Source organism: Mesocricetus auratus, unplaced genomic scaffold (assembly GCF_017639785.1).
Source record: "Mesocricetus auratus isolate SY011 unplaced genomic scaffold, BCM_Maur_2.0 Super-Scaffold_100027, whole genome shotgun sequence".
Lineage (NCBI taxonomy): Eukaryota > Metazoa > Chordata > Mammalia > Rodentia > Cricetidae > Mesocricetus > Mesocricetus auratus.
In genome coordinates this window covers 14,085,508-14,151,589 of record NW_024429208.1, presented here as the reverse complement: position 1 = coordinate 14,151,589, position 66,082 = coordinate 14,085,508, and the positions used below count along the sequence as shown (strand labels likewise).

Genomic DNA, 66,082 nt, shown 5'->3' with positions numbered 1-66,082 from the left:
CACTCTCTTCTGAGGGAGACCAGAATATACCAACTACTCCCTAAACAGGAAGAATGGTTGAGCTGAAGATGAGCTGCATTCTCTTTTCTTGCCTAAAAATAGGGCACACACAGCATTACAACAATGAAATATCATTCTGTCCTCCTACTGGGGAGACCAATGCTTAACTGCTTGACAGTTGGGAACTAACTTTGGACCCATATTGACTTGGAGATGATGCTAGGGACCTATACCCTAACAAGCTCTGCTATCCAGTCTTTTCTACATTTGCCTTTCTTCAAAGTTGCCACCAGTAGTGAGGCAGAGTCTTCATTGGCTGATCACCTCTTGAAGAACTTACTGTTCTGTGCTTAAGATGCTATGTAAATTGGAATTCAAAGCAAACTCTTGGGGGCTATCTTTGTTTGATTGCTTTTTTATTTTTGAAGTAGAACTTGAGAACTTTTATTCCAGTTTTTCTGGTGTGAATGGAACAGAGAATATGGCTCTTTATTGCTGTGATGAAACACTGTGTCAAAAAACAATCTTGGAGGAAACAGTTTATTTTGATTTGCAGTTTAAAGTCTGTCATGGAGAGAAGTCAGAGTAGGCTCTTAAGGCAAGAACCTGGAAACAGGAACTAAAGCAAAGATCATGCTTGTTCAACCTGTTTTCTTTTCTTTTTTTATCATTTTTAATTTTAATTTTAAATAGCTTGTTTTACATGTCAATCCCAGTTCCTTCTCCCTCCCCTCCTCTCGCCCTCCCCTTCCCCCCCAGCCTCCCACCCTATTGCCAATTCCTTCCACATAGGGGATATCTAGAGTCTGTCATTTCACTCCGGGTAGGGTCCAGGCATTCCCCTAAGAGTCCAGGCTGAGAGAGCATCCCTCTTTGTGCTATGGGCACACTATGACTGTTTGTATTCCAGGGATAGACACTGATCCACTGCTCAAGGCCCCATAGGTTGCCCAGGCCTTCTCACTGACACTCACATTTGGGGGGTCCAGATCAGTCCTATGTTAGCCTCCCCACTGTCAGTCTGGGGTCCAAGAGCTCTCCCCTGTTCAGATCAGCTGTCTCTGCTGGTTTTGCCAGCCCATTCTTTGCCAATTTGCTTATCACTCCTCTCTCTCTGCCACTGGGTTCCTTGGGTTCAGTTCAGTGCTTAATTGTGTGTTTGCCTCTGCTTCCATCAGTCACAGGATGAAGGCTCCCGGATGGTTATAGACATCAAGTTCATTATCAGGAATGGGCATTCGAGGTGGTCTCTCCACTATTGCTTAGCTTGCCAATTGGTGTTATCCCTTTAGATCACTAGAGGTCACTCTGGTGCCTGATCTGTCTTCTAACCTATGATCCCCTCTTCCCCCTATTCTACCCCCACCCACTCAACTTCCTGTTCCCCCATGACCTACTCTCTCTTTCTCTTCTCCCCTCTCTTCTTCCCAGCTCCAACTCCCCCCCACCCCTCACCGTATTCCCCATCCATTCAGAGGATCTTGTCTCAATCTTCTTCTCTTGGGTACTATGCATATATGCATATCTTTTAGGTTCTTTCTTGTTTCCCAGACTCTCTATCAGTGGAAGTGCAGACTGGCACTATTCTGATCCATGACTAGAAACCATATATGAGTGAGTACATACCATGTTTGTCTTTTTGCGACTGGGTTACCTCACTCAGGATGGCTTCCTCCAGTGCCATCTATTTACCTGCGAATTTCAAGATTCCATTGTTTTTTTCTGCTGAGTAATACTCCATTGTGTAAATGTACCACATTTTCTCCACCCACTCTTCAGTTGAGGGGCATCTAGGTTGCTTCCAGGTTCTGGTTATTACAAATAATGCTGCTATGAACATAGTGGAACAGATGCCCTTGTTGTATGAATTTGCCTCATTTGGATATATGCCCAAGAGTGCAATTGCTGGGTCTTGTGGTAGATTAATTCCCATTTTCCTGAGGAATCTCCACACTGATTTCCAAAGAGTCGGCACTCCCACTAGCAGCGGAGTAGAGTTCCCCTCTCTCCACATCCTCTCCAGCATAAATTGTCTTCAGTGTTTTTGATTTTAGCCATTCTGACAGGAGTAAGATGGTATCTCAGAGTTGTTTTGATTTGCATTTCCCTGATGGCTAAGGATGTTGAGCACTTTCTTAAGTGTCTCTTGGCCATTTTGGCCTCCTCTGTTGAGAATTCTCTATTTAGATCTGTACCCCACCTTTTAATTGGATCCTTTGGTGTTTTGGAGACTTGTTTCTTGAGTTCTTTGTAAATTTTGGAGATTAGCCCTCTGTCAGATGTAGGGTTAGTGAATATCTTTTCCCATTCTGTGGACTGCCTTTTTGTCTTGTTGACTGTGTCCTTTGCCTTACAGAAGCTTTTTAGTTTCAGGAGGTCCCATTTGTTAATTGTCAATCTCAGTGTTCTTATACAACCCAAAGCGACCTTCTCAAAGTGGCAACACCCAAGGTGGGTTAGACCTTTCCATGCCAATCATTAATCAAGAAAATGCCTTTGGGCTTATCCACAGGCCATCTGATGAAAGTATTTTCTTTACTGAGGCTCTCTCTTTCAGATGATCCTAGCTTGTGGCAAATTGACAAAAGACCTAACTTATTATGCACTGTCTGTATTAGCCCCACATTGCAGGGGCCATTTATTACAGACTGATGTCTTTGGGGCTGCAATCATAACCAGCCAAACAACCCTGGGTCCAACCCGGGGGGGGGGGGTGTGTGGACTCGGGAAAGCTAACTATCCAATGGCATTAAGGACGAGACAGAGACATCTGGTCATATCAGGAGGACTCTCAGTTAATACTGAAGGCCACAGTTTATTGAAGCATCATCTTAAGTAACCATCCAAAGGTGGAGCAATAGCAGAAGACATCTGTTAGCATGTATAAAGGGTTAACAGCAAACCTTTCCTTTAATCCTAGAGATACTCCTTTGGAGCACTACTCAAGCCCTCAGGCACTCCACACCAGCAGGTCCCACTAGCCTTCAGGTGTAGACTCCCTCTGGCCCAAAGCTATTGTTATTTAGAATAGGGGCAATTCCCCACTGAGGGGAGGCCATTCAACAGCTACCAGCAGACATCTAAAAGACAATAACAATTCTGAGCTCTCAGAACTCATAGTCAGGTGGAATATATTTCCAAAATACTATAGGGCCAACACTAACCAGCACAGGGGAGGGCTTATTCCTGCTGAGAGGTCATCACCCTGTACACATGAAATATGCATCAATGTATTTCCGCTTTCTTTTGTAGCAACTATTTTATACCAGGTGTCTGTTCTAGCCAGCATCCCATGGGATCCTTTCCCTCCCTCCTTAGCTCTTTGTGGTAGCTCTCATGCTATAACTTTGTTTAAGAGGCTTTTTCATATTAAAAAAGAAATCTACCTTTGAAAGACCACAGAATGGGATGTATGGTTTAGCAACCTTAATTGCAGAAGGGCTGTAAACCCACAAAAGGCCAATTCCGGGCTGCTGACCACCTGTGACGAACTGACCAGGGAGTCAGAGATGGGCAAACAAGATTCGTGGGAAACAAGGAGATGATAACCACTATTTACTTAGGGAGAGATGATTAACTCATACCAAGGTCTGAGGAATTTACAACAGGAAGACACCTACTTCCCCTGGTCAGTAGTCATGTACCCCCGTCACAAGATAGGGACCCCTCCCAAAGGCTTGTGTTTTTGTCTTTAAAAGCTGATTGTAACTGAACCTCGGGGCCAATCGGTCTAAAAGCTGACAGAGAGGCCCGTCTGCAGATGCCTAATTAAAGCCTCTTGCATGTTGCATCAGTTGGCACGTGGACTCTTGATTCTTGGGGTGATGAATCCAGCTTGGGGACCCCTCCTCAATTCGGGGAACTCCAACACCTTCAGTGAAAGAAATACTTTCTGGAATTTATTGGCAGGTGCAAGTGCTTTGGGCACAGGGTGCTCTTGCATGGGTCTTATGTGTCACTCAAATACCGTGTGTGGGGAGCTTGGCCGTTAGTGTCGTGATGTTGGCAAAGAGCAGAACCTTTAATGATGGGTCTATAGGGACAGCTGGGATACTGGGAACAGTGTCTCAGAGGGGAATAAGGTCTTCTCTGTGAGAATTTGGTCAGTTCTTGCCTGACTCCAGCAAACTCTCTGGCTACTAATCCAGATGCTTACCCTTCCTTTCTACATGTGATCAATGTTGCTGTTCACTAGGCAGCAACCTAGCCAAGAAATAGCTATCACCAAATATGACAAGCAGTGGGGCTTCCAGGCCTCAGTGTTGTGAGTGAAATAAACCTGATTTCCTTAGACTGTGTCAGGTAATTTATGAGCACCAGAGTTTTGATAACAGATGGGGTAGGATTTGTACTTTTTTTTGGTGAAACTAAGAACCTGTGTTGTTCTTCAATACAAAGTCCCTAATGTTTCTTACGAGGTGTGAGATGGCATTAAAATACCCTTTAATTGAAGCTGCTATAGTTGGGACTTTCAAACAACCTCACAGTACTATGGAACCTGGATTATGTCCTGTTCCTAAACGAGAATGACTCATTAGCTCTTTCTTTCACCCTCTCAATGGTTCTCAATTTTCTCTGTGGCTAATGCTATAGCCACTATAGACCAGCTATTGTCTCTGCAGACTCAACTGAACTGTAAGTGCAGTCAAGACTCTAGGGACTGTAGTGATGGCCCAAATGTACTATTCTTGCAGAGGACCCAAGTTCTCTTCCCAGCACCTGTGTCAAAAAGCTCACACCTCCTGCAACTCCAGCTCCGGGGGATCCAACACCCTCTTATGGATCTGTAGGTACTTAATCTTAGGTTCACAAAAGTAGAGACACAGACACACACACACACACACACACATATGTACACATAGACACACACACACACATACACATGCATATGCACATACACAGACACATTTAAATATAAAAATAAAATCCTAGGGCTGGAGAGATGGCTCAGAGATTAAGAGCACTGGCTGCTCTTCCAGAGGTCCTGAGTTCAATTCCCAGCTACCACATGATGGCTCACAACCATCTGTAATGAGATTTGGTGCCCTCTTCTGGCCTGCAGGGATCCATGCAGACAGAATACTGAATACATAATAAATAAATAAATCTTTAAAAAATATAATAAAATCCTAAAAGAAAATTATCTATCTGTGAATGTTCAAGCCTGCAAATCTAATAGTTTGAGATGCTCAATGTGGTGTTTTGAATAAGAACTGTCTCATAGGTTCTCCTGTTTGAACACTTGGTTTCCAGTTGATGATACTGTTTTAGGAGGTAAAAACATTTTGAAAAAATCATAGGTAAGGAATAAAATTGTCTGTGCTAGGCAGTTGAGTGGGTCTTTGCCCCATAAACCAACCAACCAACCAGCCAGCCAATCACCACCTTGTAAAGGTCTACTATTTACTTGTTATTTAACCATTTGTGACTCTGTTTATGACCGTCTCTCTGCTTTGACATCCAGCCTTCTTGGCAGATACATTTCATCAGCAGGCAACCATGCCTCTCCAGGAATTAACATTATATTAATGGTCGTTACTAGAGTTAACATCACATGTAAGGAGCATTGCAGCAGGTCTTTCTTTGGATGGCCAGCTCCCAAATAATGACACAGAGACATCTTACTAAGCATGAAAGCTTGGCCTCAGCTTAGACCTGTTCCCAACTAGCACTCAAAACTTAAGTATATATCAATCTACGTTATCCCACCAGTCTCGTTACCTCTCCTCAGTACTGTGTGTCTAACCCCTGCCTGTCTTGCTGGCAAATCCCTTGCATCAGATTCTTTCCCAGAGTTCCTATCGCTGTTCAGAAGTCCTGCCTATCCTCTTCTGCCTAGCTACTTGGCATTCAGCTCTTTATTAAACCAAGCAGAAGGTGCCTTAGGCAGGCAAGGAAGGGCAGAGGCACATCATCACATGGTGTGATCAAATATCCTACAACAGAGCATATCTGAGCAGGCTTCTTTGCCATCCAGCCCCTGTGCTCTTCTCTGTGCACCTGCTGGTTTGCATCACTCAATTGCCTAGCACAGACGATTTTACTCCTTGGCTGTGATTTTCTCAAAAGGCGCCAATACTAAGCTGGCCAAATGGAACACCTCACCTTCCTCCCCAGGAGAACAGGAGATCCTGGGTGAAGGAAGAGAATCATGGAGGGAGCCTGAGGTCAGTAAAGACACAGCAGATGGGGATGGAGGGGCTGGTGTGTGCACTGGCCAGGAATGCCTTGTTATCCAAGGAGGGAGGTTGTGATTATAAGGCTGTGAATACAGAGGGCTTATAGGCTCAGGCTCCAGGGCCTTGTTTGTCTTTAGGCAGCTGCAGATCTCTAGGTTTGAGTGAAGCATCAGTACAATAGCAGAGATGGTAATGATTCTGTTTTGCTTTTGGTAAGGCCTCCTGCAGATCAAGGCAATGAGGGTCACTGGCAGAGATTCTCTTGTAGGTTTTGTTCTGGCTCTGAAGGCATCTCTCTTTTGTCCCATGAGGAATGTAGTCGCTGCTTATACAAAGCAATAGGAGGAGGCTGCAGACACATTTAGTGAGTTGTTGTATCCCTGCGAGAAGACCTGGTAGAACCATTTGTAGCAAAGCAAAGGGGAACCTTTTCATATAGTAGGGTCATACTATCTGATGTAGTTACTAAAGGGTTGACAATCAATGACTTCAGGTAACAGGACAGGCTTATGTGGAATAGATCTAAGGTTAGAAACTTCTATTGGTGTTTGCAAACAGAGTTGGCCATGGTTAATATTTTAACAGTTTTGGAGCAGCATTCAGAGGCCAGAGAGTCTTCCAATGGTGTGGAAAGTTGTTAGTAGAAATTTTACCAAATACAGTGACTTGTAGGTAGCCAGTCATAACATTGATGAATAATTTATTTGGCTTGGAACAAACGAGAAATAAAGTATCAAGATATTTTAAATCCTTATACGTTTTTGTGTGTTTGTGTACAAGTAGGTGTGTCTGTGTGTGCAAGCCAGAGGTTCATATCAGATGTCTATTTTATTACTCTCTACATTTTTTTGAATAAGGGTTTCTCACTGAATATGGAGATCTCTGATTGGCTTGACTGATTGGTCAGCGGGCTCCAGGGTTTCTGCCTGCGTCTGCTCCCTCAACAGTACTAGGATTAAAGTGTACATCATCATGCCCAGCTGTAGAGAGAAGCCTTCCCACCAGCCTGGTTCCAGAGCCTAATCAGTCTCAAATGAACACACAGGAGGCTATATTAATTATGAAGCTGTTGGCTGTTTGATTGATTTCTTACTGGGTATCTCTGACTTTATGTATTTACTCCATAATTGTTAATGTAAGTATTTCTCTTACCGGAGAAAGGATTCGGACTTCTTACCCCTATGGCGGCTACATGGTGACTCCCTGTCTTTCTCCTTCCCAGAGTCCTTGACTCCTAGTGCCACCTATCTTTCTTCCCTATTGGCCAACAGTGCTTTATTCAACAACCAATAAGAGACAGATTTCAGAATGGCATCTCCCATCACCCAGCTGTCACGCGGGTGTTGGGATCTGAGTTCAGGCCCTCATGTTTGATCAGGAGACACTCTACCAACAAAGCCACTTCCCCAGTCTCTTGCACTTTTCTCCCCACCATTTAAAAAGAGTCGATTTTCTTTTCTTGCCTTATGTGTCTTCTGGGGACTGAGCATGTATTAGGCTTGTATGACGAGTGCCTGCACGCAATGAGCCATCTCAAAGGGCTGGATCTCTTATTACTTCTTAATTTGAATAAGTATAGATTCACAGGATTTTGCAAAAACCAATTCGTGGAAGACAGCATCCTCCAGTCTTCATTTCCTCAGTGGTCCTGTCTTGTATAAACGTGGTATGCTATCTGGGCTGGGACAAGGACAAGGACAGTGGAACACTCTACTGGGGCCATGTGGTTCCAGCCAGTTATGTGTATGTGTGTATGTGTAAATATGTGTACGTGTTGCATGTATATGTGCATGTGTGTTTATACATATCATTCTACACATTTTAGTCACATCTTCAGACTTGCATTGGTATCATTAAACTCATGATATAAAACTGTGCTGTCACTAAAAGGCTCTGTGCTGGTTAGTTCTATGTCAATATGACACAAGCTAAAGTCATCTGAGAGGAGGGAGGCTCAGTTAAGAAAATACCTCCATAAGATCAGGCTGTAGGCAATGCTGTAGGGCATTTTCTTTTTTAGTGATTGACTGAGAAGGCCTCACCAGCCAGGCGTTGATGGTGCATGCCTTTAATCCCAGCCCTTGGGAGGCAGAGGCAGGCGGATCTCTGTGAGTTTGAGGCCAGCCTGGTCTACAGAGTGAGTTCCAGGACAACCTCTAAAGCCACAGGTAAACCCTGTCTCAAAAAACCAACTCCCCCCTCTCCCCCCCCAAAAAGAAGGCCTACCCCATTGTGAGTGGTGCCATCCCTGGGCTGGTGGTCCTGGGTTATATAAATAAAAAAATACAGTCTGAGAAAGCCAGAGGGAGCAAGCCAGTAAGCAGCACATCCCTCCATGACCTCCAGCCTGACCTGTCTGAGTTCCTGTGCTGACTTCCTTCATGATGAACAGTGATATGTAAGTGTGAGTCAGATAAACCCTTTTCTCCTATGGAAGTGTGAGTCAGATAAACCCTTTTCTTCTATGGAAGTGTGAGTCAGATAAACCCTTTTCTTCTATGGAAGTGTGAGTCAGATAAACCCTTTTCTTCTCAAACTGCTTTGGTCATGGTGTTTCATCACGGCAGTGATAACCCTAACTAGGACTGAAGTTGGTACCAGGATTGTGGGGCATTACTGTGACAGGCCTGACCATGTGTTTTTGGGAGGATTGTGGAAGGCCTGTGCTAGAAAAGCTATCCAGTGTTCAAAGCTTGGGGAGCTGTTCTTTGATGTAACAATGTTGAGAGTAATGCAATGGAGGCCTGGCTTGTGAAGTTTCAGAAAGAGCTCCGAGAGTCCCTTAATGACTCTATCAGGGCTGTTCGCTGTTTTGAGTTACAAATCTGTGGTTCTGGTTAGCTGGGGCTGAAGAATCAGCTGTGGTTAACAAGAGACCAGAACCACGAAAGTGAAACCCTTACTTTCCTGGGACAATTAATGCTGGTTGTCTGGGGCCGAAAAACTGGGAGAGATTAAGAGATCAGCATCACTGAGGTGAAATCTTCTGGGAAGTGTTTCCTCAGAGCCCAGACATGCAAGCTGTGTTCCAGAGGTGCCTGGCAACTACACTTTTTCATGTGTAGGAGTTTCCCAGGTGGTACTGGTTTTTTTTTTTTTCTTCCGAGACAGGGTTTCTCTGTATTGTTTTGGAGCCTGTCGTGGAACTCGTTCTGTAGACCTGGCTGGTCTCAAACTCACAGAGAACCGCCTGCCTCTGCCTCCTGTGTGCTGGGATTAAGGGCATGCGCCACCAACGCCCAGCTGTACTGGCTTTTAAGACATGAATGTGTCATGGAGAGCAGCTGAGGCTTGGCACTGTGAGAGGCCAGGAGAGGCCTTTGAAGAGGTCTTGGTGAAAGTTGAGGCTTGGTGCCATGAAGAGAGCTTATGAGACTCTATTGGCGAAAGTGCAGCCCAGTTGCACCGAGGGACCCCCACATGCTGGTGATGCCAGTACTATGGGAAGTCCACCACGAACAGTAGCCGCGGTGGAGTGGAGCTGGCCTGACCCTAGAAGACAAGCTGTGTGTGCCGCAGAGGGTGGGCCAGGAGAAGTGATCCAAGGCCTTTGGAGGAGCCCGGAAGATGGGGAGTCCTGACTTCCTTTGATACTGAATGATAATTCGGAAGTGTAAGCTAAATAAACCCTTTCTTCCCCAAGTTGCTTTGGCCATGATGCTTCATCAAGGTAATAGGAACCCTTATGAGGATGGGCTCCTTCTTGCTGTTCCTTCACAGTTAGTGACATTGACCTCTCATCCACTGAGCCCTAGCCTGTGGCAAATACAAATCTGTTCTTCATTTGTATAACTTTGTTATATGAATATTGCACTAAGGTAACTATGAATTACCTTTTGAGACAGAAAAAATAAAACCAAACCCAACAAACAAGCAAACAAAACCAAACCAAACCCATAAAGCCTTGCAGAGCTATCCAAGGTATTGCATGAATCAATTCTTTTCATTGCTAAATAGTCCTACTTGCTGTGTGCCATCGTTTATATACTTTCATTAATTGTTTTAATTTTAGATTTTTATTTTTTTGTGTATGAGCACTTTGCCAGCATATGTCTATGGACTGTGTATGTGCCTGGTACCTGGAGACCAATTAGGAACTGGAGTTGTGGATGATAGTGGGCCACCATGTGGGTCCTGGAAATTATACCTGGGTCATCTGAAAAAGCAAGTGCTCTTGAACATCTCTCTGGTCTCTGTTACTACTTTCTTATATTATCTGCTGAAAGTCATTTGGGTTACTTCTACTTTTGGTCGTTGTGGTGGTTTGAATAAAAATAGCCCCCAAAGCCCTATAAGGAGTACTACTTTTAGAAGGTGTGACCTCGTTGGAGTAGGTGTGGCCTTGTTGAAGGAAGTGTGTCACTAGAGATGGACTTTGACGTCTCAGAAGCTCAGCCAAGGCCTACTGGCTCATTGTCTCTTCTTGTTGCCCATGGATCCAGATTTAGAACTCTTAGTTACTTCTCCAGCAACATGTCTGCCTGTGTGGTGCTCTGCTTCCCCCATCATGATGATAATGGACTAAACCCCTGAACTGTAAGCCGGCCCCAACTAAATGTTTCCTTTTATAAATGTTGTCGTGGTCATGGTGTCTCTTCACAGCAAGAGAAACCCTACCTAAGACAGTCATTCAGAAGCTTACTGTAATTGCTGTGGCTTCAGTTATGTGTTTCCATACTATTCTAGATGTTGATATGAGGGAGTCATTAACACAGAAATCAGAATAAAGTAGGTCACCTTTCCTGATGTGGCTGGGCCTTGCCTGACAGATGGAAAGTCTTAAGAGGAAAGACGAGAAATTCCTTAGGGAAAAGAATTCTGCTTCTAGTCTGTCCTCAGCCCCGAGAACCCGAAGTCACCTCCTTTCTGAGTGCCACTGCCTTTGCTGGCCTGTCTGGAAGGAGTTAGAACTGCCAGACCCTAGACTACATGAACCGATTCCTTAAACTTCTCTCTCTTTCTCCCACCCACACAGACACACACTGCACTTACCCCGCCCCGATTGGTTCTGTTTCCCTCAAAGACTCTGGGTAAAATGGCTTTGTGTGCCTGTTTTATGTGACCATAGCTTTTATTTTTCTGGGATGGATGCCTAGCAGGGTGATTGCCAGATAGTATGGTAAGTGAATGCCCAGTATTTAGAAAAGCTGTCCCCTTAGCTGCACGGTGGAGTAACAGAACTGCCTCACACCCACCAGCATGTTACCCTGATGTTGGCTTTTCCTCATCTTTATTAGCATCTAGTATTAACACCATTGAGTGTGTGTGTGTGTGTGTGTGTGTGTGTGTGTGTGTGTGTGTGTGTGCATGCGCGCAGATGCACGTGTGTCTGTACAGGTGCAAGTTTGCAGAGGTCAACCTGGGTGTTATTCCTTAGGAACTGTCTGTTTACTATTCTTTTTGAGATGGGGTCTCCCACTGGGACACGGAGACTGCTTACTGGGCTATTCTGGGTGGTTAAAGAGCCTTGGGATCAGCCTGTAGCTGCTTTCCCAGCACTGAGAGTATAAGCCTGCAACACCACATCTGGGTTTTAATGTGGGTGGTAGCGATCAAACTTAGTTAGGGTCTAATGCTTAAGCAGTAAGCATTTTATTAACTGAGCCGTCTCTCCAGCCCAGCACTAACTTTCTGTTGGCCATTTTGGCAGTGCATGGCAATGCATCTTGCGGTTTCATTTTGCACACGTGGTTAATGACCTTGGGCACCTTTCATGTGCCTTTTCTCACCCATGTTTAGTTGGTGGCTGTCTTCCATGTCTTTAGCCTGTTCTCACTGGTCTTTTAAAAATAATTAAAAATGTGTTTAGCTTTACACATACAGGTGTTCTGCTTGCAAATATGTCTGTGTACTGTACATGTATAGTGGCCATGGAGGTTAGTTGAGGGCATCGGGCTCCCTGACACTGGGGTTACAGATGGTTGGGGGCTGCCATCTGGGGACTGGGAGTTAAACCCGGGCCCTCTGCAAGAGCAGTCAGTGATCTTACCATGGAGCCAACTGTTTATATATTCTAGGCACAAGACTTTCATTGGTAGATATGTGCACATATTTTCTCCTACCATTTAACTTGTTTTTCTGCTCTTAGTAGAGTCATTTACCAAGCAAAAGTTCTTAACACCAGTGAGCTACAGCTTACTACTTTTCCCCCCTTTGAATTGCTCATTGCAACTGACCCTAAGATCTCCTCACTAAACTCTGTGTGCTCAAGATTTTGGCTACACTGTTTTCTGAAGGTTCTCTGGTTACTGTCCACATCTGATGCTACAGTGTGTTGTACATTGACTTCATAACAGGTGTGAGCTTTGGACCCAGGTTCATTTTTCCTGGTGGCATCTAGTTGTCCTAGTGTGATTTGTTGAGCAAGTTCACCCTCTTCTGTTGAGCCGCCTTCGTACCTGTATTAAAATCAATTTGACATACTTGTGTCATCTTGTGACTATTTGTAGCTTCCCTCCATCAATCTATTGCATGTCTCTGCTCCAATACCATGCTGTCTTGCTAACTCTAACCTGGGATATAAGCTTTGTCTTGAGTCTTTCAACATTTTAAATCGCATTTTTTCCACAGCCAGTCTGCCTTCCTCCCTTCCTCCATTCTCTCCTCAATTTAAACAACCGCAACAACAAACCATGGCGTTTGTAAGTTTTAAGCTTATCTATACTAATTTTACACCGATCTGTTCTCTACCAGAAAGGACATGTGTCACAAAGAAGGAAGGCTCCATTTAACCCTCTCATAAAACATCTACATTCATCATTGTGAATGTGAGGGGCAGGCTCACTGGGTAAAGGTGCTTTTTGCCAAGCCTGATGACCTGAGTTCTAGTCTGGGACCCGTAAGATGGAACAAGAGAACTGACTTCTTCATGTTGTTTTCTGCCCTCCATATATGCATCCTGGTAAACACAAACACACACGCATGCACGGGGCACCCCCCCAGCCCCCTCAAATAATTGGACATGTTAAAAAAATAAAAGAAACACTCAAATGATTTGATGGAAAACCAAAGAACCGTTCTGGTGTGATCAACTTCCATTTCAGATATCAGATTGTTTTTCAACTCTTAACAGAGCCATTTGCCAAGCAGTTTTCAACATTGACAGGCTCCAGCTTACTGCTCCCCCTTTTTAACTGTTCTTTGCAGGTCTAAGGTCTCCTCACTAAACTCTACATGCTCAAGATTTTGGCTGCACTCTCTCTGTTCTAAAGGTTCTCTGATCTCTGTTCACATTTGATGCCGCGGCGCATAGTGTTAACCCTCAAAGTCTTAGGAGGAAGTGACCCTGGTACTGGAAGGCCAGCAAGTGAGTGTGTACATATAGCCATTGGGACTGCTCTAATAAAGAACAGCTCCCTATGCCAGCTCTCATGTGCTAGGTTCCATACAGAGAACTCAAACATTCCTACAGTAAATCCTCTTGAGAACCTGGGTCCTGAGGAAGATGAGACATACCAAGGCTTAGTAACAGGTTCAATGCCACCCTTAACAGGTGATAGAGTTGCGCTTTTAATTATAAGCACAGGAAGCCATATGTATTCACATTTTTTTCAGTTGTCATATTTTCCTATCACCCTTTGCTCTGGTCTGGTGTGTCCTCCCCATCACCACTTCATATGTGAAAATATCATCTCAAGGTAATGACAGTGTGATGCAGGGCCTTGGGTGGGGGGTAATTAGATCACAGGGATTAGGGCCCTTATGTAAGAGAACACAGAAAGTTAGCCAACCCCTTCCATGAGTTGAGCAGAGAGAGAAGGTATTGTTTTTGAGGAATGGGCCCTCAAGGAATTGGGTGGGGCTTGAATCTTGGGGTTCACAGCCTTCATCACTATGAGGAATAAGAATGGCTGTAAACTATTGCTTTAAAGCTCTTTGTTATAGTAACCCTGATAGCTAAATACACACACTCATACTTACTGGCCTTCTCAAACCAGGGTCACTTGCTCCTATATGTTAAGGGTTTCCCTGTGTGGTAGTTTGACTGAAAATGGCCCCTTTAGACTCATATGTTAGAACATGCAGTCCCCAGTTGGTGGAACTGTTTGGGAAGGATTAGGAGGTGTGGTCTTCTTGGGGTGGGCTTTGAGGTTTCAAGAAACCCATATTATTCCCAGAGTGTTCTCTGCCTCCTCTTTGTAATTCAATATGTGAGGTCTCAGCCATGCATTTGCTCAACCGTCAATGGACTCTAACTCTCTGGAACCATACACCCAGTTAAACACTTTCTTTTATGAGTTGCCCTGGTCATGGCGTTTTATCACAACACTAGAAAAATAACTAATAAGCCTTATTTGGGTTGCTGGAAAGTTGTTTTTCTCATTGCAGCTTTCTCTTCCAAGAATTCTTTACCAAGTCTCCAAGTCCCTGGGTTTACCCATTTGCTCCCAGTTCTTGGTACTGTCCTGGTGCTGGCATGACATTTGCTTCTGGTTGACTTTCCCTTACCTAAAATGTTTGGGACCAGAACAATCTTGGACTAAAACATTCTCTAGGGAAAATTTGGATAGGGAGTGACGTTGAGGATAAGACCCAAGTGAAAGACAACCCTTGCTTATGTGTTGAACCACACAAACTGAAGATAATTCTGCACACTATTTTTAGGGTACTTGCTTTGGTAGTCAGCTACCATATATGATCTTGCATAGAGTTTCCACTTTAGTGGTACCATGTTAGTGTTAAGAAGGACTTCAGATTTTTAACTTCAGTTTTCAGATTAGAGATGTTACCCGTGTTATTATAATTTGCTCGTTATTTACATGTCACTCTCTAAGAGGTCTTGGGGGATCCTATGAGGGCAGGGGTGCCTTTTAGATATTTGTGTTGTTCCAGAAAACAGCATATTGTCTGAGCATTAGGGACTATATATTTGTTAACTTAAAAAGGGCTAGAGGCAGAGTCATGTGATCATGTGTAACCCAGATACGCACACAGGTCAGTGTCATGATCTGATAATGAGCCTGGAGAGAATCACGGGGTCTGTGGTTTCACTGCTGTCTTTAGGAATAGTCAAATTAATTCCCCTAGGAAAGCATCATGATATGAGAGTCACAAATGCTGCAGGCAGAAATATGCTATGGAGTGAAGATTGTGTCCTGAGCCAAGAGTTTATGAGTTCACTATATTCCTAAGAGAAGCCATAAAGGATGCAATAAGACAGGACCGTTGACCTGGAGAGGCCCGGGTTCAGCAGTGTGACATGGCAAAGGAGATCCCTGGGCAAGATACATCGTTCAAGTGTCTCCCTCATCACACACTGTATTTATTTCATTCGGGTATAATGTTGTCTTTATTTTGGCTAATAGATACAGGGATCTATCTGCCTGTCTTTGCTTTCCTTGTGTTAGGATTATAAGCATTCAACACGGCATCTGGCTTGTTTTCTTATGCATTTCTTGTCATTTATTTATTTCTATGTGCATTGGTGTTTTGTCTGCATGTATGTCCCTGTGAGGGTGTCAGGTCCCCTAGAACTGGAGTTACAGATAGTTATGAGCAGCCATGCAGGTGGTGAGAATTGAATCTCTGTCCTCTGGAAGAGCAGTCAGTGCTCTTAACCACTGAGCCATCTCTCCAGTACCTCTTAGACATTTTTAAAAGGTTTAACTTTTTAGGCCAGGCGTTGGTGGCACATGCCTTTAATCCCAGCACTTGGGAGGCAGAGGCAGGCGGATCTCTGTGAGCTCAAGGCCAGCCTGATCTACAGAATGAGTGCCAGAATAGGCTCCAAAGCTACGCAGAGAAACCCAGTCTCGAAAAACCAAAAAAAAAAAAAATTAACTTTTTAATATTTAGGTCTAGAGTAAATTAAAGTGTGCTTGGTTTGAGGTAGGGCGTGATTTTTCTATGTAATAATTGTTTTATTAGGATATGTTGGTTAAATGCTAAAGCAAATCGAGTTTAAGTCTCTTGACTTTACATAATTGAACACTGGTTTCTTGCTTTTATGTGGCCAACAGTGCTGGACGAGCTGGCACTATGCTCCATATATCTAGGGCAGAAGAGACTTCTAAGTTCGTTGCATTACCTTTCAAAACCCACAGCCTCCTGGACCAGGACCGAGAGCACAGGACAGGGCATCCCCCACCTCCACCCGCCCCAGTTCCTTTTATTTCCGGTCAGGCTCCTAGGGTTACCTATTGTAGAATATTATTTTTAGGTGTGCTACCTTTGTTTATGCTCTGGAACATTTGTTTATTGATGCAAAGATGTGTTCGATTAAATAAAATTCACCTGCGGTCAGGAGGCTGGGCCAGCAACTAGCTGACAGGAAGTTGTGGGGAGGAGCCAGGTGGAGAAGGTTCATAAGGAGGGGAGAGACTGAGCAGGAGGGCTTCTCGGGAGACTCGAAGAGGTGAGTTGCTTGCTCTCTGGGAAGCAGAAGTCCCTCAGGCTTTTGCTCGCTGTGGCGGGTGTAGCCGCTGCTGGTAATGACAGAGTGGCAGTTACTGGATAGGTTAGCCATAGCTTACAAGGAAGCAACAAATAAAGAAGAAAAACAACAGTTTCCTAAGGAGGGCTCGAGGGGCATGCTTCAGTGTTTGCATGTGAGTAGCAAGGGGCCATCATTGAACCCCATAACATCAGCCATTGGATACTCGCCCTGTCTCTTTGATCTATGGCCGTCCCAGGTTGGTCCATCTAATTTTGTGTCTAATTAAGCAAGCATTTGCTTCAGGGATGTTTTATCCCATTGTTTTAATTGTCTCTCCTTGGCAAAGAGTCTAATATTTAGGTTGCATTTCCTACTATGTTTCTCAATATACGGTGTACTGGATTTTAGAGACGGTCACCGCTCCTCATGGCCATCATTGTGGTTATAACTGTGTGACTGTTTCTGCATAAACTTCAGAAGCAGCATGTCACACTGCATAAGAAGCCCTATTAGAGTTGGTCTGAAATTGCATTTAATTTATAGATTAATTTGGGACTACGTGACATCTTTAAGATATCAGATGCTGCCGTCCATAAATACTGAAGTTTTAGATCCTTCAACTGAGTTTTATGTTTCTGCTCACAAAATTCAGGCACACCTTCCTGTTAGATTTATTTCCAAGTTGTTTTTTTTGGGGGGGGCATTTCCTTTTTCTTTTAATTTAAATTAGAAACAAGCTAGCTTCACAAGTCAATCCCAGCTCCCTCTCCCTCCCATCCTTTCCCGCCCCCCACCAACCTCCCCAATCCCCCACCCCATTCCCCCTCTGCTCCCCAGGGAGGGTGAGGCCTTCCATTATTTCCAAGTTTTTTTTTAAGATTTATTTATTTATTACATATGTGCCAGAAGAGGGCACCAGATTGAGTTGTAGATGGTTGTGAGCCACCATGTGGTTGCTGGGAATTGAACTCAGGACCTCTGGAAGAACAGTCAGTGCTCTTAACCTCTGAGCCATCTCTCCAGCCCCCCTCCAAGTTTTTTTTTATAGGTGACTTTAATTTAAATATTGTCTCTAAAATAATGTCTATTTTTGGAGGAACCAAGAGTTTAATTAGAGTTATTTGTAGGAACACAGGCAGCTTATCCACAGCTATACCAAATAAGGGGAATGTCTCCCTGTGTCTGAGCCACCATTAGCTGAATACATCCATGCTGGGTGGGGTGGGGTGGGGTGGTGGTGAGGTCCTCCCTCATCCTCTTAAGCCCTTGCCTACCATTTCTGAGTGTGGCTTACATACAGGATGGATCTTCATAGCTTCCCGTTTTGTTCATGATATGACCAACAAATGTTCAACCATTTCTTTCGTGTCTAAATTTTGCTCACCCGAGTCTCCCGAATTCACTGTGTGGATTAGACTGTGTATAAAGATGCTGTTTTTCCTCTGCAATTCCTACGCCCCTTTCTTTCTTTCTTCCTTTCCCTTCTCCCTTCTCTTATCTGTCCTGTGCCTCACTTCTCCCTTCCTCTCTCCCATCCTTCTTTGCCTCATTTCTCCCCCTTCCTCCCCTTCTTCCTGCCTTGCTCAGTGCCTCTCGTTGATGTCTCTAAGGCTCTCCTGAACTCAGAACGAGCTCCTTGCCTGGGTTGTTAATTGGTTTGTAGTAGGTGTTTAGTAGACCCCTTCGCATGGAAAGCGGTTCCCGTTTTTCATACTGTGCCAAATTCTAGCATCAGTAATTGGTGCTAACTTGATTCCACCAGGATTTGATTTGAAAAGCAACTCTCTGTCTTTTTAAGTTTTCCTTCACAATGCTGGCAATTCACTATTTGCTTTTGTGTGTGGTCATTCCAACGTCCTGAAGTTGGTTTCAGAGAATATTTCCCGTTTGAGGTACTTTTAATATCACATACCTGTCTCAATGTTTAAATGACACAGCCCTTCTTTTAAACCTTGACCCTCATTTAGTTTTCCTTCCTGTATCCCCAAATCCACTTACGAGTGTGGATAAAAACCTCCACATCCCTATTAGGTCTGTGATTGATGGCAATGTTTCCCACTACACAGAAGACAGAGCAATGAGTTTTAAGTTAATCCTTTTATCCCAAGCTTAGGACAATCAAGTAATTATCTATTCATAATATCATCAGTAAGTGTTAGCTCATTTTTATGAGATGACCCCTCTCAGTATTCAGAAAACCGTTTTTTGCCATTTGTGTTATAGCACAAAGTTACAGAGTAAACCAAAGAGCCAATTATTTTTTCTCCCTCCCCCCAGTTACTGTTTCTTGCTCAAGGGCTGCAGAGACCTCCCAGCTTCCCTATCTCAAGACTTGCTGATTAACTGTTACTTCTCAGAGACAAGGGCGCCCTTCTCCAATTTTGTTTGTCAGCAAGGGCTGTAATGATTTCATTGTTTCCATCCCTTTGCTGCCACTCTGGCATTGGCTGTGGTGGAAATGTCAGTGAGATTTCTTAGTTAGCCAGTTAGCTATTGAAATCTCGCAGTCGGAAGAAGAGATGGGGTTGCTCTTATAAAAAAGAGCGGAGGCTAAGCAAATTGGAGCTCCAGATCTAAGGCGCCGTCTCCTTGGGGTTCATGTCTAGATATTTTGGTCTGAACGGCAGAGGCTTCTAGATGTCAGACTCCTTGTCGGTTGGCTGCCAGTGTCATTGGATGCCTGATAGTGGGTTCTGCCTATGTATATGAACTGGAGACACCAGGGTGTCTAATCCCAAAGCTTGTCTGGGTGATGGAAGCACTCTGAAAATAGAGCTGAGTCTCCACCTGCGTATCGCTAAGATTTCAAGTCCAATGGCTGAAACCTGGAGTGGCCAGGGCTTCCAGATATGTCAGAAAAGTGCTACTCTGTAAGGATTTTCTGGAGAGAAAGGGAAAATGACCACAAATTAACCACTTTTCATTTTTTCTTTGTAGCCACTTTAAAAATGAACTAGGCAGAGAGGAGGTAGCATGGAGCAAGCTGAGAATTATCTCCCCATGCAGCAGATTGACAGACATCTGTACCGCATACCGGCAATAGTTTCCGTAATCATTAACTCAGCAGGGATATTTAGGATGCCTTCCCAGCATGTGAGCGCTCATACACGAGTTTTAAACAATATTGATGTTTATTTTAAGTGTATGGATGGCTTGCCTGCATGTGTGTTCTGTATACTACTTATACGTAGTACCTTGAGGGATACTGAAGAGGAGTTAAGTCCCCCAGAACTGGCATTGTAGAGTCAGGTGCTGGGAATCAAACCTGGGTCCTCTGTAAGAGAAGCCAGTGCTCTTAACCACAGATCCATCTCTCCAGCCCCTGAGTTATTTTTGAAGATACTAGAAAGTAGAGCATGTACCTTAATTTTTGAAATGCAAAGCACAGTGAAAATGTAGTTTTGAAACAGAGCCCTTGTTCTGCAATAGAGATACCAGGACACAGAATCCATTTACAGTATGTGTTTGGGCCAGCCAAGTGGGGTGGGGTGGGTTGGGGTAGGAGCTGTCAGTGTTACCTTGCCTGTGAGTGACTCACCAAATCAGGAAACTTCAATTGTCACCATTTGGACAATTGAGATACAGTAGTTTACTGGATAAAACTCTGGGCATCCACACACTTGTTTTGAGGAATGTGCTTCCAGTTAAAGGAACCAGTGAAGAGAAGGCAGAGTTAATGTCCCCCCCTCAAGATTTATTTATTATGTAATACAGTGTTCTGCCCTCATGCCAGAAGAGGGCACCGGGCACCAGATCTCATTATAGATGCTGTGAGCCACCATGTGGTTGCTGGGAATTGAACTCAGGACCTCTGGAAGAGCAGCCTGTGCTCCTAACCTCTGAGCCATCTCTCCATCTCCCCATCCCCCCATGTATCTCTTAACAACCTTCTAAAATGTAGTTTTCCATTCTGTTGAACTGAAACTTCTTTAACAGAACAACTTCAGTCAATCTTTTAATTAAAACAAAAGGTTGAAAAAGTCCTGTGTGTCCCTCGTTATTTTTTTATTAGGGAAGTTTTGAGCTATACTTAGGGGCTACAGCCATATCTACTTCTTGTAATTTTGTAGATGTAAAGTGGAAAGGCCAGGCTTTTGCCAAAAGTTTTTAGAGATGACTTACAAAATTCAATAACCTACCCTATATAAATGTAACCAAACATTTTTACTTTATATACCTTTGTCTTTTTTTTTTTACTGAATACTAATACCTTATTTATTAACTGTTTTCAATTTTTTAATTGACTTTAAACTTGTATCAATAACCTACCCCATATAAATGTAAACACTTTTATATACCTTTGTCTTTTTTATTGAATACTAATATCTTATTTATTAACTTTACCAATTTTTTAAATTTACTCATCTTTAATCCATCCTCCCATTGAGGATGATCTTTTAACCCACCCTCCAACTGAGGGCAACTTTTTATATTAGGTTTTGTTTTTTTTTGACCTTTGTTAGGCAAAGGCCTAGACGTTTAATTTGGTACCCCTAGCTCGGTACCCCCTTTTTAATACATCCTTATAGCCTTATTTGTTGGCCAGTCTTTTAAATCTCTTAGTTTTTTAAAAAAATTTTTTGAGCCTTGCAAGGAGTTGTAGGGAGGAGGAGCAACTGAGTAATCCTCTCTCCTGTTGGGATGGAGACAACCCCACTGGCCACTGATGTCATTATTTTAATCTCTCCTTTGTTATTTTGGTCTATAACCCCAGGGTGTACCTGGATGCCTTGAAGGATAGTACTGGACCGTCCCAAGAGTAGTCCGACTGTGCCTGGGGGCAATGGCCCATGTACCCCAGTAGGGAGGGCCTGGATCCCCATCTCGGGTGTTAGGACTGCCCGGGTGGAGGGACCGATGTCCAGTCCTGCATTGCCTGAAGTGGCTCTAAGGAGGTCTGAGATATGAAGGGGTTGTTCTGGGGGAGTAAACGAATCTTGCTGCTGCCCACAGCGGGGGTCATTGTCCCATATACATTGGTTTTGGGGCCCTGGGGCGGGGCCCTCTTTTAGTTTTTTTGATTATTATTAGTAGGAAGGAAATTGCCCCCCAAGTCAGTTCTAGAGTAACAGTCAGTGGCCCAATGATATCCCTTTTGGCAGCGGGGGCATAAACCAGGTCTCTTGAGACTAGTAGTACTATTTTGAGTGTAGTCTCTATGGAAGTGTCCCTCCCTACCGCAGTTGAAACATGTTTTTTTTCCTCCCTGATTAGATCTTTTTTTTCCCCCTTGGGGTTGAATAGTAGTAGCTAACACTTGGCCCTGGATGAAATTACCATTAATGTCTCTACAGATCCGGATGTAGTCATTTAGACTTTTGTTGTGGTGGGGGCGAAGAGCCTCCTTATAGTACTTATTTGTATTTTTAGAAGCCATTTGTTTGATAATTGGCATCGCAGGCCCAATGCCCCCAAATATTCTCTCTGTTACCTGACTGAGGCGGTCTACAAAGTCTTGGAAAGGTTTGGAGGGTCCTTGAAGGACTCTGGACAGGTGATCCCCTCCTTTCTTTGAAGGCAATGCTTTTCAAGCACCTTGGGCTGTTGCTGCCATTTGGGCATAGACAGCGATGTCATATTGCATTTGTTGTTGAGTGGTGGCATACTGACCACTCCCAGTAAGCATCTCCACATTTCTCTGGGGCTGTCCGGCCTGTGTATTCCTTTGGGCTATTTGGCTGTATCTTTCTTGAAACTCACTTCTCCAAATCAAATAATCTCCCCCGGACAAAGCTGCTCTGCAAAGCTGCTGCCGATCGCCAGGTGTCAAATTAAGAGGCATAAAATATTTTATTAAGGAAAGTGTAAAGGGAGCCTGTGCTCCATAATTTAAAGTTGCCTCTTTCAGTTGTTTTATATTTTTGAAACTTAAAGGGTTATGGCGCCTAATGACCCGCTCAGGGTTGTTTGGGTCTGGAACTTTCATTATTGGGGCCACCACCGGACAGCATTGGACCCCTCCTCTGGGTCTTCCCTCCAGGTCCGAGAAGGAGGAGTCCCTCATTTTAGAGTATGGAGGGTTTCTCTCCCTGTCCTGTCTTTTTTTAATTTGAGTCCTTTTTAGTGTCTTTTTAAGGGCCGAGACCTCAGTAAGTAACCATTCCTTCTCAGACTCTGACGAGTCAGAGTCTGGGTCTGAGCTATTTTCATTTTTTAGGTCTGACAGAGTAGGATATACCTGATTTTGACTGAAGTCCCTCCTTTTGGGTCGCGCCCCGAGATTTTTATTAACTCTTTTGTTGTTAAGAGGCTCCTTCTCATCCTCACTAACAATGGAGCCTCTAGTTTTAGTTAGGGTTTCTCCAGATGATTTACTGTCACTCTCTGCCTCAGAACTCATGGAGGCTTGAGTCTTAATCTCTTGTAACTCTGAAAAAGCCTCTTTTGTGGCCTGGACTACCTGGCGGTGGCTAGCCTTATCTGTCAAGAGTGCGCCCTTCACTAATCTCCATAAGGAGAATGTAGATGGGGGCAGGGACTCAGGTCCCTCTTTTCATAAAAGTTGATGAAGATCATGGCGAACCTCCTCCCAATCTGGGATATTTAAGCTCCCCCCGGTAATGAACCATGGACTGGCTCGTTCGATTGACTTTAGAAAGCCTTCTAAGGTTTTAGACTTTACTGTAGTCCCGTGTCCTTTAAGTAACTTTTTAACTTGATACTGTAATTTAAGCTTCCCAGAACTATTACCCATGGTTTCTTTTCTTTTTTTTTTCCCCAATCTGTCCCTGGCCAGAAAAAGAGACGAACCCGCTCACTTACCTCGCTTTCACAATCTCGGTGGGACCTCCAATTGTCGCACCTGCTGTGCGGCCTGCATCCGAGAATGTAGCGAGGTGGTCGGGATAGATGACACAGAGACCGGTCAGTTGCTTTAAGAAAACTTTATGCTTCCCAAGTCAGCTTAGGAGGAGACCCCAGTCCGCTTAGGAGAGAGCTCTCAGGAGAAGTCTCTCCAAGAAAAAACGCTTCTTTGGACAGTCGAGTCTTATCATATTGTGCTGACTATATTTGCGATAATTACTTTTGCAGTTGTATAATGACTAGTAGGTTCAAATACTTCTGCATAGTCAGCCCCGAATCTGCAGTCCCTGGAACACAGATTGCACTTGGAGAATCTGGGGTGGAAGATGTCAAATGTTGTTAGATGCCTCTTCTTCCCCTTCTAGAAATCACCCTTTATCTTTTGGGCTGCTGGGCCGTCTGTCTTAAAATTTTTTTTCTTGAAGGAATGATGACGAGGAATGCTGCAATGGAGCAAAACCTTGAGCCTTGAGGCCCCCAATGCATAACTACGGGGAAGATGTTAACCCGTAAGTCAGAGCAGGCTGCTTTTGATGAAGACTCCTCTGATTGTATAGGCTGTTGTCACGTCTTCAAAAACAATGAAGCCAGAGAGGCGCCGTGTACCCTTCCTGTTGCATGTACTCTTCCTGTTGTCCCTTCATCCATGGGAGGAAGTTGACTGACTTTCAGAAAGTACGGTAAGTACAGTTCAGACTCTGTAGGAGAGGGCATGAAAGATGCCTTGGGGTTAGGTATGGGTGTCAATCCTGTGTGACCAGTGGTGGCAGTGTTGAGCAACAGAGTGCCCTATCTCTATTCCCATGGATCCACGGCCTCGCATTCACCTCAAATTCGGGCTCAAGAGGACTCAAAAGAATTTCCCTACCATTCAGCAGAATTAGAAAGTACGAAAAGGTGGTAATGCATTCGTTGCATAATCTTCAGACTGAGTTATAGGCCACACATGTTTAGCATGGTGTGTATATGTAAGGATTTGTTTCTGGGTCCAGGGAGTAAAGCCTCTTCTCTCTTGTTGAAATAGGCCTGGTTAACACTGATGTTGGAAGTGAACATACTGAACTCGTCATTTAGAAGAGAGAGATGGAAGTTTGTGGACTGAATTTACATGAAAAGGAGTGCTTCTCTGGGCCTTCTGGTACCTGGTAGGTCAGAAGATCAGTGTTTGGCTATAGATAGCATAAGGATGCATAGCTTCCTATTGCTAATGCTATCCCCTGATTTCTGCTGCGCTTGTCACTTTCTGCTACATACGTTTCGTCTGGACAGGAGGACTTCAGTAGTCTCTTCCAAAGTCAAAGGACTGGCTAGGCATGTCTGACCCAGACCTCAGATGACCCAGGAGTGCTGTGTGGCTGATAGGGAGGGCTGTGTCAGCACATGTTTGAAAAAATATAGATCATGTGGAACCCACCACAGAGGGGGAGCTCTCTGGAGGCTGCCCTGATGCAGGTGTTCCATTGTGCAATCCCACAAGGCTTTCAGCTCGCTCAATGGACAGGGCCAGGATTTGATGCGAAATTAACCAGAAATAATGGCAAAGAAGCAGCACCTGGTGGGACGGCTGGCTCAGTAAATGCTCTTTGACTGTTAAGTGGAATGGGGGATACGGTCGTAATAACGTTATTCTTTAACCATCTCTTAAGTGCCCGTCAGAGTAGCTGAGGTGCATCAGCTCCATGCTTTTGGGATACTTGCAAGACACTGGTACAGGAGCGGACAAGGTCCCAGTGTTAGCTGGGTGGCCTTGGATGAGTTACATAACCTCTCTCACCATTATCAGTAATGGAGCTGACAATAGTCCCTGTCACTTATGATTTCTGTACAGACTGAGTGATACGAATGCCAGGGTGGCCCATGCTAAGCACTGCAGAAGTGTTTTTCCATCATCAGCCAAAGTGAATCCGGCACATTCCATTCATCTTTGGTCTTTATGCGCTGAAATTAGTGCTGTTTCCCCCTCTTGTTGCTATGGTTACTAATGCATTAATTGTACAGGTTTATGGGCTCACTAAGACAGCACCGTAAGTGTGAACACTGGGCATTTTTCTCATTTCCTTTTTGTTGCTATGATAAAACAGTCTGACTAATGCAACGTAGGGAAGGAAAGAGTTCTTCCGACCTATACTTCCAGGTGTACAGTCCCTCATTAGTGGAAGTTAGGGCAGGAATTCAAGCATGAACTTGAGGCAGAAACCAATAGAGCCTGCTAGCTAGCCTAAAGGTTCACACATAGCTAACTCTCTTGTACATCCCAGGACAACCTTGCCAGGAATTGGTGTTACCTACAGTGGGCTGGGCTCTCATGTGTCAATTAACAATTGAGACAAACCCTGTAGACCATTCTGATCAGGGCAACTCCTCCACTGAGAGCCCCTGCTTAGATGACTCCAGGTCAGCAGTATTTAACCCATGGATTGCAACTGTCAGAAAACACATATTTCTATCTCTGATGGTTTGAGGAACTCAACCAAAAGTTTATTTTTGTTGCTACTTCATAACTGTAACTTTGCTTCTGAGTGGTATCTCAGTTCCGAAGACCACCGGAAACGTGTTTTCTGATGGTCATGACCCATAGGTTGAGAACTGCTCTTCTAGGCTGTATGGCTGTGTTGAGCTCAAAGTTTAGCAAACTGGACAGAGAGGCAGTGTCAGGAAGAACCCATGTAACACAGGCCTGTATGAGCCAGATATGATTTTTAGGCCATAGCACCTAGTAGAAGGTGTCTAATGCCAGCGTGCCCAATTTCCAGCTCTGTGGGATGACACTGATGCTCTCTCTGCTCAGGAGCTGTGTGAGAAGGAATCTGCCTCATGGATTGTGAGTTGGTGTGCTCACCTTTTAATGGGACTATCTTAGAAAGAGCAGTAACGGACTTTCTGTAACAAGAGAAGGCAGAGTTAAGGCAGTGAATAAAGATAATGTGATAGTTACCAGTCTTGGGGACAATAAGATACTGATTGCTGTGAGCATGGTTTCATTTATCCCTCCTGACAGGCTTAGGGGTCAGTATTTTCTTTTATCACAAGGACATGGAGGACAAGGAGCTGGCATGGAGGACTACAGTCTCTAAGCAGTTTGGTGGATAGCGGAGAAGGGTGGAGCCTGGTGTGTTTCAGTAGCTCTGGACCAGGTAGAGAGCCAATGAATGGTAGTCAAGATCATATTGAGTCTGCCTGATTCCAAAGCCTAGGTTCCTTCCCTGCTGGAGCAGGTTTTCCAGATAGCAGTTACTGCAGAGTGATGCAGGGTACCCCCACTCTTCATTATGAACTGTTTCTAAGCTCTTATTACATGTCCACCATATGGCTTCTGGTCCTATGTCCCCATAACACTAACAGAGGAACTCAATGGCTGCTGGCAATATACTTTCTATAGTTCAGCAAAATTGAAATTCCTACCAATGGACCTTGCTCTTCTGAATGTCTGCTCTACACTGGCCCTTGATAAAGACAACTTCACCCATCATGTCTAGTCCTAATCTCAATCTTGTAAAATAGCAGCTTTAATTCTGTTTTGCACAAAGAGGTGGTGAGAGGAGTTACAGATGTGAGGTCTGAATGCATGATGTTAACACCCCAACTTGGCTCTGGGCACCTATTGGGCATTGCTAAGAATTGACAGTTCAAGGGTATTGGGCACACCTCAGGATCTCCAGGAGTACAGGCTTGGAATCCACAACCAGTTCTTTAAAGTATGTGTGTTGTTGAATGAATATAGTGGCGGTGGCCCCTAGTAGGTCATGTTGCACCTCAGGATTAGATCAGTGGTCAAGTAACTACAGGTAGCAGATGAGTAGAATAAGTAACTACAAATTACAATACATCAAAATGTACAAATCTGAGCTCACATTTCCTCAGGGGAAAGACATTAGGCAAAAAGACTTCAAGTACCTGATTTTCAGATTTTATTTTCTGAGCTTAATGCATTGCACTTTTACTATCTTGTTCCACTAAAGAAATATCCTAAGGGGACCTGAGTATGTGTAGCTCAGCGGTGGAGTGCTTGTCTAGCATGCACAAGACCCTCCATTCATCCTGGGCACTGCTGTCCCCTAGTTTTGAAGAATAAGCGAAGCAGTCCAGTTTATAAGAAGTGACAGCTGTGAGTGAGATAGCAGGTGTAACCAGTAAATTTAGTCTGACGCTGGCCATATAAGTGGAAAATTACACTGGAAGCTTCCACTCGGTGTAGCATTTAGTTGTGCTCCAGTGCTAAGGACTGGTTAATGGTGTTCTTGAACCATAGCTCTCAGGCTTACTAAGTGGAGTTGACTTAGTGGCATATGTTTCCTTTGATTGTTAATGGTGACTTTCTACTATACTCTTCTCACTAGCTTCTTTCTGGTTGTTATATGGGAGCTATTGCTTTTGGAGACCACAGTCCCATCCTTAAGGCAAGCCACACTAGCTGGAGCCTCCCCTCCTGATAATTGCAGAGGTTGAACATAAAGCCTGCAACTCCCATGCCTTAACGTTTGTGAACTGTTGGTACAGAACGCAATTGCTTCCTGTGTTTTTGGTGAGAGTTGGGGTTAGACATTTTATTGGTTTAAGAATTTTCAGAAGTTTTTCCATTTAAAATAAAGTTCATTTTTAGAAAATTCAATGGAGAGGAAAATCAATTATCTATGTTTTTTCTTTGGGACATGTTTTTTCTGTTGAAACACACCCCAGCCCTCCCCTTTCAAAAGTCTGGATGCTTTGACTAAATGAACCTTTCTCATGACGGACAATGAGGCTGACATGGATAGTCTGGAGCCCAGAGGTGAAGGTCATATCCCTCATGGGTCAATTCCCCAATTGCAAGGGGCCAAAGACCCCAGGTTCCCTTAGCACCAAGCCCCCACCCCACCTGTCTTGAAAGTGACACAGGAACTTCAGAAATGGGTGCATGAGTCACATATACTTCCTGATATACACGAAGCCTATAAGATGTTTGAATATTACAAAAGTATTGGCTCCAAGCTCTAGTGATGCAAACATCCTTCACTAAATGTTCAGGTTTATCAGAAACTCCACCACAAACTAAATCCACAATAGTGATAAAACACATACAGATGTATAATTTAAAATAAGGCAGGAATAACCCAAATTAGCAATGACAACACAACATGTAGTGAGACCCTTGAATGGAACCATATACTAGTGCCTGGTTATACTCTTGCTCTACTGATTACCGCTTTTTGGTAAACCTTGAAGTGTGTGATTTAAGAATATCCATTTTTGAAGTGGAAACAGACCTTGCCTGCTATGTAGCTCTGCCTGGAACTCTCAGTGCCCACTTTCGTTCTGGATACTTCTGCATACTTTTGTTCTATTGGGTCACCTATGAGAGTCTCATTGGTGCCCTGTCACTACTTTGCCAGCGATTGTAGAAATGTCTACAAATCATATGCATCCATGGACTGATGTCTAATTAGTTCGAAACTCTAGAAACTGCCTCAAAACAGGACACAGTGTGACACACAGCCATTGCATTGCTTTTCTAGTTGCAGTAACAAAACACCCGGGCCAAGCAACTTAAGGAAGGAAGAAGGGAAAGAGAAGAAAGGGGGAGAAGTAAGGGCTTCTCTAGGCTCACAGTCTGAGGACATATAGTCCATCACTTCAGGGAAGATGTGGCAGCTGGTAGGCCTATGGAAGCAGGTGAAACTAGGCATCCTCACCAGCTCAGATCTTGTCAAACAGGAAGCATAGAACAGACTGGAAGTGGGGCTGGGCTATAAGTCCCCAAGTCCCACAGCCTTCCAAAGCAGCACTATCAACAAGAGCCCAAAGGGTCAAACAGGAGCCTGAGAGGACCAGTAACATAGAAATCCCAACAGCTACACTCCCCAGTTCCCAGACAGCATCAAGATCGATCAACTGCCATTCAGGACTCTCTGCTGTCCTATTGCTCTATCCATGGATTCTCCTCTCCTGCTTCTCCCATACCCTCCTGATTGTTTCTGGAAGCAGTCTCAAATGAACAGCTTGCACATGAGTTACCATCTCTGAGACTGCTTCTAGGGAACCTAATTTAAGACCCCATCATAGCTGACCAGCTGGAACAAAAAATAAATCAAAACAAGCAGTCTTTAGTCACAAACAAAGATAAAGACTGCACTTGTGTTGTTGAAGGTCTCACTAGTAGACTGCTTCTGTACCTTTAACTGCCTTGATTGAAAAGCGAAACAAATACTGTGGATCCTTATCTTGTCTTCTGGGTTCACACTCACTGGAGTGACCTTCAGGCTGTGGGAGGCTGAGCAGAAAACCTCTGTGCACTCAGTGTGACATTAACTCCTGTTGGGTGCAGGTACTTTGTCCCCATAGACTTATACACACATTTGTGACATTTGCTTTGTCCCTAGAGTCTGCTCACAGTGTTGGATAAATACAACGTGATAAGTTGGGGAGTTCTCAGAGGGCAGATGACAGGATTCTTCAAGCTCTGTTTTCTAGAACGTGGGCTTGGCTGTAACAATTCGACAAAGTTCAGCGGCGCAGTTAAGTTGCACTCCTAGTCTTATTTTGTCAAGAGTAAGGGACCCAAAATCTACACAAGTTTCATGAGGCTCCTGAAATAACCTTTCCCCCAGGCTGTGCGTGTCCAGGCATCCACGTAATGGAATGTTTTCGCAGCGGAGTCGTGCACGGTTTGAGCGATGTTGCCATTTGCTCTTCCACCCAGTTGCACCCAATTTCACCGATCAGCAGCTCTGGCTGAGCTTCGCCCCCACAGTTTCAATAATTCATTTGGCAGGTGCAGAGAGGCTCAGCCACAAAGGAGCCACAGCATCCTGGAGCACCAGGTGACAGCACTCCCTGTTTGCTCTCTTGGACCCAACACTGAACTTGGATAGGAGGAGACTCACCAGTCCAGCATGTTTTAGCAGCAGAGATATTTATTAGTGTTTTGGCTTTTTTCTTTCTTTTTTTTTAAGGATGAGTTAGATTTTTTCATCTTTTTCTCCCCAACCATGGTTTTCATCAGCAGAGTCTTCTGAAGTATCAATAGCTTGCTCGTATGTGACCTGTCACTAGGCTGATCAAACACAGCCATGGATTAAATTAGTAACCTAAAAATCTTTCCCCACAGAAGTGTCCCATGTTGTAACCATGTTATGGCTGTGCTCATAAGGAACCTCAAAAAAAGTACTTCCAATGATTTAAATTTATAGAAAAGTTCCAAATATAGGACAAAGGTTTCCCCCCCTCTGGTCTTCAGCCTCCATTTCCTAGGACAGGCATCTTATACAACTATGGAAGCAACATGGGCATAATGTTAGGAGAATGGCAATATAGGCACCGTACTCATAACACTCATGACTACACACTTTATTTGGATCCAGTTTTCCCATGACTTTCCTTCTTTTGTTTGGATTCAAGACCCCTCTATGCACCTGGGCACCATATTTCATCACTTTATGTGACCCATCCTCTCTGGAGATGTTGGGGAGATGGGTCAGTCAGTAAAGTGCTTTCCATGGAAGCATAAGAATTTGTGTTTGGATCTCTAGAACTCACATAAAAAGTCAGGTGTAGTAGTGTGTGCTTGAAACCCCAGCACTGGGGTGGAGGACAGAGATAGGAGGACCCTTGGAGCTCATTGGTCAGTCAGACAGCCAGAGTAGTTGATGAGTTTCAGGTTCAGTGGGAGACCTTGTCTCCAAAAATATAGGTGAAGAGTGATCGACACCTGACATCAACTTCTGGTCTCCACATGCATGCACATGCATGTGCACACAAACTCAGATGCACACATGAATGCACATGCACAATCATACACACATGCATGTTTTCAGGCACTATATTCATAGATCTGTGTACTTGCAGAGTGAGAATGCCTGAATTCCAGTTGGGGTTCTGTCACCAATTTGTTGGGTAAATTAGCGCGTTATTAGCCCTTGTCATTCCTTCTCTATAACGTGGGTGTACGAATCCAACCTCTGTATGGAAGATGGTGTCATTTCCTTAACAATAAAAAGATGAGAATGCCAAGGTACTCCAAAGCATTTTCTTGCATAGACAAAGGGACTTTTAAACAGTTCCAGTGTCCACTCTTTGCTGACTTGGCTAGTATAAGCATCCCTTTTCTGTGATTTATAGTAGTTCATATTGTAGTAGCCTAGATAAGCATCAAAATTATGGAGGATGTAGGGTGTTGCACATCCCAGCTCCATCTCCTGGGGATACAGAGTTTGAATGACAGTGGCATTCTCTATCGCACGATGCCAAATCTTAGAACTTGAGCTCAGCCTGGAGCAGACCCACTGGCTGGCCTGGCCTGGCTTCCCAGGAAAGGGCCTGGCTCAAAGAAACAATGTACTTTATAGTTTTCAGACAGCAAGCTTGCAACCACAGAGCTATTAGCAGGATTCATAACGAGCCTCCTTCCCACAGAGAGTCATTCAAATATTGTCCTTTTTTTTCAGAGGTGCTGCAGCATGGCTTGGCAGTAATCTTCCCTGCTGAGATTTTGGCAATGGATATTAGTGCCATTTGGCACAGTTCAGAGAGCTGTTGGAAGAGCAGATTGCTTTGGTCTGGTGAAGGGTTTTCCTTCCAGTGGGTCTCGAATGCCCTGCTCCAATGCGCTGGTTCCCATTCGTCCCTTTTCCATGACAACCTTTGAAGCCTGAGAAAGTAGGCCCTGTGTCTTGTTTATCTCTTTATTCTCAGTGCTAACCAGATTTCCTGGCACAAAGTCGGCACTGAGGTAATGTTTGTTTGGAAAAAAAATGCAGACATACTTTACGCATGGAGGAGGCTTGAGACATCAGATTTTCCTAAGCTCAATGGATTTGGCCAAGGGACTGGGCACATTTCCTGGGCTTAGACTAAGTATAAAATGGGAGTATATGGCTTAGAGTGCTCCTTAAGAAGAATTAGGGGCCTACATCATTCAAGATAATAACATGGCATCCTGCTGGTAGCAGTTGGGGATGTCTTGGAGCATCTGCTGTTCTGGCATACCCTGGCTCAGTTCTCAGAGCTGGACTCTGAGCAGATAAACTGGAGGCATGATCCTTTCATCTCAGAGTTGTTTTCTCTTTGATCTCCTGAGCGTGTTGGAGAAACTGAGACCGTGTGGCAACTTCGGAGAAATGCCTTGTTTGCTCAAGGAGAGACTTGGATACTCAGGAGCTGGGGGAAGTTATAGACAGTGAGTCCTGGGAAAGCTCTCAAACGACTAGAGGTCTAATGATGGGCTAAGGGATGGGCTGGGTGGGGCGTTGATGTCCAATTGCAGATACAGTTTCAGTGCTCTCCATTTTCCTAGCCTCAGTGGTATCGCAGTGCCCTCTCATTCCTTCACAGAGGTGACTTTGTCTGAAGCTAGGGACAGAAGCCAGGCCCTTGCCACTGAGACAATCCTGAAGGGCTTTCTGAAGAACCTTGCTACTCTGTCACAGTGCACTCCAGGTTAGAATTACATTGCCCTATTTTGTCCCCTCCCCCACATTCTTACTTTCTAAGGTAGTAGTTTTCAACCCGTGCTTGTGATCCCTTCCTTGGGGCTTGAATGACCCTTTCACTGGCTGGGGTCACACATCTGATATCCTGCATATCAGATATTTACATTATGATTCATAACAGTAGCAAAATTACACTTATGAAGTAGCAATGAACATCATTTTAGGGTGGGGGGGTCACTACAACAAGAGGAACTGTATTAAAGGGTCTTAGCATTAGGAAGGTTGAGAACCACTGGTCGAAAGCAGTTACTAACAGACCCCAGCCTGCAGTCTTAGCATGTGCTTTCAGGAGGAACTTGAGAGTGTTCTCTGGATGCCGTTCATCAGCTCTTGTCCTCAGTTAATACTCTCACAGGTCCTCTTTCCCAAACGGTAGTCGTCGAGTCTCTTCTCAGAGACACACCTGCAGTTTAACCAGGGCAAGATGTCTTAGAACAGGACAAAAAATAAATTGCTTTGCATAAACTTGTCAAGAACTGAGCAATGGTTTTGGTACCTCAGTGCCTCAGAAACACCCGCCACAGGAGATCTCTTGCAGTGAGCTTGCTTCCATGTTTGGTGCTCATGACTTGTCCGATGGCCTCATACCTGACTGCTCCATCTGGAACAGTCCACAGCTTCTGCCACTGTGAATGCCTTCCGTGTCTGGTCTATTAGTGTGCACACATCTGTGGGCACTCAAGGCTCTGTAGTCTCAATTGTCTACTTACCTGTTATGGATACATTAGCCTTTTGTGTTTGTGTTTGTCACCTCTTTCCGTTTCCTGGATATCATGCTGGTGCATAGCTGTGAATCACTATGTGACTAGAGATTCAGGACACTAACAAGGGAGAACAAAAGCAATTCAAACAGGGAACTTCTGGAATGTCAGTCTTACTGTAGGTCAACTCTAACCCTGCTAGACATGACTCATACCATGCCCTGTTGACTTTTCCCTCTCTCCATCCCTCTAAATCACTGATAATTCTAAGACAATTAGAAAAATGTCCATTCCTCTGTGGTGATGTATTGTTTATGATTTATTAAAGCCACTGGGGATCAAATAGCAAAGCAGCTATCCTAGTTAGCTATAGAAACTAGGCATTGTTGGTACACACCTTTAATCCTAGGACTCAGGATTAAAAGTTAGACATATCTCTATTAGTTCAAGGCCACACTGACTACACAAAATTGATCCAGTCCTAAAAAAACAACTCACACAAAGGTGATCCTAGCACCTTGGCTCACCCAACTTTCATCCCAGCACTGGGAAGGCAGAGGCAGGAGGATCTCTGTGATTTCAAGACCAGCCTGGTCTACAAAGCAAGTTCCAGGACAGCTAGGGCTGCTACATAGAGAAATGCTGTCTTGAAAAACAAAGACATGAGTCACATAAAGGCTCACCCTGTACAAAATCAGCCTAGACCTATGGTTCTCAACCTGGGGACCAAACACAAACAATCCTTTTGCAGGGGTCACATATCAGATATCCTGTATGTCAGATGTTTACATTACAATCATAACAGTAGCAAAATTATAGTTATGAAGTAGCAATGAAAGAATTTTATGGTTGGAAGGGTCACTGCAAAATGAGGAAGGGTATTAAAGGGTAACAGCATTGGGAAGGTTGAGAATCACTGGCCTAGACTATAATCCAGGCCAGCCTCAGTTCCTCAGGCTTACAAGGGCTCACCTCCCAGTTGTTAACTGTCCAGCATTGGAGTGGACCGAGGCTGGTTCCCAAGAGGCTAGAAGGGAGTTTATATGTGGTTGCTTACCCAAGACATTCAGCGGCTTCTTGGTACTGAAGTTATTTCAAGATGACCAGCCATCCTCTCCTCCCTATTCACCTGGGTAGAGGTCTCCCATGAAGCCAAAGCAATTCTACCAAACGAGGCTGCCTGGTAGAAACTACCCTGCTAGCTTGTTCACTCCGGTCTCTCCCCACATCACTTCACTGTATCTGCCCATTGGAGGCACTGGTTGCTATTTTGAACTAGATTTTCAGGTTAAATCTTGACTCAGACAATGCCTATCCCAAAGAACCTGATAGACGAGAAAGCCAACCAGAAGCAAGGTTAACTGATAAAGCTATTCGAGAAAAATCTAAAGTCAGGGGTAAAGGCACCCACCAATCATCCCAGTGACTCGGGAAGATGAGGTGGGAAGAGAGCTGAAGCCCTGGAGTTCAAGACCACACTAGGCAACAGAAAACCCCACTGCAGAGACAATCCTCTATTTTTTATTAAGTTACATAGTATATGCTTTGTGCTCTACTTAGAGCATTAGTGCTCATTAAATGTTAGTTTTCTCCAGAGAAAAATCTCAGTTCTACATATCTTACCAGATTGTTCAAAAGAGGAAGAAAAAAAAGAGGGCCACCTTCCACCCCAGTGACCCCGTCTCCTGCTCACCCACAGGTGTCCGCTTTGCTGACAGGTTCCCTGTTCTTCCTGGCACTCTGGTTCTTTTACTGTCTCTGCAGTATCAGCTGTGTCCCCTCTGGACCCTGTCACATCACTGCATCCTTTGTGGCCCCAAAAGTCAGATCAAATCATCACCCTGACATAGGAGGCCACAGTGGTGTTTCTACTTTTCCATGTCCACCAGCCACATCTTCTCCAACCACTGCTCACCTGTCAAGCTGGGTCCAAGGACTTCACAGCATCCAGCTACTGCCACCTGTTTGCCACGGCCATGAATTCTTCCCTGCCGTCCTGACCCAGTTTGGTTTATCTTAGTTTTTGAGATAAGAATCTCGTTACTACGTAGCCCAGGCTAGTATCAAACTCTCAATCCCTCTGCCTCAGCCTCCAGAGTGCTGAGGTTATAGACAAGAACGAGCCACCAAACTTCCTAGCCAATCTCCAAAATGTGCCCCTTTCATGAAAACATTTTTTAATTCCCCAAATCGCATCTAGCATTTTTCTCTTTTCATTCTATCTAGAATTTTCTTGATACATCTGTCTTCTTATTTCATCTTACAGTTACTTAATTAGCTTCTCTCTCCCCCTCCAGACTGTAAATTGCTCAAGGGTACACACTCATTTGCAAGGGGCGATGGAGCAGTCAGTGCTTAATGGTATGGGCTCCACATCCAAATTGCCTGGGTGTAAATTTTGGCTCTGCCGCTCGCTGGCTGAGCGCAGCTGGCAAACACAACTTCCTTAGGCTTTGTTTCTTGATCTGTAAATTCTGTTTAGAAGGGTTAATGGCATGCCAATCTGAGGTCAGCCTTTACCATGCTGAATAACTGGCTACTAAAATAGGCTTTTTCTCCCTTGGTTTTGGTTGATACTTGATGGTGACAGATGCTGTATTTCAAAGTAAAGCTACCACACAGAACTCACAAGAGGAGAGGGGACACAAGATTGCTGTTCAGAGAAATTAAAGACGGGAAAGTCTGTCAGTCCGACCCCATCAAAAGCCCATAGCAGAGGAGGCTGGAGGAGTGAACTTAACACTGTCATTTAGCTAAATTGTCATGGTACCAAGATGCTGTCTAAATAGTTATGTTCATCCCCATAGATAAATGCTATTCACGGCCTTAACAAGAAGAAACTTTTTTTTGCAATGAACAACACTGAGTGCAGAGACCATAAGGCTGCTCGGGTGACACAAATGATGGCTGAGTTCTCCCCCAGCAGCCCTATATACCCCTTGTAAGATGAAGGGATCATTGAGAAGTGGGGGATGGGGAAAATGCTTAAGCTGAAAGACATGCTGGCTTCTGTGTATAACACAGCCGTGCAGGCACAACCTCATGGCAGCTGTGGCTGTCTACAATGGACCTACTCAAAAACAGGTCTATCAATAATCAGTCACGAAATGAACAGGAACCCAGCAGCGCTATCCCTCCCTGCTGAAATACTGGCTATAGATAGACCATGGGGAGGGGTCCTCACTATCTTTAGTCATCCTTGAATTATAGCCAGGAAGAGGATTTAATAAGAGGGATGGTATAGAAGGGGGGGAGTATACAGCAATGAGGATGTACTTTCTGCAGGTGTAAAACTGTCAACGAATTCAATAAAGTCCCCCCAAACATTTGTAAACATTTGTGATTCCATGCCTTCCTGTTGGAAGACATTGCTGACTGGTAGAGATCTCAGTCTCTCTGTGGCCTGACAGCTTATCTCAATAGCTCCACGTCATGGAGCTCCCTGCCTCCAACAGAACTTCCTGCTTTTACCTGCCCCTCTTGGAGGATGTCCCTGGGCTTGGAGGACTGACCTTGTCTGAAAGCTGTCTCTAAGCCAGATGCCTGACTCATCTTTAGCTTGAACCCTGACATAGATTCCTGCTGGAAGGCTCCCCTACTGCACAGATGATAACTAAGACTTGTGTTAGGAGCCTTACAATAGGACAGTGCCACTTAATGCCAATTAGGGTTTGTCCCCAGGCTCCCCAAACCTATATATTCCTTATACTCTGGAATGAAGTTGAGCTGGTTCACCGAAGGCTGTCTCCAGGAGGTCTGTCTCCATTCATATTCATGGGCCGTGTACAAAACTTTCTGTCACTGCTGCTACCGTCTTTTGCCCTTTTGGCGTGATAGCTGACAGGCCAGGAGGGAAAGAGGACCTGGCCCCCACACCCCTTCCCTAAACTTTTTTGTTTTTGCTTTTTTTGATACAGGGTTTTCTCTGTGTAGTCTTGGCTGACCTTGAATTCACTCTGTAAACCAGGCTGACCACCATCTTGCGATTCATACAGTTTTATGAGTACTGTGCTACAGTTGCCGAGAGCTTCTATGAAGTTCATGACCCTGCTTGATGAACTACTTTTGACCCATTTGCATGGTTTCAGCCTTTTCTCTTAGAACTACCAGGGAGAGCTACCTGGAAACGTACAAGATGTCCAAATCAAGGGAACAGGACTCTAGATGGTGTCCTCCTAGTTTGCTTTCTGTTGCTGTCATAAGTCACTGACCAAAACCAGTTTGAGAAGGGAAGGATTTATTTCGTCTTAACACTTTCAGGTAGCAGTTCATCACTGAGGGAAGTCAGGGCAGGAACTTGGGAGGCAGGATCTAAAGTGGAGACCATGGAGGAATGCTTCTTACAGGGTTGCTCCCTTTTTTACTGCCTTTTTTTTTTTAATACCGTCAGACCCACCAGTCCAGGGGTGTTACTGCCTACACTGGGGTAGGCTCTCTCTCATCAATCATCAACCAAGAAAATGTTTCACAGACTCATCCACAGCCGATCTGATGGAGGCAATTCCCCAATTGCTGTTCCTTCCTCCCAGGTGACTCGAGTTTGTGTCAAGCTGACAGGACCTAACCACCATTGACTGTGTCATATTTCTGAGATTCATTAGTTTGTTTGGCCCAACTCATTACGTTGGCAGCACCATCCTTAGCTAGTCAGACTACAAACTTGGGAGCTGTTCTCACCTCCTCTGTCACTTCCCCCTTCCACCAAGGTCTTATTGAGTCCCATCAGCTCTGTCCACCAACAAATACATCATCTCACCTCTGGTGCCCATGCAGGGTCTTCCCAGTTTCTGCTGTGTGGGCAGTCTCCCACATGCCCAGAGGGATTTTTTTCAGGCTATTCTATTTTTCCATCCTAAATCCCCCCCCATCTGCCTTAGTTTACCTCACAGCGAAACTAAGCTCAGAGGACTGGAGACCGTCATTTCCACTCTCAGGCCCTAGGTGGCACTCTGGGTCCATACAACGTTTTCCCTGGCTCGTGCAGTCAATCCCAGGCTGAAACTTTTTAGGAGGAAGCTGTCTTCTAAAATGGGCTGAGAAGACCGGATTCTGCTTGAAACACTCCCACTGTATATGTTTTGGGGGGGGGGAGAGAAATTATAGGTTGGAGAAATAAATTGGAACGACTTCTGGATTTTCTAATAAAAACCACTCCAACACTTCTGCTGTTTGAGCCCGGAGAGACAGCCTGGTGGCCCAGGCCTGTCATCCAAGAGGCAAGGAACTGGAAACCTGGTCTACCTGAGCCAGTTGAAGGCCAGCTTGAGCAACTCAGCAAAACGAGAAGTGAAAAGGGGCTGGGAATATAGTTCATTGGTCCGGTTCTTGCCCAGCACACATGAATTCCCAGGGTCATTCCTAGTAATGGAAAAAGCAAAGACAAACAATAGTAGATGAAAAGTGTCGAGTTGCAGGTGGGTGGTGTGCCTGAGTGCACACGAAGGGGCGTTTGGGCGAGGGTTTTGCCATTTGGGAAAAGAGTCTTGAATTAGGAGGGTTCCAATTCCAAAGCCAGCTCAGGTTTCACGTTGTTTCCTGTTGTCCTTCCACATGGTAGGTAATTTATTGTTGCTGTAGAGAGGCTCATCCTCAGGCTCGGGAGAGCAAGCAGAGGCTTTCCCCAGGCCTGAGAGAAGAGGACATACCCGTGGCTGACGAAGACCCTCCTCAGTGCGTGGATTCACCACCCATGGCATCGCCGCACTCTCTTCCTTTTTCCCCTTAAGAGACTCCTTGCACTCCAAGACCCCAGAGACAGATTTGAGATGGAGGCTGGCATCTCTTTTCTTTAGACCTGGCTTGGGGATAAACTAGTTTCATTCTCCTAGGCTTCTGACTGAATGGTGAGCAAAGATGGTCTAGATTCTGGTAACACTGGTACTTTTTAAATTTGAATTCATGTGAGACTACCTAGAAAAGCCACGCTTTCATGTTAAAGATCCAGTAAACTGGTTGACTGGTTAGAGCATTGTGATTGTAGAAGGTTGGAATGTTGCAGATCTAGAGCCAGATTATCATGTTGGAACATGGTTCAAGAATGGAGTCCTGTGAGAATTCTGAGTGCTGGTGAAAAAAAATCCCAAGAAAACAAGGCAAGACTCTTGTGACTCCAGTTTCTTTAAGACATAGAAACGTTCTTGCATCGTGCTTTTGGTTTTTTCGAGACAGGGTTTCTCTGTATTTTTGGAGGCTGTCCTGGAACTCTCTCTGTAGACCAGACTGGCCTTGAACTCACAGAGATCTGCCTGCCTCTGCCTGCCCATAGCTGTGAAAGAAGTCAGCGCTTTCCTTCAAAGTGGTTGTAGGAGTTAAATGCCTAAGAGTTTGTGAGTGGAGGGAGGGGGAAGGGAGGGTGATGAAGAGGGAGTGAAGAAGGGAGTATGGGGGGGAAGAGGAGATAGGGAGATGAAAGGAGAGAGAGAAACAGAGAGGGATGGGAGAGAAAGAGGAAGAGAGGGAGTGTTGTAATAAAGAGTGGAAAGCTGGGACCACAGCTGCCTCAGTCCTGAGGAAAGGGTGACCACCTGTGTGTTGTTACCTCCAAGGGGCAGCTGGACTGCAGAACACCCCTCTGACCATTTTTGCTGATCATCTATCTATCTAGAGAATGGATCTGAGGATCTGGTAGCCACCCTGAGAGCTCTGAGTCCCTTTAAGAAGGCCAGGATCCTGTGTCTTGCTTGCTATTCCATATTAAGTCAGTACTGGGTTTACATTTGAGCATCAAAGGGCTGGTGACTTCCACATGGCTTCTCCTTGTGACTCACGTGCGGTTGAGGATGGTGAGGCTGTTCTACCTCCATGGCAATCGGGACAGAGGCAGCTATCCATGGCCACACCTCTGTGAGTTTCTTCTTCCTCCCCTGGAGGGTAGAAGGCTCAGTGCTGGGCATCAGTCCCCTGGGACTCTTGTAATTGCCTTAGGTTATAGCTCAGAGCTAAGCCTATGATATTGTCATTGTGGGACACACAGTATCCCTTTTCAGGCTCTTGTTCTCATTGATAAAATAACTTAAAAAAATGAACACAGACAATGTTGTAGTGGAGCTTTGCTTCCAGGCCATAAGCCTGCATGGAACCTGGAAGATGTTGGCTTGTTGTCATGGCAACAAGTAAGCAGACGAAGACCAAGAGAGCTAAAGTCTGTGGTAATGGAGACAGCATTGTTAGCACTCCCCACTAGAAGGAGTTGGGGAGGTCAGTAGACCTTCACCCAAGAGTCTGGCCATTAACTCCTCTCCACTGCAGCACATGGCCCCTTTTTGTCATTTAAATTACTTTTTTCATATAATATTCTCTGATCACCTCTCAATTCCTCTCAAATCCTTCCCACATCCCATCCTTAAAACTCCATGCCTTCTTTCTCTCTTTAGAAAACAAACAAACACAAAACCCAAACAAACCAGAGGTTTAAAAAACAAAAAACAAAGAAGAGAACAAGAAATACACACACACAACTCATAAGAACACAAAATTGGAAGCCATAATATACAAGCACAAATCAGTGAGATTAAAAAAATGGCCAAGCAGAGCAATTTGAGAAAAAAAATCTACAAAATACCATTGAGTTGATCTTTGTATTGTATTGTATTTTGTATTGGTCATCTACTGCTTGCTTGGCGTAAGGCTTATACTTAAGCGTGATTTATATACCCAGCGAGACTCCATTGTGGAACACTATTTTTTTCTTTGCAAGTGGTTGTCAGTTGGAGGTAGCTTCTTGGTTAGGGATGGGACCTTGTGTCCACTTCCTCCTGTTGGCTCAGGGACCACACCCGTCTTGAACCTGTGCAGGTCCTGTGCACTCTGCTCCAGGCTCTGTGACTTCATATTACACATGGTCCTGATGCGGAGGACACAAAAACATAAAAGAGGTAAGAGGTTAACGGAAGACAGGGATCCATGATGCAGATTTGATGGCATCATCACCCACGATGGGTGTTCTGCACGTCTGTAGCTGTTCAAGTCCCCAGAGGACCCCCTCACTTGTGCTCCTGTACACAAAGTCAACCATCTCATTGCTTCACCAAGCTGGATTTGAAATCTTTCCTTTAGTTTGTTTGTCTGTGCCCTACCTGGGGCTCACATCTGCCCAGGAGAAGCTGTACAACATAAGGGAAGGAAAGGATGACTGACTGGTGTTAGAGAAGACAACAGGGCAGGCAGGCTGGAGATCTCAGCAGGTGCTGGAGCTGGAAAGAGAAGGAGGAGGGTTGTCTTCCTGGGTTAGGATTTAAGAGAGCAAGCAGGCTCAGCAGTGAGAGTTGGCTGGCAACCACAGGTGTGGGGCGGGCAAGAGTAGGATTTGGTCTGCGGAAGGGAGATGGGGAGAGCAGGGAGGAAGTTTCTCTTTCTGAGAGGGCAATTGGAGAATGGGCAAGTCCAGCCATGCAGATCTAGATCAGTTGTATCCAGGGAAGGCTTTGGGCTTCGGAAGTACACCAAGAAGGTAGTGTTTCTTCTAGGCTCTTAGCTCATCCTCAGGAGTGTCGTGTTTTGTTTTTCACTTTTATAGGATTATATAGGTCATCTTCTGGTTGTGTTGCAGGAATCCCATCCCTGGGGAAGGGAAGGGTGTCAGTGTCTACCCACTCCACAGAAGGACCCAATGACAGGCCGAAGTTTAATTCCACCAAAGGCCCCCCTGGGGAACCAATGAGATTATTGAGTTTAATTACTGATAGGAGCATGAGTGATCCCCAAAGCAGCCACAATAGAAGGTCTATACCCAGCATGGATAATGTCCTCCCAATGTCTGCAGATGGAATTCATTCTCCTAGCCTTCCTCAGTCTAAATACTCCACCCCCTACCTCCACCCTAAGATCCCAAGGCCACACGCAATAAAAACAAAATTGCATATATCTGGCTGGTAATAGTGACTGGGTACTACAAGATCCCATGACTCAGCCTGCACATTTCTTCTATGAGGGAACATGAACAGTCAACAAGCCCAGCTATAATGATCTTTTGTGATAGATACAGCTGGCCTTATGAAGATGGTAGTTACACAACAGGCTGTAGCATGATTTATTCTTGAATGCAAGTGGTACTCTGGCTTCATCTGTTGCAAAGGGTGTTATGGACCATGGCCATGTAAAAGGGTTAATGGCCACCCACAATGCTGTTTGTGTCGTGGTGGTATGCATGTGAGAGTTCCTCTGACATAGGAAGGATCCTTATATACATCAGGTCCTGATGGGGAAGTCCTGTGTATATGTCAATAAAGCACTGTTGGCCAATAGGGAAGAAAGATAGGTGGGACTAGGAGTCCAGGAGGACTCTGGGTAGGGGAAACACAGAGTCACGATGTAGCCCACCAGAGAAGTAAGATGTCTGGACACCTTTCTCCGGTAAGAGAAATACTTAGATTAACAATTATGGGGTAAATACTTAAGTCAGAGCTAGCCAGTATAAAACAAGCAAGGCCAACAGTTTCATAATTAATACAGCATCTTGTGTGTTATTTGGGGACTACAACTCAGCAGAGCCCAGGCAACTGGTGGGGAAAAACCAAAGCGGCTGGCTAGGAAAAGGCTTCACTCAACAAATGGTGATCAGGAGTGGGATCATGAATTCCATGTAGAATGACAAAAGCTTTAAAGGAATTTTAGAAACAAAAGAACGGAGAAAAGCATGGGTTCTTGGTAGCAGCGTTTTTCTCAGGTGGGCTCTGTTTTACTAGCTACAAGCAGAGACTCACGTGGCTCACTTAAGGGAGTCTTCCTGACTCAGCATAAAAAAAAAAAACAAACCCAGCAAGGTTCTTTTAAGAGTCTCTGCTAACAATTAAAAGGTGTGTACGTACAGCTGGAAGTGGCAGTGACCACATCTCTAAGCTGGCAGCTTTTGCTGGATGTCACCATAGACTGAGACAGTGAGCTGGAATCACGCTTACGCCCGCCATCTTGGAAAAACTGCAGTTTAAACAGCTGCGGTTTTAACAGATAAGACACATGGCCAGAAAAACATAAAGATTTACAGTAAAGTCAGACTTGGATGAAGAAAAACCTCTAAAGGTTTACAGTGTGTTTAAAAATGTACATAGGATTGAGAGTGAAAAAGAAACAGCATCGTGGTAAAAAGTAAAAATAGAGAAGCTGGCTGTGGTGGCGCATGCCGGTAGGAATTGCTCCAGAGGCAGAGGCAGGAGGATTTCCAAAGAGAAACCCTGTCTCAGAGAAAAATAAATAAAAGTAAAAGAAATAAAGTAATAATAGATAAATAAATAAGCCACATAAAGATGGAAAATACACAGAGAGTCTGGATACTGTATACTATTGTGTTTTTCAGTTTTTTGATTGCTAAGGAAGGAACAACTACTAAAGTACACTTGATTATAAATGCTGCTGAATTAATTCAACTTATATCTCTTGACAGTCACCTGAAGGTCCTCTGTAGCATTGGGGCATCCATCTTTAGCCCATAAGGCTACAATGTGTCCAGAAGACTTCTTAGCAAAGCAGGAAATTTCAAACTGTCCATCTGCATTGGCAGTCTGTCATTCATTTTTCTGTGTCCTGCAGAAAGTCTCTAGAATACACTGTTTCCTCTGACCCTCCACAGCCTTATAGAGCTTTCCTGTCTCATTTCTACCTTACAAAAGTCATTCTTCTCTTTGACAAAAGCTGTTGAGTAAAAATTGTTTTCCCAACCTCCTTCCTGCCATTTAACGGAGACCACAAGGAATTCAGGTGTGCTTTGCTGTCTTTCAAAGTGGCTTTCTTGGCATCAGGCGTTTCAGAAGCTGGAAACAACTTTGTGGGTTGCCCTAAGACACATTTTAAGGCAGGATACTGTTGGGTACAGGCACTGCTGGAAGGTGTCAGTCGAACACCCATACAGAAAAGAACCCTGGAATCTGTGGAAAGTGACCTTGCTTTAGATGCTTCTGTGGACACTTTAGCCTTTTTGATGGCAGAGGAAGTGGCAGGTTTAAAAATAATTATGTCTAAATTCTTCTGATCTATCATTTCCTTCCCTTAACTAAATCTGCCCTACTTTAAAAGGAAAAAAACACACCCTATTGTAATGAATTCACAAGTAAAAATGTCACACAGTTGGTTTAAGGAAGCCACTCAAACACTTGCCTTGTCTCAACTCTCCATCTCAGTGAGCTGCTGTATAGTTAGAATGGCCATTCTGAAGCTATGGAGATTTGCTTAGGGTTATACACATCAACTATCAATTACATTTTATTTACTTATCCACCACAAAGAGGGAAAAATTACGATGGGTTTGAAACTAGAAAAACTCTAGCCTTATATCCTCTTTCATGGCTTTCATGATGAGAAACACAGGCAAGAGGACACAGTAGCCATCTCACTTTCTATCACAAATCCAAATAGCCAATGCAATGTACTTATTCTGCTTTGATTCAGAATGAACAAACAATTGTGACTGGAATAACATTCTCCAGGGTTCACACTGTTTCCACAGAAGACACCCCAGCAGCTCCTTTCAGAGGAACTGCTGAGGTTGTTTCTTTGTTAGTGATTGGATTTCAGGCCCAGTTGGCCTCTGTATTCATCTCCACACTTGTTCTTACACCACGGTGCTCCTAAAATGTCTGGTCTATGGAACAGAAGTTCAGCCATTAACTGTCCTTTTAGTAGTTGGAGATGATCTCATAGTAAACATAAATAAGACTTTTTTTGGCATTACTTTTCTCTTGAAAATTAGTGTGGGGAGGAAATGACTTTAAGCTCAAATGTATAACACACCTCTATCAACAAATAAGACACAGATCCTTCAACTTGCCTCTGACCCATGAAACAGACTCAGAGATTGTAAGGTTGACAGGAAGGAGTGACAACAAGGAAACCAGCCACTCAATGACATTGCAGCACAGCTTATTATTATTACTTTTTATCCTGAAGAAAACCCTGAAGAAGGAGGTCTCTGGTGTGAGAGTCTTTCTACAGGTTGGGGTGATTACAGGGCAGAAAGTCGAGTGGATGAAAAGAGATTAAAATATTAACCATTTTGGTTCATGTCTGGCTATTGCTAGGGTAATCACAGAGTGGTGAGTTAAAGAATGCAAGGTGATAAACATGTCCCTGGTCAGCCATTACTGGAGATCAGCAGAACAGGGAAGGTAAGAGTCTAGAGGAATAAATTACTGTCACAATTCAGCCAAAATGAAGGATCTTTGCAGAATGGCGTGGTCTTGGTTAATAGATATTTAGTGTTTAGACATTGGTACAACTGTCTAAGCCACATGGAGCTGATCTCTATGGGCTTGTACCTCCTACCATTGCAGTTCCTGGATCTGGTTCCTTTGGATGGGGTAGCCTGTATGTTGCCCAAGACAGCACTGGCATACAGAGAAGCCCTGTCAGCCACTAGTCCACCTATTTAACATACATGTTCCCATACTCAAAGCTCTTTTCTAGGTACTTGTGTTTCACTACTGAACAAGGTAGGAAAATCTTGACCTGCAGGGAGAGTATTTTCTATTAAATCAGAAGGCTATGTAGCAACACTAGGTTCACTGAATGCTGGCCAGAAGAATCAAATGAAGACAGGGGAAGGTGAATGGGGTGAGAAACATCTATGTTAAGTCACAGCATCTCTCACGAGGTGATATTTATGCCGAAATCTGATTTAAGAGGGACCATGTTTTAATTGTGTTTTTTCCACCACAGGCAGAGCATTTGATATAGACAAGAGATCTTTCCTTCCTTCCTTCCTTCCTTCCTTCCTTCCTTCCTTCCTTCCTTCTTTCCTTCCTTCCTTCCTTCCTTCCTTCCTTCCTTCCTTCCTTCCTCCTTCCTTCCTTCCTCCCTCCCTCCCTCCCTCCCTCCCTACCTCCCTTCCTTCCTTCCTGGAAGTAATGCTTTTTTATATAGCCTTTCATGATATAAAATTATTTTTTGATGGTTTTTTGTTTAAATCTCCTTCCCATCCTCCCATGCCCCCCACCGATCCCCATCCCATCCCTCTTCTGCTCCGTAGAAAGGGTGAGGCCTTCCATGGGGGATCATCAAAGTCTGTCATATTTATTAAAGCTGAATTTGTCTTCTACTACCATGAAATCCAACCAGTTTTGCTTATTGTGGAAATTCTGCTTCTTGCAGTGATGTTCCTTCTGAAGCCAGCACCTCTTGCTAGTTTCTCTCTTTTCTTTCTTGGGTTGGAAGCTGATGCTGGCTTGTAAACAATTCACATCAGCACAGTCTTATCGCACCACTGGCAATGGCTATCCAGAGTGTTGAGAATGGACTCAAACTCGTCTGCAAGTTAGTCCATTGTGAGCAATAAAAGATCTACACAGCATACCTACTTCTCATCTTCCTTGAAGCATCTATATTGGTGCCAGACAAGATTATTGAGAACCAGTCACTGTCAAGGAAGAGTGACCCAATGGCATGCCTGTTGGGTATCTGCCACTCATCCCAGGGTGAGGGTGGTGGTGCCATCCTAACATTTTCTGAATGTTTCCAAAGAAGAACAGTTCAGGTCTGTTAGTCCCCATGCTGATGATCCTGTGTTTGAATATCTTTACAGGCTCCCTGCCTCCTCTTGGCAAGCAAGCTGACAGAGACCAGCTGCTACCTCTTGGCTCTTTTGATTTTCCCTTCTAATGTGCACACTGGTCTTTCCTTATGTGACTGCTTCACTCCAATTTTTGGTTTATTTCATCTTATTATGTCAGTGTTGCAAAATCCAGAGACTTTATGAAAAATGTCTGTGTGCGTGTGTGCCTGTATGTACGTGGATGTGCATGTATGCAAGGGTGTGAATATATGCTCCTGTGTTTGTTTTGTGCTCATGGTACATATGTGCATGTGTGCACATTTATTTAGAGATTGGAGAATGTATATAAATGTCACACTTAACTAATGCCATCTTTAAGACAGTGTCATGTATTGACCAAGAGCTCATGCATCAGGTTGACCTGGCTGGCCAGTGAATCCTGGGGGCCTTCATGTCCCCTCCTTCCCAGTGCTAAGGTTACAAACATGTGCTGCTATGCCTGGCATTTTTATGTGGGTTCAGGGATCAAACTCAGGTACTTGTGCTTGCAAGGCAAGCAAGTACTTTACCTACTGAAGTATCCTCCTGGCCCCTAGCCAGAGATTTGAAAATAAAGGTTTTCAACACTAAGTTTCTTAAAGAGACAAGTAAGCAAGCCTAGGTAGGCAATTTAAGTCTCGTGGGAGAGAGTGAAAGCAAGACAGATAGTATAAGAACTGATTTGATTATAGCTATGAAATTGAACTCTCTTTGTTGCTAGGTATAGCCGAGAAGTTCCGTGGGCAAAAGACGTGATGCAGTTCGTTGAATCCAGCACTCAACCCCAGCACTATGGATACATTTATGAGAACTCTACCACTGCAGGTGAACTGAAGGACAGGAACAGGCCATGACTAGGCAGTTGTGACTCAAGCTTATGCGTCTAAAATCTAAACTACCAGAGAGGAGTAGGAAGACAAGAACTGAGCAAAGCAGAGACAAAACAAGGGAACAAAGTGGTGAAGGACTGTGGAGTCTGTAGCGAGGCATGCTGGGAGATCACTAAGGTCAAGATAAAATGGAGCTCTTGGAAACCAGCTGTGGCCCCCCTCCTCCATCTGTTGGGCTATGATTTGGTGGCCAGCCAGTCTTCTTGGGGTCACACTGTCCTTTAAACTTGGGTTTCCATTTCTCTCACAAACAATCTTTAACCAAACCACCCTATACTCTCCCTCTGTGCTGATGCCTCATTTCTCCATATGGCCCCTTGGCTCTATGTAATATTAAAATCTCATAGGAACTGCCTTGCTCTATACTTTACCATGATACTAACTTTAACTTTTTGATTACTCTTTAATTTCTAGAAAGCATCCCACCCTGGCCCCCTATGGTTTGGGCATTAGTTCTTCATAATACCAAACCCCTGAAGTCTGGATATGTTCTTTGTAAAGACATTTATTCTTAAGACACCTCCAAATGTCTTATAACCCTTGCTTTTGCATGTGAATTTTCTTTTTTTATTACACAGTTTTACTGTCTTCTGTGTGGTAGACTTCCTATTTCCCTGTTAATTTTTGTGTGTGTGAGCTCATCTTCCAGGGGATTTTTTTTCCTTTGATAATCTGACAGGATAAGTTTCTACTTTAACCTATCCACTTAGGTTTTCCTACTTAGAAGTGGATAGAGAAAAGATGGTGATAATTTGGGACACAGTTCGTGTTTTGCCTTCTCAAGGTTGGCTTCTCACCAAAACCTTAGACGTTGCATTGCCAAGGTAAGATTTTGAGCCAGTAGCAGATTGTTTTAGGGATTGGTTTGTGGAATGATAATTTCTTTGTGGCTTCGGGGTTTATGCAGGAAGCAGAGTCTAGCTTTCTACCGATGATGATACAAAAACCAACTCCCAAGTACATATCAAAACAAAACAAACAAAATGGTCCTGAGTTTGGAGGTAAAGTCCTGGTTCTTAGAGGAGGTTTTTGGTTGATAAGGTTTCTAATGTTTGACTGTTAATTTGCGTTTTTATTTCATTCTTACCGCTGTCATTTAGATAACTTCCCCTTTACATGCGTAGTTATTTATTTAAATTAGTCATTAAAAGCAGCATGTTATGGATTTTAGTCATTTTCACCCCCATTGTTCACTCTGAGCCCTGTCACTCCTCATTCTGATGCAACCTCTATTCCCAACATGTCCTTCGCCTCCATTTATGTCTTTATGTATGTGACTCCCTCACTTTAGTTAGGGATGTCTGCAGGAGCATGAGTGAGAGGCTGTATCCTGGTAATTTAGTGGCTAAACTATCTCCCCAGCAACTATTAGCAGTCACTTCTTCAGGGTGTGTGTGTGTGTGTGTGTGTGTGTGTGTGTGTGTGTGTGTGTAAAATGATCCCTTTTTCCTTCAATGAAGAAATGTTCAGGTAACCACAGCTGTATTAAGTTTGTGATTGAAAGGATATTTATTTGTGTTGACACAAAATTAGTGACTTACATTTTATTTCAACATGTCATGTTTTAAGAAAGAGAGTGGATGTGATGGTATACAATCCTGACCAGAAGTTTTGTATTGTTTCTAGAAGTGACAGGAGAATAATCCAATACTGTATGATTTACCAACATAAACCTGCAGGTACAAAATGAGCCGGCTGATTTGGCAATTTATCTCTCTGGTTTCAAATGTCCCTGAGATAATGTAAACTATACAATTGGTATAATAGTATAATAGACTAATTAGTCATGTAGTACATGCTTCATATGGTGTCTGTTGAATTGACATGTACAGTTAATTTTACTATAATATAGAATTATTTATCAGTGTGATTAGTTAATTGGGGGCATTTAGAACTCATAATAGATCAGGTGTCAAATTATTATTTTCCTCTCATTGCTTCTTTTAAAGGTTGTGAATCTTAAATTCCAACCAAATTTTAGTGGAATAACATTTACTGATATTTTTCCACTGTAGCAAGATTCATGCCATATCAAATTAACCTTTTTTAAAAATGATTTATGTGTGTGTGTGTGTGTGTGTGTGAGAGAGAGAGAGAGAGAGAGAGAGAGAGAGAGAGAGAGAGAGAGAGCGAGCGAGAGAGAGCACATGAACATGTGTGTGTATGTAGACCAGAGGTCAACATTATTGTTTTTCTTAATTACCTTCTACCTTGTATTTTGAGACAGGATCTCTATCTGAACCAGTTTGACGAGACTGTCTTGGCAGCCCTTATGAACTCATGTTTATGAGGCATAGGGACACTTTTAGAGATCTGCAAGGGTCAAGAGTGGAGTTCAGAAACCAATCTCCATTCAGGACATGGCAGCCCATTTGTGGCTGACTTCTCCTGTTCCTAGAGGTCAACTGTGGGAGCAGGAGACTGACTCCTAAGGACACCACCATGGTTCCAAAGCCAATGAGCACACGTGAGTGAGGTTGAAAGCACCAATGAGAGTTTGTGATTAGCAGAACTGCGTGGGGTGTTAGCGAGCAAGCCTGCTTGTAGTTTGTCTTGTGGAAAAAGCAAGCTAAGGGCAGCCTAGACCCCCATAATGCCAGGTGGAAGGTTTTCAGTCCACATACTTGGCTATTAGATCTGGATGGCAGAATCCTTTCAGGATTAATTTTCTCAATATTGGAAAAACTTGGCAGGAAGTGAGATAATGACAGAATATCCTTTTTTCCTTCACTCTCAATTCACTCCAGGAAACGAAATGTGTGCCTGTGTGAGGAGCAAATACTCCTACATCAAGACTTTCTCCTTGTAGAGAAAAAATCTCCTGCGAGTGATAGATCAAAATAATTCACAGTTCTGTTAATCAAGAATTATTAATTAGCACCTTGACTCCTTAGCCACGCATCTTTTCTCAATTAAAATCACACCTTACCTGGTAAGACTGAAGCTTCCAATATTTAATTTATTGATAAAAATCAACAAAATGAATGATTATAATTTAATCTCAGATAATAAATTAATCTAACTTGGATGAGGTACTGATGGGCTTTTAATGACCGTAAGGGACGGATTGCCGTTTTGAAGCTGAAATGGATGAAGCAGATAGTTTCTAAGTTATTCTTGAATATTAAAATCACATTATAGCATTAATGCTACTGTTTATTTCACGACTTCTTGGCATAAAGTGTAAAGCTAATTTTGTTACATATCTCCCAAGAAACTCTACTTGGAAACATAAAAGTTCCTAATAATTCACTTACCATAATTGCTGGATAGAAGTCTACTTCTAATTGGGAGTATGGGGTCAGGGGGAGGGTGGAATGGGAGAGGAGAGGAAGGAAGGGAAGTGGGTGAAAAATGTATAGCTCAATAAAATAAAAAATTAACAAAAAGAAGAAAAACCCAATTGAAACTGAAAAACAAGTTTAGTTCTATCTTTTACTTCTCCTTTTTTGTGTGTCTACATGAGGGCCGGTGCACACTGAGGCCAGAGAAAGCCCCAGGCATCCTTCCTCCTCAGGAGCAGAACTCATTCTGGGACCTGAGCTCACCAGTAAGGCTTGGCTGGCTGGGCAGTGAGCTTTAGGGATTTATCGGTCTCTTGCCCCTGACTCCCATCAGCACAGGGATTGCAGAGGAACACCTCTGTGTCTGGCATTTTATGTGGGTTCTGGGGCTTGATCTCTGGTCCTCATATTTTCACAGCAAGTGCTTTACTGATTGAACAATCAATTAGCCCCATTCCAGTTTTTGTAAGTAATAAAGATATGCTCCTCCAGGACAGGGGAGGTACAAATAATGATTTGTTGAGACTCATATGATAAGTCCTTTTCTTATAAGGAAGCAATTATCAGCTGTAGTTGAATTTCAGTGGAGCTCTGCAGGCTTCCAGAAAGGCAACTCTATGCACAAGCCATCGCTGCCTCTCCTGTTTGTTCTGACACATGTTGGCCCTTATCTCACAAAACCACTCCAGACACTTTGCACAGTGACTGCAGACCCTCTTCATTAGCTTTTGTCCCACAGAGTCCTTGGTTCCAATGTCATCCTAGGGAACTTTTTCAGGATGTCTACAGATTTAGGTTGAACTATGAAGAAGGTGGTGTTTTTCTCCCTTTTCCTCTTGTTATCATTGCCAAGGAAAGAAATGTAAACATCAACACATCAGATAGCTTGTTATCATTGCCAAGGAAAGAATTGTAAACATCAACACATCAGATAGCTTGTTATCATTGCCAAGGAAAGAAATGTAAACATCAACACATCAAATAGCTGAAGACCTTAATAGATCTGGATTTATTAATAATAATTATTGGATGATTCTATTTGTGACAACTGGTAGACTAGTTCCTGACTATAATTGCAGTCTAATACACAGTTTCTACACCGTAGGCGAATTCTTACAACAAAGTTGGATTAAATTTAAGAAGTAGGGTGACAGGGTCACCTGCTCCGCTATGATGGTATTCTCCAAACTCCTGGCATGTCTGTTTTAGAATGTATTGTCATGTACACTGTCAAGAATGGCTATCAGAACATCTAAAGTGGAGCTCAGAAGCCCGCTTTAAGAAAATGACAGCTAGATATGAAGTCTCCAGATCTTTTTATAAAATAGGATTCATTTTTATTTTATGTGTATGAGTGCTCTGCCCGTGTGCATGTGTTTGCAAGCCTTTCCTGCTGCTGCTGCTGCTGCTGCTGCTGCTGAGGCTTCAGTGCTTGCAACTCCATGAGATGCGATGGAGGCGTACCACGCTGACTTCCCACGTAAATATGTGGGCAATTGCTGCTCTCCCTTTCACTTTGCTACTTTTATCTGAGTGTGCCTCACAAGGATCAAAGTAAGATCTGACTAAGAGGTTTTCCAGGTGAACGTAGTACTCTGGTTGTGCTTGCTGTGACATAATCATGGGTCTGTTTGTCTGTCCCAGAAAAGACCTGGAAGTATTCACAGAGCTTTGTCTATTCCAGGACAACTTGTTCACAGAAGTCAGTAGGGGTTTTGTCTGTCAATTTCAGAGTTTGTAGTCTCTGTCAAACAGTGTCCCAAACGCTCACTGTTAATATCAGTCACCAAACTTGAAGGGCTGTCCTCAGCATTCAGAGAGACAGTAGTCGCCTCCAGTAAGGTGGCCAACCCCCTATGTAAACTATTCTCTGTGGTGATATCTTGCTTGTATAAAAAAAGCTTGTCTGAAGATCAGAGAATGGAGTTTGTCCCTAGCTAACCATAGAGGTCTGGAGGTCTGTATAGACACACAGGAAGTGAGATAGCTGGGTGGAGAGAGGATGTAGGTGGGAAGAAACAGGAACTTGCTGTCTTTTTCACTGGGAAGCTAATGAAGTAAAGGTGGCTTTGGTTTGCTCTTTCTCTCTGATCCCTCGGCCTTTTCCAGTGTATCTGACTCTGGGTTTGTATTATTTAGACCAATTAAGAACTCCATTTAAAGTTCTTCAAGTACTGCATGAAAAGACAAATCAGGAAAAGACATAGTGGCACTGCTTCGGGTTCAGGCTCCACTCAGTGTAGACCAGGTTGCACTACACTTCGAGATGTGTGGACAACTTTAGTAGTGAATCATCAAATGTAAATTTTTATGGTTTTTGAAAAAAATTAATATTATTTATTATAGCTGGTCACATGTTCCTCATCTTAACAGAGTCCTGGTATTTTGCAAATCGGTTGTTTGACCACTTTGCTTAGATCCAAACATTCTGGTCATACATGTCTTGTATAATTAAATTGTAATTGTATACTTCAAAACCTCAACAAAACTAAAGAGTCTTATGAGATATACTTGTTCACTTCTCTTTCAAAGATTAGGAAGTAAAATAGAAGTTTTAATGACGTTTAGTGGGGAGAAGAAGGCAGGTGAAGGAACTAACCTAATCTTGTAACTGTGTACTCAGGAAGACCCACCCATTCACAGGACTCAGTGAGCATCAAAGATCTTAATCTGAAAGTCTGCCAATTTGCATCTAAGGAATGTTTTTATCCAGTTTTATCACAGTCAGAGGCAGAAACCACAGGAGTTGAAAAAGCAATTCATCATCGAAGGTCAGGCTCCTCATAGAGCCTTAATTAGCATGTTGGACATCCTAAATTTGAAAAAGCTATGCCAAGGGAATGTTTTTTCCTTTTCAAAAATTTTTTTCCTTTTTAAATTTGGTGCCAGTTTGCTCTTGTGGGCCAAAGAGATCATTAGGTATTTTGCAGGTGAAGTATAACAACAGCAACAAAACACCCCACTATTTTTCTCTGCTACTAAAATTTCTGATGCTAAGTGTGTGTGTGTGCTTTTCCCACACCAATGAGTTCTCTAATAATCTCAACACTAACTGAGTATCCTGCCATTTAACTTTGACAATGGTAAGACTCCATGGGTTCAAGGCTCAGGGACTTATCATCACAGAGGAGAGTCGGCACACACCTTTAATCCTAGCACTCTGGAGATAGAGGCAGGAGGAATCTCTGTGAGTTCGAGACCAGCCTGGTCTACAGAGTGAGTTCCAGGACAGATCTGAAGGAAGCTACACAAAGAAACCCTGACTCAAAAAACAAACAAACAAAACAAACAAAAACAAAACCCAAAACAACAACAACAACAACAAAACCCCTAACAAACTAAACCAACCTACCAAATAAATAAATAAATAAATGAATGAATGAATGAATGAATGAATAGAGGAGCTGGGGCCAGTGGCAAACGAGGAGCATAATTAACACCATGTTGATCAGGGTGTGGCATCTCTGATCTTTTCCCTAGCTCCACACATTCAAGGTGGTCCTAAAATAAATGGCTGCTTCTGTCATCAGGTGTGGAGATCAACCTGGGTCCTATAAACTGATTAATTCTGTTCCAGGATGTGGCATCCACTCTTGGGGTGGGTTGGATTGAGGGTGAGTATCTGTCCTAGGTTGCTACATTCTAGGGACTGCAGGCTTGGGATGATGACTCTTTGTGTCTTTAGCCTTGAAGGGAGATGAAACAAGGTCAGTCAGATGGGCTCTCCTGGAGTGCCTAGTGTACCTACTCATAGTCAAGCAGGAGTCTGACCCAAAGAAAAGGAGGCAGCTGCAAATTTGGAGCAGAGAAGTGTTGGCATAAGGATACAGATCTCACCTCAAGGATTCTCTCAGAGAGAGTTTATTCTCGAGCCAAATGCACATGACCATGGCCTAGGGACACAGACTCGGCTATCCCCAAATTCCATCTTCCAGCCTCGAAGTTGTTGCACATTTCTATAGCAGTAGAACAAAGAAAGACATGAATCAAGACACTTTTAAAATACACTGGTAGGGACATCAAGTAGGCAGGTTATAGTGAAGTGGGGGAAACCTTGCTATTGACTTCAGATGTTGCCTGATGACATTTACAGCTATTTGGTTGGTTGGAAATGCGTTGTCTGTTTGTATATTCCAAAGGATTTACTTAATGGTCACGGAGACATTGGGTCAGGTACAGAAGATTAATAAATGACTTCTAAGGTCATTTCTTCTAATTATGCCAAAACTTTTCATAGTCACTGACATGCTAATCAGCTAACTGGCCTTGGTGCACTGGAAGGTGCTGAGTCTTTCTAGGAACTTCTGTCCATAGGTGCCAGGCTTTTACCTTTTAGTTACCCTGCAGGCACAAGTGAGCCCCAGCTGCCTTTTTGGCAAAAGCAGCTCCTATGGGCCTGTTTTACTTCAGACAAACAAGCTATACATCAAGGTCCCCAGGGCTTCCACGATGCCTTTACTAGGTCTGATAATTTTCCACGATGACTCATAAACAACAGTGAGACAGTTGCCGTGTTTCTGCTTTCTGGCAGATAATGAAGGATGTTATCAGGGATGCAGACAGACAGTAGAGGAAGAGGTGCAAAGGAGAGGTCTGGAAGGCAGGAGCTTCTGCCCCAGTGGGGTGGGACTGCATCAGTTTCCTGGCATGTGGATGCTGTTTTCTTTTTAGTGATCTAAGGGTTCGTCAAATCTCTTTGGTGAAATGCCACTCCGGCCTCTTTCCACTTCTGTTGTTCAGGGGTCTCTAAAGCAGAGGTTCTCAACCTGTGGGTCACCATACCTTTGGGGGCGTTGAACTACTGACTCTTCCACAGGAGTCACCTCAGACCATTGGGAAACACAGATATCCACATTATGATTCAAAACAATAGCAAAATGACAGTTACAAAGTAGCAATGGAAATACTTTTATGGCTGGGGGGGTCAGTCACCATAACATGAGGGACTGTATTAAAGGGTTGTAGCCTTAGGAAGGTAGAGATCTACTGTTCTAAAGGAGCAGAACTAGTAGATCCTTCTTCCATGAAAAAGAAATATATATTATACTTACATATATTACCATGGGAACTTACTAGACTAGAGCTAAGTCTGGCAATGACAAGCCACGTGCTGGAGAGGCTGAGAACCTCAGTACATGAGGCTGCATGCCCCAATATGGTGCTGAAGTCTTCCTGAACAACTTCTGCCCTCCAGTCCACGTTGGAAGGCCAAAGAAGCTGGGTCCTGATGTAGATGTCGGATGATGTCTTCAGTGGCGGCAGAAGCAGGACAGACACACCCACCAGCAAGGCGTGAAGCAAGGCACAAGCTGAGCTGCTTTCCCTTGGACCTCTGCTATCTGGGCAGCCACATACAGGTGTGGGCACTCTGGGGGAGTTAATCACTCTCTGGTAATTCCTCCTAGAAACAGCCATCCAGAGAATCCCAACCCTGTATGCGGTACGCGGGCCTTTCTTTACAGCTGTATCCAGCTGCAGCTTCCTAGGGACTCTAAGTCACTTCGTTGACATGAACTCAGGAATGATCTAAAGTGGCTCATTATAATTAATCAAATATCCCCGTCACTTAGGAAACTGCAAGGACTTTGTGCAAGGTGACAAGGGCAGAAAAGGTTTATTTTTATTATACCATGGTAACATACATTCACTTTCTGTATTGTTCAGGGGATTTTTTTTTTTTTTTGCATTTTCAGACTTTTTTTCTTTTTTTTTAAATTTAAATTAGAAACAAGCTTGCTTCACATGTCAATCCCAGGTCCCTCTCCCTCCCCTCCTCCCCTGCCCCCCCACCAGGTTCCCCAGCCCTCACCCAGTCCCCACTCGGATCCCCAGGGAGGTTGAGGCCCTCCATGGGGGTGTCCATAGTCTGTCATTTCATCCAGGGCAGGGCCTAGGCACTTTCTCAAGAGTCCAAGCTGAGAGAGCATCCCTCATTGTGGGATGGACACTCAAAGTCCATTTGTATGCCAGTGATAAATACTGATCTACTACCCAAGGCCCCATAGATTTCCTAGGCCTCCTCACTGACACCCACATTCAGGGGGTCTGGATCAGTCCCATGCTGGATTCCCAGCCATCAGTCTGGGGTCCAAGAGCTCCCCCCTTGTCAGGTCAGGTGTTTCTGTGGGTTAAACCAGCTCAGTCTTGACCCCCTTGCTCATCAGTCTTCCCTCTCTGTCACTGGATTCCAGGAGTTCAGTTCAGTGTTTAGCTGTGGGTGTCTGCCTCTGCTTCCAACAGTCACTGGACGAAGGTTCTGTTTTCCATACTCTCTGGCAGTGGAATTGTAGGCTGGAGCTCCCCTGATCCATTTCTAAAATTGTTCAGGCGATTTTTGTGCTTAATTTTTTTTCTGCTGTCTGAATTGTATCATGATGGGAGGGATGACAAGAGAAACCAAAACTCAGCAAGATGGTGAAGTCTGTTTCAGAAACATCTGTCATTTCTTCAAAGCAACTGTATTCAGTAATTACATCCAGGAAGCATAAGGAAATATGTGTTAATAGGAACGTATCGGTTTTGATCATAAATTATATTCAAACATATAAGAGGCTACAAGGAAGTATTTTAAATGTTTTGAATTTCTGAAAACTCTAGTAATAATATTTGATTTATTTTTTGGGTACTCTTTGCATGTCCAAGCTTGGCTTTAAATTATGACTGTTATTTAAATTGAGAAAACATTTTGTATTGAAAACTCATTTGCTATGCTACAGCTGGGATGGAATGAGTGAGTGGCCTTATGCTTCAACTCTCAGTCTTCAATTATCAAAGTAGTGACCTTGCATTGCTTCACAGATGTTTGCAGATAGAAGGCCCCTTGTGGTCCTGCTAATAGCTACCTGTTTCATATCAGATCAACCACTTAACCTCTCTGGCTTTCATTCTTTCCACAAATAAAATAAATAGATTAGACTTAACATTCCCTCGGATCCTTGTAACTCCAAAAAAAAAGTCTATTGCTCTTGGAGTTTTTTTTTTATGAGACAGGGTTTCTCTGTTTTGTTTTGGAGGCTGTCGGTCCAGATCCGCCTGCCTCTGCTTCCCAAGTGCTGGGATTAAAGGCGTGCGCCACCACCGCCCGGCTGCTCTTGGAGTTTTTAAGTCTTTTTTTTTTATTGAATGTGTCTTATTGAACTTTCTAATTTTTCTACATTGATCCTAGGTTTACTTACTAGCTGCAGTTTAATTCAGAGCAGGAACATTTAATGGTGAGTGTGTAACACATGAGAAATAGTAAATAAATATCTTATAGCATATCAGAACACCATTTCTCTTTTCAGGTGTGGTTGTTCAAAGATATTCAAAGATGATTCTGGTTCCCAGTATATTCTGTCCTTGTTCACAAAGGCTAAGACTCATAGACTGAGGGGTTGTACACCATATGTAGCTACTTCGTGTGTTATGTTTGTTCCATGATTTGTTTTATGTTTTTAAGGGATTTAGTTTTAATTATATATATATGTGTGTGTGTGTGTGTGTGTGTGTGTGTGTGTGTGTGTGCGCGCGCGTGCATATGTGTCTGTGTGTATATATGTATCTCTGTGTGCTCTGTGTGTGTGCATCTGTGTATGTGTGTGTGTATGGTTGTGTGTGGGTATGTACATGTGAATGCAGATGACAGAGGAGGAGGCTATAAGACAACATTGGAGACCCTGGAGCTGAGAGTTACAGGTGGTCATGGCTGCCTGATGTGGGTGCTGGGACCTGAACTTGGGTCCTTTACAAGAGCAGTAAGTACACACTCTTCCTCTTGAGCATCTCCTCAGGCTCCTCCTAATGTGATAAAATTAGTCATGACATGAGTTCTCTGATCTTCAGCGTGCTGGGATCTCACAAACTGAAAGTAGACTATAGACTTCAGAAGACAGCAGAAATAGCTATACACTCTAAATCACCAACTATGGTGAGAGACAAGGAAGGTCAATGCGTAATGAAGAAGTGTCAGTTCAGTAGTAAGAATAATACCTGTAATTTTTATCTCTCTCTCTCTCTCTCTCTCTCTCTCTCTCTGTGTCCATCTATCTATCTATCTATCTATCTATCTATCTATCTATCTATCTATCTATCTATCTTCAACACAGTAAAGCCAGTAGAGTAAAGCCAGTATTGATAGGCTCAAAGAAAAGAGTTTGGGCATCAACACAACTATATTTGGAGGCATTTACTTTCACTCCACCTTCAGCAATGGACAAACCAATATAAGTATCAAAGTCAAGTTACATTCTGGGCCAAATGAACATGACATGAAAATTCCATCAAAAAAGGCTTGCACATTTTTCTTATCAGTACACGGAATGTTCTCCAGGGAAAAATCTCAAAAAATTTAAAAAATAATATTGAAATCATATCAAATATCTTTTTTCTGATGTGTATATGGGTGTATATATATATACATGTATATATATATTCTTTAAAAAAATGAAAGTAGAGTTACAAAATCACAAAAGTAGTAGGATACAGCAAGTATAGCACTAAGAGAAAAATTTGCAGCAATCCCTATCTACATAGGAAAAACAGAAGGTTCTTTAACAGATAAACTGTCAATGCATCTCAACAAGCTAGTCAAACAGAAACAAACCCAAGCTTAGCCAAAGTAAAGAAATAATAAAACTCAGAGCGGCATATGAACAACAATACACGAAATGGATACAATATAGTCAAATTCATGGCTAGATTTTTTAAAAAAGGAGACAATACAGATAAGTAAAATCATAGATGAAACAAGCTATACATAATACAGAAATAGAAACAATCAGATGAGGCCATTATGATCTCTAGGTACCAATCAATTAGCTGACCCAAATGACATGGACAAATTCCTAGACACATTTATTTTACTGAGCCTGGGTGGTGAAGCAAGAGAAAACCCAAATAGGTCAAAATAGCCAATGGGATCGAATCTCCAGTGAAGAGAAGCCCAGATCTAGAGAGATGGCTCCATTGCTAAATTCTACCAACAGTTGAAAAACTGTTATCAATTCTCCTTAAGTTGTTTCAAAGACTAGAAGAGGAAGGATATTCTAGATACTTTCCGTGAGGCCAGCATCACCCTGTCCCCCAAAGCGGAATAGGACACAAGAGTTAAAGTGTCCTATTATCCTATTACCCACAGGCCAATATCATTGATAGATTTAGGTATAAAAATCCTCAAACAAAATAAATGCAAAAGCACAATGGAAAGATGATTTGCCACAATCAGGTAGGCTGCACACCAGGAATGGAAGAGTGGTTTGTATATGCAAATCAGTAGAACACGTTACACCACAGAGTAGAATGATGGGTAAAATCTGTGCAGTCATCTCAAAAGGTGCAGAAATGGAACCTTATATCATGATAAAAATGCTGAGACAAGTATGAATAGAAGGAACATACCATTTATGAAGCCAACTGCTGACATTGTGCCGAATGGGGGAAAACTGAATACTTCCTGAGCTCTAAAACAAGACAAAGGTGCCCCATTTCACCACTTCATTCAATATAATGCCAGAAAAACCTAGCCCTCTGGGAAAAGATGTCAGATTGCCACTGTTGGCAGATGAATATTTAGAGAGCAGCCCCCTCCAAACTCCATGAAAACACAACCATATGAAGCCCTACATATCCCAATCCCTCATTCGCTTCATATGATTGTACTATAACCCATCCACCGCCCTAGACTAGAATGGTGGTTAAGTGGACTACTCCATCATCTTTGTGAGACAAGTAGATGATACAGACTCTCTGGGGATGATATCCACTTTAGAGTCTTTGCAATATTTGAAAAGCACGATGGCTAGAATCAAGTCTGGACTTCAGTAACTGGCACTGTAATCATTGTTGCTCATTTTCCATTTTGTTTTTGTTTACACACACACACACACACACACACACACGAGTCAAATCATGACTTCAAAACCCTACCCCACCCACTTGCCTTGATCTAATCCTTTGTAACTTAGTAGCTGTCAAAACAGGAGTCCAGGGTGAGGTACACACAGAGTCTTCTAAAACCCACTTGTCAACTGGTCATTTTGTGTCATCTCGTACAACATGGTTCAGAATCTCAAGAAAGAAACAAAGGCCCAGCAGCAATCACAGACATAGGTGCATTCAAAAGGAGCCCCTCTGGATAAGAAGAAATCCAGCTTGTGTCAACTGGTGACTCTTAGGCTTGGAATAAATAATCCTTTCACAGAGAATACCTTGTCCTCTGGATAAGATGTTAGGTGCAAGCCTCATCTCAAGTGCTGTTCAGCATGGCATTTTTCTTTTCTGAAACCGTCCAAAATGTGACATTTCTACCAAGTATTTGTTTACTTTATGATCACCTTCCAGAAATATCTGTTGTATCAACATCACATACTGTGTCAACTTTTCCTGTGGAAATGGGGATTGATAGATTCAAATACCTGTAGGAATTGGGACAATTTTATAAACAGTGTAACTGCACCATTGAGATACAGAACAGCAATAGACACACAATATTCAGCTGTAGGGCCAGAAACACATTCTGGATTCTGGGGATTATAGCACATACAGGGTATATGAAACACCCATAGGCCTGGGGTGGCTAATGTTGGTTGACAGCTTGATGGGATGTGTGGGGACACCAGACCTTGAGCAGAAACCCACTTCCCCTTCGGCCTGGGAGCAGGCAGCTGCGAGATAATGCTTACTGAAAACAATTCAGTGCTACAAAGCTCTTGATAGGGCTCAGAAAAGGGCTCCCTCACTGAAACACCATGACTTTGATCCCCCCTATGGCTAGATGCTTCTTCCTGCTCCCTGCTGTGTCTCTCCGATTCTGGGGCTGGAGACTAAACCACCAGCCAGGAGGGTGAGAAGTCTGGGAGAGCTGTGAGAGGTGTGTGAGAGCTGGGTTGGAGAATTGTATGTAGATGGATGGCAGAAGTCCTTAAAAAGGGAAGTGTTTTTTCTTGGGGAGTTCTCCTAAGCCGACTTGGGGAGATAAAGTTTTCTTAAAGCAACCGACCGGTCTCTGTGTCATCTATCCTGACCACCTCGCTACATTCTTGGATGCAGGCTGCTCAGCAGGTGCGACAGGGATGTATAAAAAAAGTGAGAGATATGCTTCCAGGCAGGTCTGTGACAACTTCTCCACGAAGGAGATCTGAGTTGAGAGGTCTGTCCTCAGACTGGGCAGCACCTTGCTGTAAGTGGTCCAGAATAAGGAAGTCCCAGGAAAAAGCTCTGCTGATTGGCCTGCTTGCCTTCACTTCTTGCCTGTGAGTGCATTTATGTTGCTGCCGCTGCTGCCATCCTTCCCTGACATCCAACTCTGTTTAATTCAACCATCCAATATGGAATGAAGACTGGAGACTCTTTAGGAGTTCTCTTGACCTTCAGCGCCACATTGGGGGAACTAACATCCATCCAGCTTTGCACCCTGAGCAGCTACAGGGTTCCAAGTCTCTCCAGCACTCAACAGCCATTGTGGGACATCCCAGCCCTTATGGTGTAAGTCAATCTAATAATCTCCCTTCTAATATACAGCAGTTTTACACAACAACTCCAGTTATTTGATGTGTAGAAAACAGACCCAATGATGCCAAAAGTCTATGTTTTAAAGAAGTACAAATCTTGAAAATTGGTGTAATTTGTGAATTAGTGTAACTTTGAATCTTAATGACCAAATCCATTATAAAACCTTTTGTAGGAAAACCATGGAGATACAATAGTTTACAGCTATTAGCAAATTCAACATCTGCACTAGCAATCACAACCCCCATTGTAGCTCCCTTGTGGGATGTGTGGTATAATATGCTTTTCCTATTTACTTGATATCAGACAGGGATAAATCTGTGACTTCCATAGGACAAAGTGTGTTTGATTTTGGGTGGGGTTTGGCACATATAGAACAAGGTTCTTCTTTCTTCCATGAGCAATTTTATAGTTATTAATATTAAAATAGTAAGTGAAGGATTCAAAGCTGCCTTGGATACTAAATAAAATAAATTTTAGGCATAATTGGAGGTTTCACACAAATCACAGGGTAGGGTCTTCCATTGACCTTGAGCATAGTCTCTTGTTCCCATGACAACTAATTTTCTATTTCAGGAGTCTGATTAACAGAGAATGGTATTTCCCAAAGGCAAGATACATTAGCTGTAGAAAATTAACAAGTGAGAACCAGAGTTAAGCAATGTTAAGTAGGTTTATTTGCTGAAGATTTTTCTGAGTCTGTGGATGTTGCTGCTACCACTACTGCCACTGTTATCCCTGATAAAAATGACAACCATAGTAACAAGTACACTGTTAATGCCAGATGCCAGATGTTGGTCTAAGTGCCTTGCGTGTGTCTGCTATTTTAACCCTCTCAAATCTGTGCAGTAGGTACCATTATTTTACATGTGCCAGAGAAAGTAGGTCACTTGCCCAGGGTAGTCTAGCTTGAGTCAGAGGAAAGGCCCAGTCTAGGCTATTTCTCAAGTTCCCTTGACCTTCTTCAAGGCTCTTCTACTCCCATGGCAGCTCATGGGATTAATTTTCCATGATACATAGTTTTGAAAATGCTGGGATTAGATGGAAGAGAATGGACATCTGCCAAGTGAATCACAGGGGAACATCCTCGTGGTAGTCTTGAGTGTGGGAGACTCTGCCCTCATCTGTCTGACCAAATGTTCTGTGATCATGCTGATGATATAGGATTTTAAAACATCTGTAATCTTTCTCTCCTATCTAGAAAGGTGTGTGTGCACGCGACATTCAAAACATTTCAAGCAAGGAGACAATTCCCACTTTAGCAGTGTCTTATCTCACAGTGTACTACACTCGTGTACTGGCATAGACTCCTCTAGCTTACATTCAATCCTGAGCATCTTTGAATTAATCTGAACGGGATCTATAACTTCTCTTTGTATACTAGTTGTTTTTTTTAAAACAGTATAAATAGAAGAAATAGATAGCTATAAGACATATGAAAAAATGCTCACCCTTAATTAAAGAAATGAAAATGAGAACATAAATCAATAGTCTTTTTTCCACCTACCTCACAAATTGGCACACTGAGCAGGTCATCATCTATATGGGGTTTGGAAAGATCTTTTCACGCACTGTTGGAGGGAATGAAAACTATTATATCTTTGGAAGGCTTTTTAGAAGCCTCAGACAAAATCAATATGAAAATTGATGTACAGCCGCACCCTTGCAGAAAGCTGCTGCTACCTTCATGAGCTCAGCTGTGTCTCCTTGCGACAGTCCCTCACAATCTCACAGTTTGTTGATATTCCTCAAAGAAGGAGGTATTGAAGAAGGTCATAGGACTCTCACCTGAGTGTCTAGACATTCTTCCTAGATTAGTAGCTAATGCTGTCCAAATTGTATGAGATCCTGGAAGCTAGGGGAAAGGCTAGAGCATAATGACACGGGCAATGCTAGGTGAATGGGATTCCATTTATAAGGCCATTGGGAAGCCATCATCTGTCCTGGGCAAAGACTTTCCAGTGTCACTGCTTTGAGTTCACATAAGCTCCTTTTAGTAACCCTTCACCCAGGATTTGAGTAAATCCAATAAACTCATTGATTTCCCAGGGTTAACTGTGGTGAAACTGTACTTTGGTTCATCATTAGGACCGTAGGAGGAGTAGGAAGTAGATATTTATCTCCCCCAGGGAAAGAATTTTAGGAACAAAAATATCCTTTACTCATAGAGTTTCATTTCACTGTTTCAATCCCTGGAGTCATCCTGCTTTCTCCTTTTGGCCAAGCTCTGGTCCATACAACTGTGCATGTGTGGTATATGTATGACCCGAGTCCATACAACGATGTGTGTGATATATGCACACCTGTGCAGATTTGGGTGCATGATCAGAGGCCAGAGGGTGTCTGACGTCTTCCTTTAACATTGACTATTTTATTTTGAGGTAAGATCTCTCTCTGAACCCGGAGTTTGCATTTTTTTCAGCTAGGATGGAAGCCAGCAAGCCCCATTGACCTTTTGGTTTCCACTCCACGCTGGTGCATGGGGATACAGAATATGTGGACAGTCTGGCTTGGGTGTTGGGATCCTAACTCTCATGCTCATGCTTGCACAGCAAATGCTCTTAACTGCTGAGTCACTTCTCCAGCCCTCATATATACTGCAAAAAGGATGATGATGATGATGGTGTGTGTGTGTGCACACATGTTTTTGCACATGTGCTCATTTATGTCAGTGAACATGTGAAGGTCAGATGACAATTTTATACAGTCTTTTTCTCCTTCCACCTTTATGTGTGTTCTGGGCATTGAGCTCAGCTCACCAGACTTGCACAGAAAGTGTCTTTACTCACTAAGCCATTGACTACCTTCATGTGTCCTCTTAAAGGAACTCCTCATAGATGGTGCAATTATGTTGCTACATCTCATTAATGTGACTTTGCTGAGCTGTTTGCTATCAGCTTCTTTAAAGGACTTGTGTCTTCTCACTGGTTCCCATGTAATGCCCAGTTCTTCTTACTGTAGGAAAAGCACACTTGTCATCCCATTAATGGTTGACTTGGCAAGAAGGCTTGTTCTGGGCAGTGGGGGTGAATCTAACATGTACCTCGACCAAGCAGTTATGTGTAGACATTGGTTCTCGGTTCTCTCTGTCAGAAGATTAAAATAAGGCTTTTATTTTTGTGTGTATGGCCTACGCCCTTGAATGAAGACCACACTGAGATGAAATGAACTGCACTCATGTCTCTGTGAGTGAGAGAGAGATGAGTGTTTGGCAACTCAGCAGGAATTCTGGTTGTCTGTACCGTTTTTAGTGCAGACCTACCATGGAATAGATCAGTGTTCACGTCTTCTATAGAGCCGTCCTTGTCCACTCTAGTCTCTTTTTTCTTTTTCAAAGTCTACGAAGACTGTCCTGTCCATGATACAAATTTTTGAACATGGGCCA

At 43.5% G+C, this 66,082-nt stretch overlaps 1 long non-coding RNA gene across 1 annotated transcript; it reads left to right on the top strand.

The window, feature by feature from the left end:
• Positions 1-23,791: 23,791 nt before the first annotated feature.
• On the top strand, positions 23,792-48,279 carry LOC110341006. Its single transcript, XR_002382874.2, has 3 exons — positions 23,792-24,038; positions 24,383-24,503; positions 47,761-48,279. It is a non-coding gene; the product is annotated as an uncharacterized LOC110341006 (long non-coding RNA).
• Positions 48,280-66,082: the final 17,803 nt, after the last annotated feature.